Consider the following 72089-nt stretch of genomic DNA (forward strand, 5'->3'; position numbering starts at 1 on the left):
TAAGTTTCACTTAACCGATGAGCATTTATTATGGTTGTTGGAGGAAAAGACATTATAAATCTTTGATTTTCCCTCTTTTTCATTCACCGAGCATTCAAACTTCCTAAGAGCACGAAAATCTGAGCGAAGGAATCCAAAGCGAGAAGTGAAGCAAACTCTTTCAAGCATCCAAACCTATCAAGCAAATTAAGGTATTTATCAATGGCTTCCTCCTCTACTCCAAAATTTATTGCAAACCCTACTATTATAGAGTTGGTTAAATGCCCTAGACCCATTTTCAAGATTATCCCCAAGAAAGACAAACAAGATGATTCCCTAGGAGATTTTTCAAAAATCCCAAAAGGTGTTGCATATGTAGAAGACCCTAGAATCTATATTCATTGCCACACTGAGGAATTAGGTTCAGAAGAAATATTGAAAATATATAAAAATGATATCTGTGATGAAAGTGGAAAAGTGAAACCCGAACATAAGGTTATTGAAACTTTAGGTTTTGTGGAAATCCTTGACATCCCAAAATTTCCTAAGGAGGTAGTAAGGATTGTGCTTAGTAGAGTTCATGGTGAATTCTTTTGGCTAGACTCTGTTTGTAAAACCACTAAGGAAGTAGTTAGGGTAGTGACTGGATTACCCTTCACTAGTAGTAGGCCAGATAAAACTAAAAAGGTTCCTAATAACATAGTGATGACATTAACAGGAGCAACCTATGATAGTAGATCCTTGAGAGTGAATGATGTAAAAGATGTGAATGTTAGATTCATAAGTATGATTTTAGGTTATAAGGCCACCCATGCAAACTAACTCAACTCTATTTTCAGTCTTTGTATTAAAAGTGCATATGATATGGTTAACAGTGATGCAAAGATAGATATATGTGAGTGGTTAAAAGATGAGTTGATTGATAATCTAAAGAAGATAAAAGGAGACAAGAAAGGTACTTTTCGTTTTGGCAATCTCTTAGTATGTCTAATGTTGTATCTTACAAAAGAGGTTCCCAATATTTGTAAGAAAGACTTTGGTTATGATATACCGGTAGGCAAACAACTGCTAGATATCTTCACTGGTATGGGCACAGATAAGGATAACAATATAACTAAGTACTTCAAAACATTCAAAGTAAAAATGAAAACAAGAGAAAGATTACCACAAATCATTGTAGATAAATATGAGAAGGAAATTTGTTTTGTAATCAAGAAGGATGAAATCTGGATGGAGGCAGTTCTTCCTAGAACTATATGGGTAACAGAAATGGGATACGAGGCAGATGTAAACATCATTGAAACTTATGCCAAAGCCCTATTAGAATCCCCTAGAGAATTGAAAGAAAAAGTTTTTGGAAGTGCAAAAACTATAGAAAGTGGTGTACAAACATTAAAACAAAGAAAGAGAAGAGAAAAATACATAAGGAGTGTATCCAAGCAAGTTAAGGAAATAAGAGAAAATATCATGAACATAACTGGAATAAAGGAAAGTGACTTAGAAGGATTACAACTAGAGGCACATCTCTCACTAATTGGTACATCATCTAATAGTGAAATTCCTACTGAGTTTAGAAGAGTTGATAGGAAGAGAAAACCATCACCAGTACACTCTCCTTCTCCCAAGAAAACAAGGACAACAAGGTAGAAGCAATAGGTAGTGAGGCCACCAGCTAAGAAGCTGACACCTAACAGGAGAAAGAAAAAATAGGTCATTCCACCACTGGACAACTTGTTGAATGAAATAATAGATGATGGAAATTTATCCAATGTAATAAAATTGTATGATACATTCACAAATGAGGAAAAAGAAAGTATAGAGAATAGCATCATTCTACATCTTGAAATTTATAAGAAAGTGTTAATAGAAGTTGTAGATGATTTACCTAGTGAATTGTATAGGTGGTTAGATGCTAAGAGGTTAGCAATTATGGAGCTAGATAGGAAAATTAAAACTGAGAAACTTCTAGCTGTACATCTGGTAAAATATGTTGAATAAATTAATGAATTGATCAGTGAAGCAAACAGAATAGTCTTTTCAAGCAAACATTGGCATGGGAGCCTAATGGCCATGAGAGTTAATGAAATTTCAGAAGAGACAACTGACAAACGGGACATTTTCTTTGTTGAGAAAGAAAAACAAGAAGAACTGAACATACCTAAAACTTTCAAGGTATATCAAAAGGACAAGGGAAAAGACAAGGTATGTGGACTACCCAATATAAAAGTGACTGATAACCTACCACCACCTTCAGTTACTCCACTAGTATAGACTAACAATACATCAGCTACTGAGAATGTGGAAACACCACATGAGGATACAAGCCCTGAGTTTGAAATTTTGTACACGATGAACATTGACACTTAGGAGGTTAATATTGTAGTTGATAAAGAAAGCACTAAGGAAAAGAAAAATGATGTTGCTACTGAGCAACCGGTTGAAAACATTGAGATTGGGGTTGAGACTCAAACAGAGAGGTCTGAGCAAACTGAACATTCAGTTGATCGCTTAGTTAGTGGCATGGTTACTAATAACACTGATGCAAGAAATGAGAAACCAACAGAGACAACAACTAAGATACTGGTAGTGGACAATTTAGAAAAATAGATAGAGATACAGGCAGATAACACTATAAAATGAGTAGAGACACAAGCAGAGAAATAGGTTGATTCACAGGTACACACTAATACAGTGCCACCGGCAACCACTGAAAAGTCAAAACCTTTGCTAGTGGAAACGCAGACATAGACTAACCCACTAGAGGTTGATTCAGGAAAATTGGTTACTCATACCGGTAGCACAAAGATTGTGAAGATAGTTGGGTAGTCATCTAGTACTTCAATGACAACATTTAGACCCACCAATGTGACTGAAGTACTCTTGAATTTAATAAAGAAAATTACAGATTATAATGTATTGGCCTATAAGGAAATAGATGATACAATTCTTATTCTTAATTTGATTGCACCAAAATGCAATTTAGATCAGGTAAAGGATTCTTTAGGTCAGTTAGACACATTGTCTAAATATATTACTGGTAATTTACTGACTGTAGATCAAATAAATGAAGAAACATTTAAGGAGAAAATGGAGAAGGAAAAAGAGAAATTCTTTGAGGAAACAATAAAGAAGTGAATGGAACACATTGATACTCTTTTACCAGCACTAAATTAAACAATTACGAAGTTCAAGGAACTGTACAGAGACACTTGTAAGACAAATCTTTTGACAGTGGATATTGACAAGGAAATCAACAAAGTTCAAAAGGAGATTAATGACATAGCTGATGATATCATTGGTTCATTTGAACCTATATCAGTTATTGAACAAGAAATTGTTGGATTTGAGGAAAAACTGGAGAAGTTAGAGAAAGAGAAGGAAATATTAAAGGGAAAAGCCAAAGAGCTAAAATGTAGACTTAGTCCAAAGTTAGATAACCTCATCTCTCTAAGGAAGGAGATCCTGAGGCATGAATTCAAGGACAAAAGACACCAGAAGTGGAAATGTATCATCTCACCAGTACTATTTAGAGAATAGAGGTAGCTTTGAAGGATAGTAACATGTTTACTCAGAGCTTGAATTTGGTTTTAGCAGACTTATTCATGATTGTAACCAGCCGGTTACAAGGTTGAAATTGAAGACTGCACTCATTTGGAAATTTTGACAACCTTTGTCATTGATGTCAAAGGGGGAGTAGTAGGACAGAGAAAAATGGTCATCAGAGGAGATCATCTTCTTAGGGGGAGCACACATTTTGAATCACTCATTTTTTGGTTAACTTTTTGGACTTCATTTTTGGATACAATTTTTGGATTTTTCTAATGAGTGTTGCCATCAATACCAAAGGGGGAGATTGTTGGCATTGCACACTCCAATGAGAATTGAAGGTGAATGAAGGTGTTGTCATTGATGGAAAATTACCGGAAACCTTGTGGATATCTTCAGGCACTACCACCGACACTGGCAGACACTTCACCGGCAATGACAACAATGTTCACTGGCATCCCAGCCGACAGGAATAAAGTTTTGTTTATTGTATCTAATTGTAATATCTTTTCTAAGCCGACATGGCATATTGTAATAGACTCATTGATGTATGAGGTCTTGTAAATCATTTTGTAAGAGAGGAGAATAGTGATGGATGGACATATCATGGTAGAAGTGATAAGCAAATATTAAAGTAGATTTTGTATAGGGGTTTATGGTTATTGTATGAGCTTAAACCAGTACTGAACCTGGCATAGCAGATACTATTTTGTAGTAGTACACTTTATTGGACTTTCATAATCCATTTTGTAAGTTAGTGAGACTTCCTTTTTGTGATTGAGCAGTGAGCTCTAGGCAGTTGGCCTTCCAGCATGTGCAGGCCCCTCTTGTAAGTAATATCCATTCATTGTCCAGTGAGTGAATATTGTGGGTCACAAATCCCATCGAGGTTTTTCCCACACCAGGTTTCCTCATTAAAAATATTGTGTTATGGTGTGCTTTCTATGTTGTCTTTTGTGTTCTTATTTACTGCATTAATTCATGTTTACCGGTACACTATTCTGGAATGCAAAATACTTAATAAGGTTAAAGAATCTGTTAACTAGTTAGATACTGATTCACCCCCCCCTCTCAGTATCTTTGGGACTATCATCAATCCTAACAGTGAATACTCAATATATGTGCCGGTAAAGAAGAAATATGGCTTCTCACCACCAATTGAGGGTAAATGCATGATCTTCAATTAGTTTCCTTACCCCTAAGTATTATTCCTTTGTTAGATGAAGAATCTCCTAATGGTGTAGGATTTCTCTGTTCTTCCAGTGCAAAGACAAATTCATCATTCCTCTAATCTCTCTTCTTGATCCATTGTTTAGTAAATTCTTGCTTGATTTCATTTACCTTTTATATGTCTTTGTCATTAGATCCTTTGTTGTTGGTCGATACATTCTTGCTTCTACAAAATCTTGCAATATGTCCAATCTTGTTACATGCATAATAGGTTACATTGTTTCTATGAATAGCTTTTCCATAACCTTGACTGATTTGATTTCTATGTTGATTAGATAAATGACTAAATCTACCACAATTGTCTGAGTTATGACCATTTTTATTTCATTTGGAACATTGACCAGTGGGTAAGTTTGTATTCTAATTATTCCTAAATCTGCACTGATTTGCTCTATGACCAAATTTGTTGCAATTAAAACTTTTTTCCATTAAATTTATAAGCATTAGGTTGCCTTACCGGTTTTCTATGATCATGATTGTTTGTAGTTCTAAAACTTTCTCCATGTTCAAATCCAAGTCCAACTATTTTTCCGTCAGGTTTTTGACTTTTCAGCATATCATCAAGCTTGTTTGAACTCTTCTTGAATTTGTCTTTGTATTCATTTGCAGTGACCAACTCACTTTCCAAAGTAATAACTTGTCTCATAAGTTCCTCTTTCTCATGTTGCATGTGAATCAAATTTGTTCTAAGCATATCATTTTCATAACTAAGCCTTAGAGATTCATTTGATCTTTCATTAAGTCTTCTGGCCAAATATTCCAAATTCCCCTTTCTATCTTCAATATCCTTACATAGTCTCATGGTTAAATCTTGCATCCCATTCCTCATGTTACTATTCTATTGTCTCATTTTCTCTACAATATCTCTGAGAGTTTCCTTTTCCTCGTCATCTTGATTTTGCAGTTGCACATGTAATTCTTTTCTTTTATTCTTTGCTATGACCAGGTTATCTTGAAGTGATTTGATGAATTCCTGAGTAGATCTAAGTTCATCTTCTAGTTCAATATTCTTCAATTTTTATACATCAAAATCTTCAACCAGTTTCATAATCTTCCTCAAGATGTTAGGCTTTTGCAAATAGAGGATGAGGCTCTGATACTAATTGCTATATATTTGGTTAATCCAAAAGACATTGAGAGGGGGGAGTGAATTAGTGTTTGACCGGTAGATGAAAGATTTAAACTTAATTGCAACTTTACAACCCAAATTAATATGCCAGTAAACAAATAATAATGTAGTAAAGAGAAACAAAAGAATGAGCATCAATGCACACCATAACAAAGATATTTTTGGTGAGGAAACTCGGTAAGGGAACAACCTCTATGGGATTTGTGACCCACAATATTTACTCATTGGCCAATATGAATAAATATTACTCAATAGGGGCCTGCACATGCAAGAAGGCCAACTACCTAGAGCTCACTGCTCAACAATAAAAATGCAGTCTCACTGACTACACAATTGGATGGTTAAATCCAATAACAATGTACTGCTCAAAATAGCATCTGCAATAATGGATTTAGTATCAGTTTAAACTTTGTATGATATCTTTACCAGAACCATTCTTTGCTCTTCTCTACTTCTTATTCTCTCTGAAGATAAATATATCGAAGTGCATATACATTTATTTGGTATCATACATACATTGCATTTCCTAGTTCACATACAACTACTTCACATATACCTACTCACAAAATGACCTACAAGATCTCATACATATATGAGTCTTTGCAATACATCATGTCGACTATACAAATATAATATTACATTATAATACATTTCACATAAACAATATTATTTCCAAGTCGGCTTGGACTATTGGTATAATCTGCTACTGTTGTAACTGGATACTGATGTGAATAACCCTTGTAGTGACTGTCGGTGTCGGTAGGTGAAGTCTGTTGCCTGTAGAACCTTTGAACCCTATTACCAGTTGGTTTCCATCAATGACAATATTAACCATTCTCATTTGAGTGTATAATGCCAACAATATGATCTTGGAATATGAAGGCATGATCCTCTCCAAGACATTAGATGCAAGAGTAAGTATCTCACTATCCTCAATATGTGACTTCAACATCTCCTCCCTTGCTTTGGCTTGAGAAAATGACGTAATTTGCAATTTTTTAATAGGAGAAAGAGTGGCTATATTGATAGGTATTTGGATCAACTCAAGATAATCTAGCCTTTGCTTGTCCTTCTCTAAGAATACCTTTTCTCTAATAGAGTATTTTGAGTATCCTCGACTATATTAGCTAACTCTAATAGAGGATTTTCAGTATCCTGAATTGTATCTACTTTCACCAGCTCATCACCACCTTTACTCAACTCTCATTCATCTAGAGAAAAAATGACATTCACTTCAACCTATTCATCTTTAGATTGCATCCCATAAGCTTTTGGAATAGATGACTCACCACCAATAGGATCCTCTTGAGATTATCTTGAACAGTAAGATATTTTTTTACATTTTCAATAGACATATCAGATGGATCTAGCTTCATCTTCTTGCTAGCTTTCATTTTCTTGATGGATATTTCAACATCCTCAATAGACATATCAAAGGGCTTGTCCTTAGACACTTTTGAAGCTTTAGTTCCATTTTTCTTTATCTCCTTTGCTGCTTCAACAAACTCAGCCTCTTCATCATTTTCCACAATAATATACACTCTTGTTCCTTTATCCTTCTTCCTCTTCCCTTCTCTACTGAATGGATTGGCTTGGGGTTTTCCTAAGATGGCTAGATTTTGAGAATTAGAGGAGGGTGTAGAGATCATGTTTGATCTAGATATGATGGAGGAAGCTGTCAGACTAACTAACTCATCTTTACTATCCTTCCTTCTTCATCTTTCAATCTCCTCTTCCTATCTTCCTTAACTACTTTGGTAGTAATGCCAATGCTCTCTGCATAGTGCTCCACCTCCTTTTCTCATTTTTTGGATTATTTCTGGCTTCTTGAAGTGCTTATGCAATTGCATGTCCTTTTTATTAGATTTACCAGATATCTCTTTTAAAGCATCAATAAGATTACTCAACAAATTTTGCGCATACACCTCCAACATTTTCTCATCAACCTCATACCCCATGGGCATGATCTATATAGTTTGAGGTTCTACCACTTTCATTAGGTATTGATAAATCTCTACTATGAAGCATATGGTGTCCTTGTACTTCTCCACTATAGATTTAGGGATTCTTTCCTTGGCTTGTCCTTGTACTAGAGTGCATCTCTTTGCTCCTTTTTGTCTCCAATACTATATAAGATCTCTAATTTGGACTGCCACCGGTCTATCACTTTTCCATTATATATTACTAATACACATAACCTCATTCATAAAATAGATATATAAGATTAAGGTTTCATACTTGAATACATTCTTCTTGTCCTTCTTTACACTTGTTAAATTATCTATAAGATGGCTCTAGAGTAGCTCAGATAGATCATACTCCTTGTTTTTAGTCACCATCTTATATGGAACATACATAGTTGTACCAGATACTAAATTCTCCCAGCTAGAGTGATAAACCTTCTATCTGATAATCATAGTACAAAAAAATTCATATCTAACTCAATAATATCATTTATTGTCATAGCTCTTTCATCAAACCTAGAACCAGTTGCATCTATGACCCTTTGATTCTTCATAGATTGGAATGCATGTAAAACACTGGATGAGCTTAAACCTATTACAATTTTGATTGCATTCTTCATGATTTTTAACAGTTGGTTTAGCCACATGAATTCATCATAAATTCATCTCACAACATAACAGATCCACTCATTCTCATCAAACACTAGAAACTGAATGACCTACGTAAAGTTCTTCTCCTTCAGAGCATTAAATTTTGGCTTGATATTAAAATCGTCTCCTTATATGTGATTGGTGTACAAATTCAACAACTAGGATCCTCCTAATTCTTCAATATTAGTATGTATGTATTCCCTAATGTCCTATAAATGAAGAATGTCATATGGAATAGATGAAAATGTTCCTAGAGGATCACCTTCTACTAATTTGAGAGGGTGTTTTTTGAATTTGGGCTAAGACCTCTTAGCTATATCAACTATAAAAGGTGTATCCATTGCAGAGATATAAATTTGTAAACCTCACAAAGAAATACCTTACTTCATCAAATTAGGGATTTCACACCAAATTGCCTTCACTCTTCAATCACTTCAGAAATCTATCTCACGGAGCTCACTTGTACTCTTTCTCATAGAATGCAAAGTGACAAATGAAAGGTAAAGGTTGCATTTTATCATTCACAGTTATAAATTTTTGATGTAATAACTTGCCTTAACTCTTTTGGATACCATGTTGCCATAGACTGATCCACAAAGATTCTCATGTAGATCTCCAATTCTACTCAAATACTTTTGAAAATCCTTCCAGATGATCTAAAATACATAAATGCAACTACTGACAATCTACCGCATTTTGGCACCAACTATGGGAAGGGTAGGAAATTGTTTTCTTGAAAACTCTCCCTAGGGCAGAGGGCTTAAACTAGTTCTTAGAGGAATTTACAACACCAAATTTAGATGTAGATTTGTTTCATGCACTATCGTTACTCTTTTTCACTCATGTCTTCTTCATCTAATCTTTGATCTCATCCACAATTAACTTTCATTTTTCATTTTCATCTTTTTGCACATTTTTGTTCTTGTCTGTCAGACCCTTCCTATCCATATTCTTGCTTCTACAAAATTTTACAATGTGACCAAATTTTTTGCAATCATAGCACACAACATTTATCTTTGTAAGCCTATAATTTCCTTGATTTCCTTTTGATCTACATTGATTATAAATATGACCAAACCTTCCACAAGCATAACATCTAACATTCCTTCTATTGAAAGAGTTATTTGTCATACTTCTACATTCACTTGATTTATGACCATATTTGTTGTAACTGAAACATTGATCAAAAAAAGATGGACTATTTTGATTCATCCTATTTATGCCATTTACTAGCTTTATGACCATATTTATTACAAACAAAATAGTTACCATTAAACTTTTGAGCATTAGGTCTCCTTACCAAAGACCTTTTAGCTTTGTTCATTCGATGATCTAACTTAGAATTGCTTTGACCAGATCTAGAGCTTTCTCCTTCCTCATATCCAAGACCTGGCTTGTTATCTTTATTCTTTTGACTTTGCAGTAGCTCATCAAGTTTTTCTAAGATAATTTGGAAATTTTCCTTGTACTCATTTGCAGTAGCATCTTCATCCCTAAGAATGACAATCTACCTTTCAAGCTCTCCTTCATTGTTTTTGTATTGTTGCAATTCAAACTTTAGTTGATCATTTTCATAATTGATTCTACAACATTCATCAAATCTTTCTTTCAAGGATTGATTAAGGTTGTCTTCATTCTTCTTTCTTCCCTCAATCTCCTTTGTCGGCCTTATTACTATAGATTCTGAGTCATTTTTTTGGACTGCATTATCTCTAGCAAGATTCTCACATTCTTTTGTTTTCTCTTTCAAATCTTGACTTAAGGGACCATCATCTACACTTTGGCTTTCTTTCTAATTTAGCTAATTAATAAGTTCCTTTCTCTTTTTCCTAGACTTATTTAGTTTATCCTTCCATTATAGAAACAAATTCTCAACATCATTAAGGTTTTCTTTTAGTTCCTTGACTTCAAATTTGGACTAATCAAGATATTGAAGCACAACAAGAAGCTAATATTGAAGACAACTGAAATCCATTGCACCACCTTCCCTGATCCTCCTTAAGTTGTTAGACTTTTTTTGAGGAAATAGGCTCTAATACCAATTGTTGGAATCAAGGAGCACTGAGAGAGGGGGTGAATCTCTATTCTGCAATTTTTAACTTTATTTAACTACGTATTCAACCACTTAATACATATGAACAAAAAAGAGATGCAAGAACATAAAGCAAATAACCACAACACCATAACACCAATATTTTATACATGGAGAACGCAATAAAGGGCAAAACCACAGTGAGGATGAGACCCACAAGAGGAGTATACTAAAATATAAGTTTTACAATGGAATGCACAGGCATTCAGGCACACTGCCTAGAGATCACTGCTCAAACAAAGAAGGGCTACAACCATAGGAGGGCTCACTACCTTACAAATCAATTATAACAGATAAATTAACTAGGAAGTAGCATCAGCAAATCCTGATTATCTATGTGTGTCGGGACTATTAATAATGCAGGTGTATTTTATGTTTGTTGGGGTAGTTGAATATTAAATATATAACATGTATTTTAGTGCAAGTTAGTTGAATTTTGAAGAATTGATTAATAAATTACTTATTAAATAAAATTTTATTATTTTATTTTTTTGGTTAATGTGTTGTTTGGAATGGTTACATTCCTAAACATTTTTTGAGGGAAATTTATTATTTATTTTTGGAATATTGGGGCTTCTTGTTGCAAATTTTTTTGGGAATTTATGGGAGGAGGTTTTGGTATGGAGATTTATGTGAAGATCTTGCAAATTTTGGCTTGGTTGTTGAGGAGATTTTGATTTTTTGGAGAGGATTTTCGTAGAATTGGATTGATTGTTGATTGGAGTTCTTTTTTATTTTGGAAGATTTGTGTGTAAGGTCTCATCTATTTCCTTTATTTTCCAAGATTTGAGGTAGGGGTTTCTTATTCCCATGATTTTCTATTTAATTGTTGTTTGAAAGAATTTATTGTGGATGTGGATAATTGGATTTCAATTGGGAATTTGTATTTCACTACTGGTTCTAGTTTGAATGTGTTAGGATTCCCAAAGATACTGAGAGGGGGGGTGACTTAGCATCTGACCGGTATAAGAATTTAATTGAATTATAACATGAAAAGCATATCAAAACTGTGTACCGGTAAACCAAAAATAATGCAGTAAATAAGAGCAATAACCACAACATAAGAGACACACCATAACATAGTATTTTTAATGAGGAAACCCGATGTGGGAAAAACCTCAGTGGGATTTGTGACCCACAATATTCACTTACTGGCCAATAAGGGAATATTACTGTTTACAATACGGGCCTACACATGCAGGAAGGCCAAGTGCCTAGAGCTCACCTCTCAATTACAAAACAAGTCTCACAGACTTAAAAATATGGATTATCCAAATCCAATGTCTTCTACTACTTTAGATCAACATCTACTATGCTAGATTTAGTATTGGTTTAAGCTCTACAATATACATAAACCCTTATCCAATATCTACCTTATAATTCACATATTAGATCTGCATTAATCTTTCCATCTTCTATCTCTAAATTGTCTACAATGATCTCATACTTATAATAGTCATATTACAATCTACCAAGTTGGCTTACAAAATATTTTACAATTAAATACAAAATACATTTAAACAAAATTCTTGTCGGCCATGGTGTCAGTGATCAATCTTTTTGATGTCGATGATCTGTGTGCCGGTGTTGAGTCTAGTAGTGCTGGTGCGTGTCAGTATCATAGGATTGTAAGGTTGCCATCAATGACAATACCTTCAATCACCTACAATTTCTCATTGTAGTGTGCATTTTCCAACAATCTCCCCCTTTGGCATTGATGGCAACACTCATGAGAAAAATCCAAAAAGTGTCCAAAAATGTTGTCCAAAAATAATCTGCCAAAATATCTTACCAAAACTGTGTTGTCAAAAATGTATGCTCCCCTTGAGCTAATGATGTCTTTGTTTTGATATTTTTTCTCATTTCCACTACTCCCCCTTTAACATCAATGACAAAGGTTGTCATTCACTGTCAGTGGAGTGTGGTTCCTGCCTAGATCCTTGTAACTGGTGGGTTACAATCTAATAGATATCCGCCAATGCAAAATTCTGACTGTCGCTAAATCTTTTGCTATCTTTTAATGTCGCTTCTATTCTCTGAACTATACTGATTAGTATGTGCATTTTCTCTTCCGGTGTCTTAAGACCAAGAACCAGAGCCTTAGAAATTTCTTTTCTCAAAGAAATGAGGTAATCTAGTTTAGGACCTAGTTTGCATTTTAAATCCTTTGCCTTAACTTTTATCTTTTCTTTGTCTTTTTCTAACTTCTGTATTTTCTCTTCAAGATCTACAATGTTCTTTTCAATTTCCAAAAATGAATCTGATGTTCCTATTAAATTGTCAGCAATATTGTTAATTTCTTATTGAGCTTTGCTGATCTCTGAATCTATGTTCTCTATCAAAATATTAGTTTTGCAAGTATCTTTGTACAATTTCTTGAAATCCAAAATTGTTTCCCCTAGTGCCTATAATAAGGTTTCCATTTTCTCCTTATTCTTCTTCACTATTTCCTCAAAGAATTTTTCTTTCTCTTTAATCATTCCCTCTTTGAATGTGTCCTCATTTATCTGATCAACTGTCAAAATGTTATCGGTGATGTATTTAGACAATGTGTCTAGTTGACCTAAAGAATCTTTACTTCCCACAATGCACTTGGGTGCTATCAATTTAAGAATAGGAATTGTGTCATCAATAGCCTTATAGGCTTATGCATTATACTCAATGATCTTCTTAATGGAATCTAATAATACCTCTGTCATGTTTGTTGGTTTGAACTCTATCATTGAAGTACCAGATGTCTGCCCAACTATTTTTACAATTTCCATGTTATCGGTTTTAGTAATAACTTTGCTTGTTTCGACCTCTAGTAGGTCAGTTTGTGTTTGCATTTCAACTAGAAAAGGTTTAGGCTTTTCACCTGTTGTTGGGGGCACTATCTCAGTTTGAACCAGTACCTCAGCCTATTTCTGTTCCTATTTCTCAACCTGTGCCTTAGAGTATTTCTCTATGCTCTCTATTGCCAATTTTTTAGATGAAGTCTCGGTATGCACTACCGGTTTCTTTGTATTCACCTCTGCATTGTCCATTGCCAGTTTCTCTGATTGTTTCTCAGTTTTATCTACCAGTGCTTCTGATGGTTTCCCAGTGGTGTCCTCTATCAGTTTCTCTGTCTGAGTAGGTTTTTCTGTGCTTATATTTATAGTATCACTAACTCCAATCTCAACATTTGCACTCAGTGACTTAGTAGCCACATCTTTCTTCTTATTCTCAATGGTCTCTTTGTCCACCACAATGTTTACCTCTTGGGTGTCTATATTCATAGTGTACAAAATTTTAGACTCAAGATTGGTATCCTCTTGAGGAGTCTCCATAGTCTATGTAGCTAGTTGATTATCAATGGTTTCTACCTGTGGAGTATCAGAAAGAGGTGGGGGTAATTTATCAGTTATTTTTAGGTTCGAAGGTCCACCTTCCTTACCTTTCCCCTTTTCCTTGTCCTTTTGATAGACTCTGATAGTCTTAGGTCTTTTAAGTTCTTCTTGTTTCTCCTTTTCAATAGAGAATATATCCCATTGATCCACAGTCTCTTTAGAAAATTCATTCATTCTTCCTGCCATCAATGCTACATGCCGGTGACCAGTTGAAAATACTATCTAGTTGGCTTCACTAAATAGTTGATCTATTTCTTCAGTGGAATTTACTGGGTGCACTGCAAGCAATCTTTCTATTTTTATCTTTTTATCTAAGTCAACAATAGCTACCCTTCTAGCTTCTAGTCTTCTGTATAGATCAGTGGGTATTTCATCAACAATCTCCATCAAGAATTTCTTGTATATGTCCAAGTGTAAAATTACACTATTTTCTACAGTTTCCTTATCATCAGTGGAAAGTGTCTTATACAGTTTGCTAATGTTTTTCAACTTTCCATCCTTTGTTATTTCACTTAAAAGTTTATCCAGTGGAGCAATAACCTATTTTACCTTCTTCTTCTTTGGAGTTAACTTCTTAACTGGAGGCCTAACTGCCTATTGCTTTTGTCTTGTTCTCCTAGGTGTGGGTTTTTGGTATTTTGGTATGGTTTTGTCATTGATGTCAACACCTACTAAACCTTATCAACTCTAGCACTTTGGAGAATCAACAACATTCACTGACAAGCAACTGACTTATGCACAGTCACCAGTATCTAGCACACCGGAAGGATATAATGTTCACCGACACTTGGAATAGCATGGAAAACACCTGGTTATGTCGAAGACATTGTTTGGACACTTTCTCTTGGAGTTTTGTTCATTGGCATATTCATATTTGCATATTTGTTGTTATCGGCAAATAGGTCCAAGATATACACTAGCAGGTTTATCTTTTCTAGATAAGCATGACACGCTATGGAGATGTCTCTTTATTGTTGTAAATGCATCAAGCTAACATGTTGAATCAGTTATTGCATCAGACATTGTTTTGTTTGTAAATTGATTTTATTGTAATATCCTTTAGAGCTGACCTACTAAAATTGGTCTTAGGTTATGATATAAATGTAAGATCTTATTTGTAAGATCATGTGTGGAATGTGAAAAAAATATTGTGTGAAGGTATATGTGAGAATAACAAGAGTTATACACACAGACATCATTTGAAGGTTGAAGAAGGTTTTTTGTGAAGACAATTAGAACTACACTGGTACTGAATCCAACATAGAAAGATGCAAATTTGAGTAGTACATCCTTATTGGATTTAACCATCCAATTGTAGTTAGTGTGACTCCTATTTGTGTTTGAGCAGTGAGCTCTAGGTGCTTGGCCTTTTTGCATGTGCAGAACCCATTTGTATACACATACTATCTGCAGTAGTATCATCTAATTGTGTGTAAGGTTTCCCATAGTGGTTTTTCCCCTTAGAGGGTTTCCACGTACAAATATTGGTGTTATGTGTTGTGGATGACTTTGTCTTTTTTTTCATGCATTAATCTTTACTGGTATTATAATTAACTGATAAAACTGTCTACCGGTATAAAAAACTGGTTTACCGGTATTAAGCATGAAGTTGGTAAAGTTGTTCTTGGTTTTAATTTATTAGACAATTGATTCACCCCCCCCCCCCCCCCCCCTCAGTTATCTTTGAGACCTAACAATTGGTATCAGAGCCTAGTTCTCTTTTTGCAGAAGTTTAACAACTTGAGGAGATCCAATGTCTACTAACTATTTTAGGAAGGACAGTCCTAAACTTGATGGAATCAACTATGGCATATGGAAGATAAAAATGGAGACACATTTAAATTGCATTGGAAAGGACATCTAGGAAGTTACAAAGAATGTCTATACTACTCTTACTCCTGGTCAACCTAATCCACCTACCTTGGGAAAAGATGAAAATGATTGCAAAGCAAGAGAAACACTTTTGAGCACATTAACAGAACAACAAATCATAGGATTATCAGATAGATCAACTGCTAAAGCTATTTGGGATCATTTGGAAACATTGAATGAAGGAGATTCCACAGTCAAAATTGCAAAACTTGAAAGCTTCTGGGTTAGGTATGAAAATCTGAAAATGGAAGAAGATGAAAGGATTTCTGCTTTTATGGAAAGAGATAATGAAATCGTTTTGGGTATTAAATGTTGTAGAGGAACCTTAAGTGAAGATGAAATTGTTTCAAAAGTTTTAAGAGGATTGCCACCAGCATATAAAATGAAGGTTACTACTATAAATGAGTTAAGAACAACGCCTAATACATTAGTAACTAGGGATACATTGATTGGAAAACTTTCAGGTTTTGAAATTGAGGAATTTGGTCCTGTTGCTACTATAAAGATAGATTTAGGTTTTAAGGCATCAACATCATCTGCACCATCATTTGACAAGTCTGATTGGAAAGCCTTTTATGCAAGAGAACTTGAGGAAAGCAGGAGAGAAAATGAAGAACTTGAAGAACTTGAAGCACTATTTGCAAGAAAAATGCCTAAAGGTCCAATTGGAAGTAAGTATGAAGGTAAAGCACCCTTTAAATGCTTTAACTATAATAAGATTGGTCATATGGCTTTTAGATGCCCTGATAGACATGCTAGACTAAGAGAAGAAGCTAGGAGAACATACATGCCTAACCTTGAATATTAGAGATATAGATTAAGAAGAATAAAGATAAATCTTGGTATCTTGCTGATGAAGGAGTGACTGATGATTCTGATGAAGATCCAGCAGAGAATGGATGGGTTTTTGTTGCTATAATAGAAGATCAACTGACACCTACTATTCAACTGATAGAGCAAGCCCTAGCAGCTAAAGTTGAAGTTAAGGATGAATGGATCATTGATTTAGGATGCTAACATCATATGACTGGAGATAAAAGTAAATTCTTGAACTTTCAGGAATATAATGGAGGCTTAGTGAGATTTGGAGATGATAAAGCTTGTTTGATCAAAGGTAAAGGTACAATATCTCTTGATGGTAAGCATAATACTAACAATGTTTACTATGTTGAAGGTTTAAAGCATAATCTTTTGAGTTTTGGTCAATTAGTTGAAAAAGGTTTTCAGTTACAATTCAAAAATGGAAAATGCAAAATCATGAATAGAACTAGTTTGGAAATTGCAACCGGTAATCAAACTAGAGGTAATATATTTCATTTGAATAACAGTAAAAATACATGTTTGATTGCACATATTGATTAAAGTTGGCTATGACATAAGAGACTCTGTCATGTAAATTTTGATTGCATGGTAAAAATCAGTACTACTAAGGTAGTTAGGGATTTACCTAAAATTGTCAAACCTCACAGTACAGTATGTAAGGAACGACAATTTGGAAAACAAGTTAGAGCTACTTTTAAAAGTATTCCAAAAAAATCAAATAATGCTCTTGACTTAATTCATACTGATTTACGTGGTCTAGCTAGAACTAAAATTTTGCAAGGTGATAGATATTTCATGGTAATCATTGATGACTGTAGATGTCTAAAAATGGTCAACGCTTGCAGAGTCATACTTTAACATTTGCGCATTGCCTTATTTTAGGGTTTTTGCATCGCATTAACATTTCTCCTATGATTTGCACTTGGTCTTTATCATTTGTGAGCATCAAGTCATTCTTCTGCATTCTTCATTTGTCTTTCTTTCGAAATTTGGCCTTGTCGACAATAATCTTCAGTCATGATTTTGAATTTTGGACATCATCAATCCTAATTAGGGTTTTGTCCTCTTATCAATCTTGTTATCTTGCGATTTATTTGTCCTTGATCATTGTTGTTTTCAATCTTATCATCATGTGATCGATTTATCATCAATCATTGTCATTTTCAATCTTGTCATCTTGCGATCGATTTGTCATCGATCATGGTCATTTTCAATCTTGTCATCTTGCAATCTATTTTGTCATCGATCCTTGTCCTCTTGTCAATTTTTTCATTTTGCGATCGATTTGTCATCGATTGTCATCATCTTCTCAATAATGTCAATTTGGATCAATTAGTCATTGTTCCTCATCAATTGGCACATTTCTAAATCAAATTATTTGTCTGCATTGGTCTTTTATCAAGTCAGAATCATGATCAAATTGATCCTTCAATCACGACCTAATTTTCATCCTTGCTTTGCTAATTCATCTTCTAGGGTTTCATGATTTAATCATTTAACCTTGTTTATCATTTCTCCCTCTAGGATTAATAATTTATTTATTTATCCTAAGTCTTCTTGTCACAATTAAATGTTTATTTAATTGGCTAACTTATTCCTCTTTTTGTGAATTAATTAATAAATGACAAATTATTAATTAATTTACCTAATTCCTAATTTCCTCATTTTCTAATTTTCCTAATTCCTAATTTCCTAATTTTCATCAATTTCTAATTCCCAATTTCTAATTCCTAATTTCCTAATTTCTATTTCATCTAATTTTCAATTCTCTCCTATTTTTCTCCTAATTTCATGGGAATGACATTTCAATTTGTCATAATTTGTCATAATTGACAATCAATCAATTTTGACATAGAAATTTGTCATAATCTTGTCATAATTGACAATCAATCAATTTTTGCATAGAAAGTGCAAATTTGTCATAATTTGTCATATTTGTCATTCTTGATTTGCAATTTCCATTCGAATTGAATCATGCTAATTTGATCTTTTCTCCAATTTGTCTATAAATTGGATGAATTTCTTCAATCCCAACTAATCACTTTGTCGAATCAATCACGCTTTGAGTATTGTTGCACTACTATCTTGTCTACTTGCTTTCATCTCATGTGTATGCACTTGTAGGTGAGATCCACAAAAAAAGCTATTTGAAGAAGAAAGAAGGACAATGGAGCCACATGAAGGAGCCATTCAGGTCTGCATTTGGTTTGCTTAGTTTTCAATCTTGAATATCTTGTTTTCATGTTTTCATTGGATGTAATTAGGATTCATCATTGTATTTGAGCTTTTGTGATTGAGCTATGATTAATATTGATTTGCTTTGATGATTTCCACATTTCCTAGCTACATTAATTGGTGAACCTGACATGAACTAACCCCCTAACCATGCTTTTGAGTGCTTTTGAGATGATTTGCAGGTCAAAACCCCAAGAAACAGGGTAATGCAGGGTTTTCTAGGAACTTCTGTGCCTATGTCAAGCATTCTGTGCCTGTGTCAAGGACAATCTATGCCTGTGTCAAGCATTCTGTGCCTGTGTGAGACATTTTGTGCTTGTGTAGGGCTAGAAACAGAGGTAAAAGGCAATGTTTTTTACTTGCAAATGGTTTTGTTTTGCATTCTATTTCTGCCTTTTGGTTTTTGGTACTGATTCTTTGTGGAGCACCTTGGCATACGCATGACAAAGACAACAAATGAAACTACTAACACGCTTTATGCAGGTTCGATAGTCAAAGACTAAACATATCAAACTTCTGACTTGGGTTTTGCAGGTTGCCTTGGACTACAACTAAACTTTGTGTTTGTAATTAATATTTAGGCACCTAGTATGATTTCTAAATAGGAGGGAATGAATGTATGTTTTCTTTGATTGTTGAGTTTGACATTGGAGTAGGAGAGTATGCTCTCATCCTTCTTAGGGTGATCAGAAATCTAGATCTTTGATATCATGCTCATGTTTCTGATTGTGTGTCACCTTTAGAGGGCCTGCCTTCCCGACCATTTTCTTTTACAAGCATGTGACAATCGTGAGAAGGGAACGACCCAAAGTGAGTATGGCTAGAATACCTTGGCATTCTAACTCACTATAAATAAATACCTGATGAGAAAAAGCTTTGAAGGAAGGGTTACGTGGGAATTGTAGTTACTTGGGAATTGATGACCCTTTAACTCTTTCTCATATCAACATCTAAGCAGAGCCTCATGGTCTAAATCATGCTTGCGTGACTACATTTTTTTTGGTATCTTGGTGGGCTTAATGTCTCAATCACACTTGCGTGACACCAAGGAGTAACGCTTAACAGAAATTCTTACTAAACACCTTGTATTTAGAGGCCAAAAATCCTTCTAGTTGCTTGAGAAGCACAAGTTTGGATACTTGGAAGAGATACTAAGTTCACCATGGGGAGATTTTCATGGGGACTGATGCTTGGCTGCCCTAAGAAGTGAGTGTCATGGAGGGGAGCCCGTGGGGTCAAGCATCTATGTATTCTCCTTGAATCCCATAATGAGTCTACCTCTCAAGTACCTAATGTCCTTGCCTACCATAAGAAATGTGTGAATGAGCATGATTGTTTTGAGTCTAAGTTGAAGTATCTTGTCTTCTTTTCTTGTCAAAAGTTGAATTGCATCTCATTTCAAAAACAAGACAAATTGATTTAAAACAAGGTTAAACACAAGAATATTTCATCCAACAAAATTCAAAAACACCTTCAAACATGGTTGTCAAATATTTTTCAAAATCTTGTCTCAACATTCATGTCACTTAGATTTAGGTTCATCCTAGGTTTCATTTTGCAAAGTTCATTGTCAAGTACCAAGGTTAGGTTTCACCTAAGTCATACTCCTTTGCATATCAATAAAGGTCATCCATTTGCATGTGTCTTCTTGCATTAGAGTAATACCATTGTCATACATTCATATTTGCATACCCTAGGTCTCTTCATTAAGCTTAGGTCATTATCATATCATATTAGGGTCATTTGCATAGCAATTGTCCCTTTGCATATAGTGTCAAAACTAGGCTTTGTCATACTTGAGTAATCCAAATCTTTGATAAACCCTAAGTAATTGTTAAGAAGTCTAGACCTTATCAAACCTTCTCTCTTTTTGTCATTATTGTCATTTGGTCAAACCTAGCTTAGTATCCAAGCATATAGGGGAGACATTGTCACTTTGTCCTTTGTCACTTGGTCCTTTTGTCCTTTGAGGTCTAGACATCATTTCAATTTCCTAAGGGTCTCTTTTAGATTTGCATTCAAAAGTTTGTCAAAATCTTGAAAAACAACCAAAAACATAGGTTGCATTCTTGCCATAGATTGCATTCTCATTTATTTAGTTTGCATTTAGTTTCATATCATATATTGTCCTTTAAAAATTCCAAAAATATTGCATTTGCATAAGTGACATGCCTGTTGAAACAAGGTCAAAATCTAAGAAGATGGGCGAACCAACATATCAACCCATTGACAACATATCAAATTCACAATTTCGAACTAGTCAAATGGTACAAATTGAAGGTTTATCAAACACATCACTACCACCATATGGAATGCTTCAACTTGGACCACCTCCATTATATGAACCAATGTTTGTGCCTATACGCTAGGAAATTAGGAATCATCACAAACATATAAAAACTAATCATAGCCCAATCACGAAAACTAAATTTAATGATCTATCCTAAGACACACTCAATAAAGACATAAAGATAAAAAATTCAAAAGTAAATACTATGAAAACCATATGTGGATATGAATTCTTCCTTCATGCGGCTCCATTGTTCTTCTTTCCTCTTCAAATAGTTTGGTTGTGGATTTCACCTACAAGTGCACATACATGATTGAAAGCAAGTAGGTAAAAAAATTGCTCAAAAGTACTCGAAGCGTGATTGATTAGAAATTAAATAATCTGATTAGGGGTCAGGGACTTTGATTGAAGAAATTCATCCAATTTATAGAAAAATTGGAGAGATGAACAAATTAGCATGATAGTGATTCGAATGGAAATTCAAATCAAGAATAGAAAAATTATGACATGTCTATGACAAATTGCTATGCAAGGATTTATGACAATTTATGACAAATTTCTATGTCAAGAATTGATTGATTGTCAATTATGACAAATTATGACAAATTTCTATGTCATTCCCATGAAATTAGGAGAGAAATAAGAGGAAATTGAAATTAAGAATTTAGAAAATTAGAAAATTAGAAAAAGAGAAATTAAGAAAATTAGGAATTAAGAAATTAGAAATTAGGTAAAATTAATTAATAATTTTTCATTTATTAATTAATTCACAAGGAGGATTAATTAGCCAATTAAATGAATATTTAATTGTGACAAGAAGACTTAGGATAAATAAAATAAATTATTTAACCTAGAGGGAAAATGCCAAACAAGATTAAATGAACAAATCATAAAACCTTGGAAGATGAATTAGAAATGCAAGGATGACAATTAGGTCTTGACAAAGGATAGTTGATATCAATTCGATCATGATTTTGAATTGATAAATGACCAATGTTGATAAATGATTTGATTGAGGTTGGTTGACAAAAATCAATGACAAATTGACCAAATTGACATGATTATAAAGGACAAGGATCGATGACGAATTGATTGCAATATGACAAGATTGACAAGGACAAAGATCAACCAAAATCATGACTGAAGATTGTTGTCGACAAGACCAAATTCGAAGATGAGACGAATGAAGAATGTAGAAGAATGACTCAATGCTCGCAAATGATAAAAATCAAGCACGTGACATAGGAGAAATGTTAATGTGATGCAAAAACCTAAAATGAGGCAATGCGCAAATGTTAAAGTATGATTTCGCAAGCGTTGACCATTTTTAGGTGACATAGGAGAAATGTTAATGCGACGCAAAAACCTAAAATGAGGCAATGCGCAAATGTTAAAGTATGATTCTGCAAGCGTTGACCATTTTTAGGTGTCTACATTTTGCCCCTCTTTGAGACAATGCAATTTTAAGCGTTTTTTCAAAGAACAATAATGAAAATGCCCTAGACACTGACAATGACATATGCATGCCCCCTCGAGGAATTGGCTGAAAACATGCAGAAAAGAGGCTAATTGATCAATAAAAATGATAGGATTGAACGGACTGACAATTGGATACCAGATGCATGAAGGACAAGCAATTTAAGGTGCACAAGACCATGACCAGCATAAGATGGAGAGGATGCATGTCCATCTAGGCACTAACAAAGATCTATAAATGGGACTAAGAGAGTGAAAAGAGCTCATTTGCACCAGACAAAGAGGAGGATTTGTTGCTCTGGACAAGGACACTTGCAGAGAGATGGTGAACATTCCAATGGTGAATCACCTCGGGGAATGTGTACGCACATTCAGATGACCAGACGACGCGGGAGCAGCGGTATGTATCTCAAAAACCCATGTTTGCAATTTGATGAATTTTGATTGCTTACGGCACATTGCGGGGCCCACAGAGGATGCAAAAAAGGACTCCTACGCTTGTGTAGGGTGAATCCTGCACTTGTGTAGGGTCTTCTGCACTTGTGTAGGGAGACACAGGTGCGGGTTACCTGACACATGTGTAGGTTCCTTGACACAGGCGCAATTATGCAATGTAAACCCTAATTTTGGTCAAAACCTGCATGCAAAATGATCCGAAAAGGGGGGATAAGGGTAGGATAGGTCAGATTAGATGAAAAACACCCTGATTGGACATGAAAATGAGGAAATGCAAACCGTAGGAGCAAACCCTAAAACTGACAAAAATGTGCCCCAATTGTGATGCAGAGTTGATAGTATCCATTGATCACGCGAGAGAACCGACCGGACTGCTTCATGGTACGACATAGACTCAGGAGCACGGATAGAGATACATTAGCAGGACTTGGGATATATTATGTCACATTCATGCCCGATATTAGGGCAAACATAGGATTGCCTACCGCATTGGCAGAGCGATGGCATTCAGAGATGTCCTCATTCCATCTGGTGACTGGAGAGGCAACGATGACACTAGAGGATGTATGGCGTATCCTCTGCATTCTGATACATGGGGAGATGGTAGAGTATGACCCAGTGACAGGGAGAGATGCATTGTGCAGATTGTTTGAGTGTGACGTAGATTGGTTGGGATACCATGGCATCAGAGTATGATCGGTGATATGTGGTGATAGCAGTGGTGATAGCATGCCTACTAGCAGGGGACAGATGAGGACATGGATTCCCTATTGGATGGGGAAGAGTGCTAGAGTGGATGGCGACAGAGGGGACAGTGTATGCATGGGGACCATGTGTACTTGCTATGCTATATTTTCAGCTGCATCAGATAGCATATGAGGGAGTGCAGACGTTGAGCTGTGGAGTCACACTGCTTCAGGTATGGGCATTCGAGCACATAGCCATATGTTGACCGATTACAGAGAGACAAGTCGTACCAAATCGACCGTATGTGTACTGCTATGGTGGAGCACTGAGACACAGTCCTTTTGGATACATATTATATTGGCGACATGAGCTAGATAGACTGAGAGAGTTCACATGGAGGCCATATCATGATTGCCTTGGATCGTCAGATGATAGTGATGAGCTACTGTATTGTAGATAGGAGAGGTACTTGATTGGGCGACCAGTGAATCGCTTGAGAGTGATTGAGTTGTACCTACCAGAGAGAGTGAGATGATAGTTTGGAGAGAGGCAGGATGTACCCAGGAGGATGGCATAGTTTGCTCGATCGCACAGAGAGATGAGTCAGTGGGGGAGTATGATTCAGCCACACATAGCATATGCCAACTTTGCATAGCTACAACAGAGATAGTGGGGTTGGAGGTCAGATGTGGTGGATGTCGAGATGACAAAGGAGTATGAGAGATGGTTTGCATGATGATGGCTAGTGCCATTGACAGATCCGGACATTCTAGTACCTAGGAGATAGGAGGACTTCCCACTCGCTGGAGAGGAGGAGGGAGATGGGGAGGAAAAGGAGGATGAGGATGGCGATGAGGAGGAGGAGGAGGATGATGAGGATGGAGATGAGGAGGAGGAGGATGATGATGATGAGCCAGACTCAGGTGATCAGGAGGCATTGCAGGATATACCTATAGAGCCGGAGACAGCTAGCAGAGAGGAGATGGAGATGTGCAGGGCTACCATAGCTAGTCAGCAGGATCACATTGCGACATTGGAGAGACAGAATGCCATCTTGAGGACAGAGTGAGATACAGCAATAGCGCAGGCACAACGAGAGGAACAAAGAGTCATTGAGTTCATTGGGTCGATTAGAGATTCCAGTGCACGGGAGATGGCACAGATGCTAGTAGAGACTGGAGAGGAGATACACCATTGGAGGACATTATATGAGGGTGTCATTCCACCATAGTAGAGAGCAACTTCATATCGGGCACAGTCGAGGATAGAGAGCAGGGCACGCTCTAAGAGGTCATTGAGCAGCATGGGGGTGAGTGGACATATGAGACCACCACAGCCAGGAGCAGGAGGGACATCATCCATGAGACATGGTAGGGATGAGGAGGACAGAGGGAGCACCCAGTGACAGAGGCACGTACTCCTTTATGATAGATGGATGACATATGTAGTTTGATATTATGTAGTCAGCCTGCGGGCCATACTTAGGATAGACAGTCCAATTTTGTACTCTGATATTATTGTGATATGATATGATATGCATCGATATGATGGGATGCCATGTGTTATGATTTGTAGTTATTTTTCTATGTATTAATGACTTATGCACTATTTATGAACATATATGGAGACATTTTTATGTATTTTTGATGCATTTATAATATGAAATGGATAAAATGTTTGATGTAATGCATGAGATGATGTTTGATATAAATGCAAATGTACTAACCAATGAATGCAAGATGCAGCATATGTGTGGAGATCAGAGCACTAGACTGAAGTGACTATCCAAACTGATGGAAGAAATGTTAGTAAGAAGAAATGAGACAGAGGACAGTTAGAGACGAAGAAAAACTTGCTTTCAGTAATGCACTTTGTAGGTGAGAACCTTTATTTTAATATAGCAAAATGGATGCGTAGCATCATAGCATTGAAGGCCAGAGCTGAAATGCAACCCTATTTGCAAAAGATAGACACATCACAGACAAACAATAATCACAATCAAAAAAGAAAGGGACCATGAGCCATCCTGGTCACTCTAAATCACTCAGTGACATCATCGAGCAACATAGGAACATGATTGAAAATAAAAAGATAAAAAGATAAGACTCACGAATTCCAACAAGTCAAACAAACATCTTGATCTTTATTATCAAAAGTTGAAAGTGCTGATAGGATGATCATGTTGTCTGGTTTCGAGTATACCACACCCTATATAAGACCCATGATAGTAGTAACAAGGACAAATGATTTTGAAGGTGATATTCGATTGATAAGACAATGTTGATTAGCTTGAATGTCTCGTTTGATCGAAAAAGTTCATCTATGAATGCATGATTTCAGGAAAGCACAGTGTGGGATTGCGAGTTGTTGGATGTATACTCAGCGATCGATCTATGCACAGATGGGTTATTTATTGCAAAATGCTTGTTTTTTGGATTTTAATGTTTTGAAATTTTTTTGTGTTCATTTTTTTCAGGACTTTATTTGATTTTTTTGGATTATTTCAGGATGTTTTTCAATTTTTTTTTATGATGTTTTTCAGGACATTTTTCAATTTTTAGAGATTTTTTTTTCAGGACATTTTTAAATTTTTATGAGATTTTTTTAGGACATTTTTAAATTTTTATGACATTTTTTTCAGGACATTTTATGATTTTTTTGATTTTTTATTTCAGGACATTTTTCAATTTTTATGGATTATTGCCCCCAGTGTCTAGCAAGGCAAGGAATATGATAGGTGAATAAATAGGCTCACTGAAATGATGGTGGATAGAGGGAAGACAAAGGCCTTTTATTATGGAGACAATGCAGATGAAATTTTCAAGGGCTATTGTGTGATGGGACAAGAGATTGGATATGACCATGTAAAGCAGGAACATGGCATGAGGGACATGTCAAGAGGTTTTGAAAAACATGTTTTGTATATGATAGTGATAAGATATGGATAGGATAAGCAAGACCAAGAATGGATAAGGGACATGGACTGAAGGAAGGGATGGGATATGAGATAGTGGTAGAAAGTTGCAATAAGCCAGGGAATATGGATGAAAGGTTATAATAAGCAAATGGATAAATGACCAAAAGCTATGATAGACTAAAAGCTACAAACAAGATACATGATGCTCATGAAGATCCTCAGCCTTGTCAAGATCAAAGGTGGAAAAAGGAAATGGACATGAGGGACAATAGGATAATGGAGGGTAATGATAGGGGTTCGATAGGATAATGAAGGGCAATAGGATATGAAGGAGTATGACATGGGTTCGATAGGATAATGGAACAATGAAGGACAAAAGGATATGATAGGAAACCTGCCCCCAAGTGTGGTGTGCAAGAAGTTCATAGATTACGCATGATGCCTGTTTGCTAGGTTTTCATCATGGTAGTTGCCCAAGGTGCCTGTTTGGCAGGTTTTCACCAGTAGACGAATTATTTTTCTTTATTTTTTTTCTTTTGTCTTTTTTTTTTCACTTTTTTTTTTGTTTTTGTATTTTGACTTTTTCAATAGAAGATGGATACATGATAGGGGATGGAAGAAGGACTCAGACATCTTTTTGTTTGGATAGTAGCCTTGAAAAAAAAATGGACCATGACCTTTAAAAGTATGCTCAAAGACGTTGGTAGGATAAGGACATGGAAAATGAGATGAAACTAAGGCAAGGATTTATGCAAAGGATTGGATCAAAGGGATCGAAGGATGGAAAATATGCATTGGATAATGGATAGGGTATTGGAAGAACTGTGCTTGAGTGGATAGAAATGTTGGCAAGATCGACATTGGCACACACCTTGAGGGGTGATGGACTGATGGAGGAAGAGTGGGTTTTGGATATTGAGATTTGGATGGAGGAATAGCTTGGAATTTTGGGACATAAGGGCCCAAAACGGATGAAGACGGTGGTGAAACAGATGAAGATGGTGGTGGAGAAATAGACTTGGAAGGTGAAATGGATGAAGACGGTGGTGGAGAAATAGACTTGGAAGGTTTGGATGGAGAAACAACAATTTTAGATGCCAATCTGGGTTGTTCTTTTTGTGCTTCAAGGAGCTTCTTGGGGATCCACATGGTTTTTGATTTTTCATGCTTTTGTGGTTCCTTGGAGTGCATTGCTTGCATAAGGGATTTAGGAACCCATATATATTTTGACTTTCCTTTATTTTTCTCAGTGGGCCATTGTGGCCTTTTGGATATATTTTTTTCTTTATAGATCATATTGTTCTTTGTTTTGACATGTCGATTATATTGGACATGTTGATCCTTGAATACATGTGGATTGCTAGACTTATGATGCTTATACTTGGCATCCAAATTTCTTGGAAGAGGGAATGAATGTCGGTGTGGATGGGAATGATATGGAGGCATGTGGGATGGATGGAAGGTTCTCCAAGATGTGTGCCTTTGTTGATGTTGCATAGGAGATGGAGGGATATAGGGACCTAGAATGGATGGAAGCGATGATGGGGAAGGTGGACATTTGGATTTTGACTTTGAAGGGATACCAATGCCTTGAGTGTGAGCTCTGTAGCCATGACCATTAGTATACTCTTTGATATGAAGGGGTTCTTTCTTGTGAAGGTCTACCCCTTTGCCTTTAACAATATTTTGACTAATAGGATACTCTTTGCTTTGGCAAGAAGATGCGAGCCCATTTTGAGGTGGATATGATATGAGAGAAATAATGAGATCTTGAAGTGGCTCAGATTGCACCAAAGTAGAAGAACCCATTATGCATGTCGAGGGTTCATGAACATCTTGCGCTGACACATTAGAATCATGAGGGGTATCAGGATCATGAGGGGGACTAGGATTGTGTAGTGGACATGGTTCAATGATAGGCTCTTCAAGAGATGGAATGGGAGAAATAATGGGATCATCAAAAGAAATGATATCTTGGAGTGTATATGGAGCATTAGGACAAGGAGATGGAGGAACACGTGGATCTTGTGGAGGATCTGAAGGAATGATAGGGTCTTCTATTGGAAATGAATTTGGAAGGATAATTTGATCTTGACAAGGAGGAAGATCATTGGATTCCTCTTTAAAGGTGCTTTTCTCTTGACTTTTAATGGGATCATCAGAAAAGATGGAAGGGATATCTTGATCTTTCTCAGGAAGTGGAATGTCAATAGGATTTGAAAGGACATTGTGTTCATGAAATGGAAGGGGATCATTTGGGATTGGATGGACTGGGATATCTTGATCTTGCTCTAGGAATGGAGTGTCAATAAGGCTTTGGATAGGATGGACAAGAATAGGGGAATCACCATGAATGTCTAGGAACATGGGGTCTTGGTCAAAAATTGGATGGGATGATAAGGTTTTGGGATCTTGATCTTGATCTATTTTAAGACACGTTTCTTCATGCTCTAAATTATCCTCTTGACATGGGGTTGGACATTGGATATGCATGGGGGATTCTGACAAGGAATCAATGTTTTGGCATGAAGGAAATGCACTTTGAACATTTGTGATGGATTTTGGCAAGGAATCAATGCTTGAACATGAGGAAGAGGGACTTCGAATGGGGTCCTCTAAAATAGGTAATAGCAATAAAGTGCATGATGGCATTGGGTCTAGTATTTCTAAAACATGACAAGGATGTACATCATGAATTGGATTATCTTGACAATCAATTATTGATAGCTCTTGGATAATTGCATCCTTGGGTGTATTGTTTGATGAGGACAATATGGAAGGTTCTTGTGAAACTTCTAAAGGCGTAGGGATAGATGCCACTGGAGAGTCAATTTGCTTGCGAAGGGATGAGGCATTGCTAGACATAAGTGTATTATTTTGATCTTCCTCAAAGAACTCACTTGGTAATTTCCTGAAGAGCATTGCAATAAAGCCACCTTTCTTTCGAGGTTTTGACATGGTTGTATCTGGAATTTGAACGTGTTTGGCAAGGAGTTGGTTCTGGTTTGATGTCATGTTTTGATTTCGAACTAGATGTTGATCCAATTGGTTTGACATGTTCAAAATTTGGCTTGATGCATGTTGCAAGTTTTGTTTTTGAATGTTTGGTTGGGGTTGTTGACATTGATATTCCACCATTGGTTGAACCATTTATTGACATTGTATAGTTGGTTGGACATATTGTTGAAATTGGACCATTGGTTGTATTGGTTGTATATGTTGAACAATTGGTTGAACCATTGATTGTGATGGTTGAAAATCTGATTGATAGTAAACAACTTCTTGTTCTTGTTGTGAAGGCACATAATGTTGTTGTCTCTTTTCTTGAAATTGTTTCATCATCTCTATTTGGGAGAGGAGAGCTGGTATGTCTGATCATTCAAGAAGAGATCTTACATCAATTGGCTCAATCTTTGGATTTTGACCTGGAAACTTTCGAAACATTTTGGACGTTTGTGATCTATTCTTCTCAATGTTTTTCACTCTTTGTTCCAAAATCTCTTGTTCTTGAGCTAGTTTCTCCTCTAGCTTTTGTATTTGGAGACTTGTTTCATCATAAAAAGTTTGATCAATATTGCCTTGTTGTTGGGTTGGATAGAATTGTGATTGCATTGTCGGTTGATATGTCAAACTTTGTTGCATCATTGGTGCTTGGAACCTTGTTTCAATAGACATGTCACTATGCAATGCAATATTTTTTTTGGAATTTTTCAAGGATAATGTATGATATGCAACTAAATGCAAACTAAATAGATGAAAATGCAATCTATGGCAAGAATACAATCTATGTTTTTGTTGTTTTTTCAAGATTTTGACAAACTTTTTGGAATGCAAATCTAAGAGAGGGACCCTTAGGAAATTGAAATGATGTCTAGACCTCAAAGGACGAAAGGACCAAGTGACAAAAGGACAAAATGACAATGTCTCCCCTATATGCTTGGATACTAAGCTAGGTTTGATGAAATGACAATGATGAAAAAAGGACAAAAGGTTTGATAAGGTCTAGACTTCTTAACAATGACTTAGGGTTTATCAAAGATTTGGATTACTCAAGTATGACAAAACCTAGTTTTGACACTATATGCAAAGGGACAATTACTATGCAAATGACCCTAATATGATATGATAATGACCTAAGCTTAATGAAAAAACCTAGGGTATGAAAATATGAATGTATGACAATGGTATTACTCTAATGCAAGAGGACATATGCAAATGGGTGACTCTTATTGATATGCAAAGGAGTATAACCTAGATGAAACTTAACCTTGGTAGTTTACAATGACTTGCAAAATGCTAACCTAGGATGAACCTAAATCTAAGTGACATGCATGTTGAGACAAGATTTTGCAACAATGTTTGAGAACCATGTTTGAAGATGTGTTTTGAACTTTGTTGAATAAAATGTTCTTGTGTTTACCCTTGTTTTGAATCAATTTGTCTTGTTTTTGAAATGAGATGCAATTCAACTTTTGACAAGCAAAGAAGACAAGATATTTCCACTTAGACTCAAGACAATCATGCTCATTCCCACATTTCTTATGGTAGGCAAGGACATTAGGTACTTGAGAGGTAGACTCATTATGGGATTCAAGGAGAATACATAAATTCTTGACCCCACGGGCTCCCCTCCATGACACTCACTTCTTAGGGCAGCCAAGAATTAGTCCCCATGGAAATCTCCCCATGACAAACTTAGTATCTCTTCCAAGTATCTAAACTTGTCCTTCTCAAGCAACTACAAAGGTTTTTTGGCCTCTAAAACAAGGTGTTTAGTAAGGATTTCTGTTAAGTGTTACTCCTTGATGTCATGCAAGCATGATTGAGACATTAAGCCCACCAAGATACCAAAAAAATGTAGTCACACAAGCACGATTTAGACCCATGAGGCCCTACTTAGATGTTGATATGAGAAAGAGTTCAAGGGTCATCACTTCCCAAGTAACTACAATTCCCACGTAACCCTTCCTTCAAAGCTTTCACTCATCAGGTATTTGTTTATAGTGAGTTAGAATGCCAAGGTATTCTAGCCGTACTCACTTTGGTTCGTTCCCTTCTCATGATTATCACTTGCTTGCAAAAGCAAATGGTCAGGAAGGCAGGCCCTCTAAAGGTGACACACAATCAAAACAATGAGCATGGTATCGAAGATCTGGATTTCTGATCACCCTAAGAAGGATGAGAGCATACTCTCCTACTCCAATGTCGCACTCAAAAATCAAAGCAAAAACATGTTCATTCCAACCTATTTAGAAATCACTAGGTGCCTAAAACATTAAAGACAAACACCAAGTTTAGTTGTTTCTCCAAGGCAACCTACAAAACCCAAGTTAGAAGTTTGAGGTGTTTATTCTTTGACTATTGATTCTGCATAAAACATGTTAGTAGTTTGATTTTTTGTCTTTTCCATGTGCATGCCAAGATTCTGCATAGATAATTAGTACCAAAAACCAAAAAATAAAAAATAGAATGCAAAAACAAGACAATTTTCAAGTAAAACACTACATTTTTACCTCTATTCTGGACTTTACACAGGCGCAGAAGTCATGACACAGGCACAAAAGTCATGACACAGGCACAGAATGTCTTCAACATAGGCACAAGTTGCTTGACACAGGCACAAGTTGTCTCACACAGGCGTAGAAGTCCCCAGAAAACCCTGCATGACCCTGTTTTTGGGTTTTTGGCTTGCAAATCAACTTGAAAGCACTCAAAAACATAGTTAAGGGGTTAGATGGTTAGTGTTCACATTAGGTTCACCAATTAATGTCAGCTAGGAAATTAGGAATCATAAAGACACACTCAATAAAGACATAAAGATAAAACATTCATAAGTAAATACTATGCAAACCATATGTGGATATGAATGCTTCCTTCATGCGGCTCCATTGTTCTTCTTTCCTCTTCAAATAGTTTGGTTGTGGATTTCACCTACAAGTGCACATACATGATTGAAAGCAAGTAGGTAAGAAAATTGCTCAAAAGTACTCGAAGCTTGGTTGATTAGAAATTCGATAATCTGATTAGGGGCCAGGGACTTTGATTGAAGAAATTCATCCAATTTATAGAAAAATTGGAGAGATGAACAAATTAGCATGATAGTGATTTGAATGGAAATTCAAATCAAGAATAGCAAAATTATGACATGTCTATGACAAATTGCTATGCAAGGATTTATGACAATGTATGACAAATTTCTATGTCAAGAATTGATTGATTGTCAATTATGACAAATTTCTATGTCATTCCCATGAAATTAGGAGAGAAATAAGAGGAAATTGAAATTAATAATTTAGACAATTAGAAAATTAGAAAAAGAGAAATTAAGAAAATTAGGAATTAAGAAATTAGAAATTAGGTAAAATTAATTAATAATTTTTCATTTATTAATTAATTCACGAGGAATAATTAGCCAATTAAATGAACATTTAATTGTGACAAGAAGACTTAGGATAAATAAAATAAATTATTTAACCTAGAGGGAAAATGCCAAACAAGATTAAATGAACAAATCATAAAACCTTGGAAGATGAATTAGAAATGCAAGGATGACAATTAGGTCTTGACAAAGGATAGTTGATATCGATTCGATCATGATTTTGAATTGATAAATGACCAGTGTTGATAAATGATTTGATTGAGGTTGGTTGACAAAAATAAATGACAAATTGACCAAATTGACATGATTGAAAAGGACAAGGATCGATGATGAATCGATCGCAATATGACAAGATTGACAAGGACAAAGTTCGACCAAAATCATGACTGAAGATTGTTGTCGACCAGACCAAATTCGAAGATGAGAGGAATGAAGAATGTAGAAGAATGACTCGATGCTCGCAAATGATAAAAATCAAGCATGTGACATAGGAGAAATGTTAATGCGATGCAAAAACCTAAAATGAGGCAATGCGCAAATGTTAAAGTATGATTCTGCAAGCGTTGACCATTTTTAGGTGACATAGGAGAAATGTTAATGCGACACAAAAACCTAAAATGAGGCAATGCACAAATGTTAAAGTATGATTCTGCAAGCGTTGACCATTTTTAGGTGTCTACAGTACCTATGAAACCAGGACATTGGAGTGTTCCACCAACACCAATAGGAAATGCACCTTTCGATTGGAATCAACCAAACCTGCAACATGACATTCAAACTCAAACATTATATGAGGAACAAACTCTTTCACAAGGATTTGGTTCTGATCAAGGCATTCAATAGGAGGCAAATCCAAATGTCCAACTAGATTCTTCATCAGATTCCAATGCTTCTGATGATGTTGACATGTTCCTTCAAGATCCAAAATTAACAAAAAAGATGGATAAATTCTTGAACAAGGTCTTTAAGATGTTCCCACAAAAATATCTTAACATGATGAATAATGTGACCTCCTCAAGTGAGGAAATCAATGTGCAAAAACAAAAAGGTGATGAGCTATTAAGTTTCTCTCTACATCCAAATGAAGAAAATACGCAACAAGAAACTCAATCTACCTTGATGAGTAAATGTGCTTCAAAGGCATTGACAGTGACTATTCCTCAAAAGTCACCATTTGAGAGAATAAATAATCCATTATTCAACACAACACCTGTAACACAAGATCAAACAAAGACCATGCAAATATTGACAACTATCCCTCAACAAGAAGTGGTTCCTTACATGCATAAAATTGGATCAAAATCTAAGATGCAAGAAAGCTTCATGGCTGGAATGCCTGATATCACCAATGTCCAAAACAATTACACAATGCAACAAAGTTCCTATGTCCCATTAAGCTCAATATATTTGCCAAACACTATTGTGATAGATCCTTCGATAATGGTGACACAAAGAGCTATGGATAGTGGTGTGCACCAACAACAAATGTTGCAACAATTGAGTAATACATAAAAGGTACAATCGAATGTGCAAACAAACAATGCCCAACAACAGCAATATTGCACTCGACAACAAGTTGTAGTGCCTTCTGCACCATTACAAGTTAATGCAAACTTGCAACCATCACAATGGATTGGACAAACAACACAACAAGTTAATGCAAGTTCCATACCCCATCTTAAGGAGAAACAACAAAAACCACCCAAAGAAAGTTTTTTGCAAATGATGGGATTTACACCATGACAACAATTGGCACAAAGTTAGCAAATTCAGATTCATTAGCATCAACAACAACATGTGCCTCAATACGTGGCAAGACAAACAAGATATCATACTTCACAACCGCAATTGGCGCTTGTGCAATATCAACAACACCCTCAATTGCAATATCAACCTAGGTTACAAGAAGCATAGCAACAAGGTCAATATCAAGGTATGGTACAACTACAACAACAAGAAGTGTACCAAGAACATTATATGCCGAAGACACCAAAGACGGCAATTTCAGAGCATCAACAACCAATTGGAAACATGATGTATCGACAAAGAGTACCCATTGGGATTAATGATGGACCTCCAAAATCTGATACAATTGTGCAATAGCTTGAGAAGTTGCAACGACAAGTTGACACATTAGAAACTAAAGGAACAAAGAAGTTGTACATAGATCAAGATTTATGTCCTAGTCCATTTGACAAGAGCTTATACATGCCTCCATTCCCTAAGCATTTTGAGGCACCTAATTTTGAGAAATATAAAGGGAATGGCAATCCAAAACATCACATTCGAGCATTTCTCATGGCATGCACTGAAGTGAGCTATGATGAAACATATTTAATGCACTTATTTGCACGAAGTCTCACGGGACAAGCCATTGATTGGTATTCACATCTGCCAGGAAATATAAAGACTTGGTCAGAACTAGCTCAAAAGTTTATATCTGACTTTGTATTCAACATCGATAGTGACATGACCATGTCAGATTTATGCAACACCAAGCAAAAGCAAGGTGAACCATTAGTGACTTTCTTGCAACGATGGTGAAGCTTGTATTGTCATTCTTCCCTAGATATACCTGAAGAACAACAAGTGAATTTGTTTATCCAAAATTTGGTCCTAGAAATGATGTATGAACTCAAATTGAAAAGTCCCAGTACTATTGAGAAACTCATTAAGAAAGGGATGAACATTGAAACTACTCTTGTAGCTAAGGGAATCATTAAGCTCAATAAAGATAGTGACAACACAAACAATTCAGGGGACAGAAATAGATTTTGGTATAAAAACAAGAATGTCACTAATGATGGAGTTGTTGATGCAAGAGCGGTGAATGTAAATCAACCCCCGTTCACAATCAAGAAATTGAGTGTTCTTAATATGTCAACTATGGAACAAAATCAAACACCAGCGAGCAATGTTACTCAATAGCCGCACTACCAACAACATCCTCAACAATATAGTCAACAATATAATCAACAACAAGGTCAGCAACAAAACTAGCAATGAAGATGTTTCCGATCAAGGGATGGGCCTCCTTGACAATTTACGCCATTGGGAGAGCCTATTGAGTCAGTAATGAAATAATTAATACAAGCAAAATTTATCAAGCTACCAGATATCAAGGCAGAACCAGTGGTAAAGCTGCATTGGTGGAATGATAATGCATATTATGAATACCATCGGTCAAAAGGACATAAAACCACATCATGTTTTCAATTGAAACATATGATTCAAGACTTGTTAGAGAAAGGAGTAATTAAGGTAGATCCACCCAATGCGACCTCTAACACTGATCATACAATTTTCAAAACTCCTTTTCTTGATCATGACAAAGGTAAAGCGTCTTCTTCAAACTCTACAAAAACAACAAATTATGCAAATGCTGGTTATAATAATGTCGTCAATTGTTTTCACACGTCAAATGAGTATGTTTCCACCCTAAGAATAAAGGGACAAGATCCTTCTTGCGCAGTCACCACTTGTCGATCTAAAATAGTCCTGAAAGGAGCTCCTGCAGTTCCTCCCAAACCAACTCGTGCAAGTTAGTATAATCTCTTGGATCATCTAGGAAAGACACCTGCACAAATATCAATCCTTGAGTTGTTGAAAATGTCCCCTATGCATCATCCAGTCCTAGATAAAGCTTTAATTGAGTCCACTATCCCAACAGACATTGATGTTGACCAATTTCAAGCTCGAATTTCACATCTAGCTATTTCCCAAAATGTCACATTTTTTGATAATGATATCTCACCTAATAGGCTCCCTAACAATGATCCTTTACACCTTGAAGTCTTTGTCCATAATTGCAAAATCTAACGAGTCTTGATAGATGGCGAAGCGGGTCTTAATATTTGTACCTTGAGAGTGGTCATTGGCCTTGGTTATACATAAAAGGATATTGATTCTTCCAAAAGAATAACAATCAAAGCATATGATGATGTTGAGTACCCATCTAAAGGGATAATTACATTACCTATCAGAGTCGATCCAGTGACAGTAAACACTTTCTTGCAGGTCTTAGACCTCGATATCCCTTACAATATGATTCTTGGCCATCCATGGATCCATGCAATGAAAGCAGTTCCATCCACCTATCATCAATGTTTAAAATATCCTTACAATGGAACTGAGATAACAATTCCAGGAGATCCTAATCCATTTCAATTTTGTGCTACTCTAAAGGATTCCCCTCAGCAGCAAGTCCCAGTCAATAGAGAGGCCCACTCACCTAATTATGTGGATCCTAATGAATTGTTAGATGTTGTCAAAGGAAAATTGAAGATACAGGACCAAGGATGTGGAGAATATTCAATGGATCAAACATTCCTCATCAAAAATTTACCAATATCTCCAAAATTGTATGGCAAACCACATTTGTTGCAAAAGGAACCTTAAGTAATTATTCAATATCAGCCGCCCACTACATTTACAAGATGGGGTGAACTTGACAAAGAAGCCTTAGATGATGATGTCATAGATTGGTTTTATAAGGATCCAACTGAGACCCCACCTGTCAGGTTGCCAGTGGAATTGTACGGCACAGGATTTACTATGCTGCAGAAGAAAGGATATGATGGCTATAGTGGCTTAGGTCTGGACAAGAAGGGAAGGCTAGAACCTGTTATACCCAAGATGCAGCCTCCAACTTTAGGGTTAGGTTTTGTACCATTGCAAATTGGATTCTCATCTACCAAAGTGACCACATGTGGAAAAGGGCATAACTCTGATGATGAAATAACACCTGAGGATACCTGACCCAAAACTGATTCCAATGAATAGGAGTGGAGTTCTTTTTCTTCTAGCTCCTATGCCCTTGACAATGTTTTCCTTGACCCTAATAATTTGCCTATGGAAGACAAACATGAAATAACTCCCCTTCCCAAAACATGTCCTAATGCTTGGATAGAGTCATTCTGGGACCCAAGCTCTGAATCAGATACGAGTAGTTCAGAGAGTGATACAATAGATGTTTACATCTTTACCATCTCAGTCCTCTCTCTCCTAAAAAACTGATGATGACATGCCCCTCATCTATCCCCAGCTTATCCAACATGACCAACAAGAACCACTCACATTGGATTGTTTTCAAAATGATGAAGCAATTGTAGAATTCCTTGGACTATGAGAAGGCATACCACAAGGTGATCATAAGGCAGGATTTGCTATTGATCTGGATTCCACAGCATATTTTGGGGAGTCAACTCCATCTTCCAGTCATCAAAATGAAAAAAGAAAAGAAAAAGTAGAAAATCAAAGGAATAGGTCTTTGAGTGAAAACCGTAAGGCACTCTTTGATCATACAAAAGTAAAAATAAAAGATGTACCTATGGGTGAAAACCTCTCTGAGGCGCCCAAAGGTGGAAGAGTGGACATACCCCTATCAAGTCAGGATAAATCAACATTGCTTGTGGAAATGACCGAAGAAATCAATTTGGGTACACCTGACAACCCTAAGGTCATTCATTTTGCTGCTTCTCTATCAAAACAAGAAAAGATAGATTTTGTCAATTTCTTTCTTGAGAAGAACATCAGCTTTGCATGGTCCTATGCAGATATGCCTGGCCTTGATCCAGAATTAGTCCTTCATCACTTGCCATTAAAAGCAGATGCCAAGCCTATCAACCATAAACTTAGAAAGATGCATCCCCAGGTGGCTCTTTTGGTCAAGGTGGAACTGAAAAAATTACTAGATGTGGGCTTTATTAGACCCATTGATTATGCAGACTAGATTTCAAATTTGGTACCAGTTAGCAAAGTAATTGGGGGCATCAGAATCTATACAGATTTTAGGGATCTCAATAAAGCATGCCCTAAAGATGACTTTCCACTGCCAAATATTGACATTATAGTTGACATGACTGCTGGATATGAGATGCTCTCATTGATGGATGGTTTCTCTGGCTATAATCAAATTCGCATTTCTCCTGAAGACCAACATAAGACTGCATTCACCTATGCTTGGGGTACCTACTGCTGGAATGTGATGCCCTTTGGTCTTAAAAATGCAGGTGCAACATATCAAAGAGTGATGACGACAATTTTTCATGATTTCATGCATACTTTGATGGAGGACTATGTTGATGACTTATTATGCAAATCTGTCACAAGAGATAGTCATTTAGCCATCCTGGGCCCAATCTTTGACCGAATGGAGACCTACAAGCTCAGACTCAATCCAAAGAAGTGTGTCTTTGGTGTCATAGCTGGCAAATTACTAGGGTACATTGTTTCTCACAAATGCATTGAAGTCGACCCTGCTAAGGTTAAGGCAATAATGGATATGCCTCCTCTTTCCAATCTCTGACAATTACGAAGTCTGCAAGGAAAGCTCCAGTTAATCCGTCACTTTATAGCTTAGTTGGCAGACAAATGTCATCCATTCCAGCATCTATTGCATAAAGGAGTCACTTTTAAATGGACTGAGCAATGTCAATCAGCCTTTCAAGCTCTCCAGGACTATTTGTTGTCGCGGCCTATTCTAATGCCTCCTATAAAAGGAAAGCCATTTATATTGTATATTTTTGCAACTGAAATGACACTAGGAGTTCTCTTGGCCCAACAAGATGAGAACAACAAAGAGTGAGCTATTTATTATATCAGCTGGACACTAGTAGGCTATGAGCTGAATTATTCAACTATTGAACGGGCATGCTTAGCAGTGGTATTTGCAACACAGAAACTCTGACACTATGTGTTAAATCACCAAACATGGTTGGTTGCAAAAATTGATCCCTTGAAATATGATCTCATACTTATATGAGTTATATTACAATCCCCCAAGTCGGCTTACAAAATATTTTACAATTAAATACAAAATACATTTAAACAAAATTCCTATCAGTCGTGGTGTCGGTGATCAATCTTTTTGGTGGTGGTGATCTGTGTGCCGGTGTTGAGTCTGCCAGTGCTGGTGTTTGTTGGTATCATAGGATTGTAAGGTTTCCATCAATGACAATACCTTCAATCACCTACAATTTCTCATTGGAGTGTGCATTTGCCAATAGAATGAGATTGCCTCTTTCAATTCATTGAGTTTTAAGGGCTATTTTTGTGTTTTAATTTTTTAGATCCTTATTAAATTATATTATAGTTGATTTTTTGGGGTTTCTAGGAAGATATTAAGCACCCCTCAAATGGGTTTTTCTTTGATTTTGCCTCTTGGGTTGTTACGATGCTCGATTAGATGTCCTTGCAAGTGCACAACTTTAAGCTACAAGTGCACAACTTTAGCATGCAAATGCACAACTTTAGGCTGAAGTTGTGCATAAAATTAGATCAATTACATATAAATTAGATAAATTGCATAGATAATTATATCAATTTCACAACAAATTAGATCAAGTGCACATGAGATAATTTTGTGTTTTTTATTGGTTGTGTGGTCTTGGTTTGGTTCTCGGGTTATTCTAAGGCTCAATTTGGTTTTGTGCTATGTCAATCATGTGTTTTAGGTCTTATTAATTTTATTTTCATTGGTTTGGTGATTATATTCCCTTTTATATGCTTTTTTTTAAAATAATCCATTTGATTTTGCATTCATATGTTGTTTCATGGCTAAATCTTTAATGATAACACCTAGAGAGGTCTATGTTGATAATTTTGTCTTTAAATTCCTAATTATAGATTCATGAATGTTCTATATGACATGTTTATTTACTTAATGCCTTGTGATTCCTCAAATCAAACCATCGGGTATAGGTAACTAAGTGCATTAAGGGAGAGTGGCTCTCAATTGGGGTCATGACCCTAAAGAGGCTACCAAGGTAACTCATTGAAGAATTTCCTAATAAAATGATAACCTAATTAATAAATTGGGTTAAAACACATTAATAAGATGATATGGTTCCCTTCCCATGGCCTTGAATGCTTGTATAGACTAAGAATGGGAGTGCAAAGTCTTGGCATTCTAAGGGAAGTTGACCTGTCATAATCGAACCTACTTGTTTTCATGAAATGACTATTTCTATTTTGCATGATCTATCAAATGGGGGTCAAGGACTAGAGAGGTTGCTAGGGTACCTCATGTTGAGGCTATACAATGATTCTCTATCCTTCTTGTACTCTAGTATCCTTTCCTATTTGGCTATGAGTAAAAGCCTCTGGTGGATCTTGGTCATTTTCCATATTTGTCCTTGTTTGGGCTTTATACTTGTGTTTGCCTTCTATTCTTATAGATGTTTGGTGTTATACTTGATAGTAGGCATAGTTTCCTTTTCTTGTTGTCTTTTGTATTTTGGGCATGGTTTCTATCTTCTTAGCATGGTGTGGTAGCCATGAGGGTTCCACATGGTTGGGTGGTTGTTGCCAACCTCCATTGGAGACCGGTGGCTTGTTTGTGTGCATTGGAAAGGATCTTATTTTCTTCATTCTAGTACATCTATCTTTTAGTTAAGCATTATTTAGTAAATATAAATGTAATGTGATATGTATTATTGAGAACCATTATAATTATACTATTATTCATTCTTGAAAACTCCATAGGGAGATTGATGTAGTTTGGATTGATATAGGTAAGATTGATATAATTATGTAATGATGGAATAGTTTTAGTTGGATCAGTGTTAGTACTGTCTACCAATATGTGATTGTATGTCTTGTCTTATTTCATGTTGAATGGTTTTAATAGAGACTTTTGAGTTTGGTGCTTAAAATGAACCTAGTTGTAGATGATAATTGCTAACTATGTTATGTAATATAGTAATTTAATTAATTATTTATGTATGTTAGTTGATATTTAGTGTGTTTCATGGTAGCAATGTTAGGGAACTCATAGAGGAGATATTTTTTAATGTATGTTTAACTTCCACTTGTGCATTGTAATGGTTAATTATATGACAAGTTAAAAGATCTAATGTATTATATTTTTAAAAAAGTATTTCTATGTTGTTTTAGTTGTTAGTTGTTAGTCCTCTGGGGTTCCTTAGTGAGGTGTTGCTGCTGGAATCCAAGAACACTAAGAGGGGGGATGAATCAGTGTTCTACCGGTAAACAAATTTATGAACCTATTGCATATGAATCGATTAACAGTAAATAAAATTAAAGTGCATAAACCAAATAACACATAAAGAAGGAACGCCATAACACCAATATTTATAAGTGGAAAACATTTTAAATGGAAAAACTACGGTGGGGCTGATACCCACAATATCTATATACTTGATCAAGGTATACAAATATTACATGGAGGGGATTGCACATGCAATCAAGCCAACCACCTAGAGCTCAATACTTAATCAGAAGTCTCAATGACTTACACAACAATATACAATGACTACAAAACAAATAAACTTATTGATTGCATCTAACCATGTTGGATAAGTTCTTGTTTAGGCTTTGTCAACTCTCTATGTGAACTGGTTTACTAGAACTTTGTTTTGCTACTGATTGAGACTGTGCACTAAAGCTTCCTCTCGCTGACCAAAATGCATACAATGAATTTCAGACTGATTCGCAACCAAAATCACATTCTCATTAACATAAAATCCATTTCTAAAAGATCTCCTTAAATATCCTTTTAACTTGTTGAATATGTCAACCTCAATGAAGAATTATAACCTATCAGTTGTCGGATCACAAGTTATATTATGCATAATATCGATGACCATGTTAGCCTACACACGCTATTAAAAATTCTAGGAAATAAATTTTTAAGGTCACAAGATATCTTAGCCAATTCCTATACTTAACCGGGTTCCAAATGCACGTTATCGGTACCAAGACTATACCAATTATGTGTAGTGTATACCAATTGAACCAACCAAAGAAAAATGATAATCCTAATGAGAATTATCAGCACCTAAAGATGAGTTGCCATCAATGACAACCCTAAATGCAATTTTCCTTACCATATGAGTGTTAATTGCTAACAATCTCCCCCTTTGGCATTGATGGCAACACCCATGTTAAAAATGATGTCATCCCTAAGTGGTCCCCCTAACCTGTAGATTCATGTTTCTATAAACATCTGATATACTCCCCCTGATCTATATATACATTTTTCACTGTATTCCTCCCCCTTTGACATGACAAAGTGGGTGCCCACAAAGAATTTTGTATAGATATGTACACATGCTAGTTCTACTCAAGCTTCAAAATATCAGTATACATAGTCTTCAAAAATGAGAAGTATGTGTCCCAACCCTTCTTAAGAGAATCAAGAATGGAGGTGAATCCATTCAAGAGACTTGCATAGTATTGAGTTGCCTCAGATTCTATTGGATCCTCCTTCTACATGTTATATATACATTCAATCTTATGAAATAATAAGTTATCAAGTTGAGGACCTATGAAATTTTGGAGCTTAGTTGCTCGCTTTATTATGTTGTCCCTTTCCTTCTCTAATTTCAAAATTTGATCCATAACTGCCAAAGTTGGACCATGCAAAGAACTGGTTAGGTTTACAACCAAGTAATAAGAATTAGAAATTTGAATCAAATTATCTTTACAATCTAAGATTTTCTTGTCTATGAAGGTTGTAAGCTTTGAAAAATATAGACAATCCTTGTAAACTTTTCCTCTGTGTGCCAATGCTACATCAATGGATTGTTAGAAAATTTGGAGTTTACCCTTCTCGGATGCAATCATTTGCAAAAATGTTTGCTTCTGAGCTTCAACAAATTTATCCTTAGCCCCAGTTATTGAAATCTTAAGCAAATAATCATAATGCTTAGGAATGAAATTAATGATCTCCTTTAATTTACCAGATGATCTTGCACTCTCCTAAGCCTAGAAATTAGGTACTAACCGGTTCAAAACTTCAAAAGTGTTCTTAATCAATTCTTTGTCTTTTGATTCCTCCTAGGCCAATTCCTAAGTAGCTTGTGCCTGGAGTGCTATAGTGGGCAAAATTTTGTTTTTTGGAGGCATCATATGATAAGTCTTGTCAAAAATGATAGAAAATTGTGATATATTTCCTTTGGCTATGGATGATGTGTCAATTGCCAAGCCTGAAGAAAACTATGTCATAGTTTCCTTGTCTTTGTCTGCAAGAAATTTATTCACTGTATCATTTATTTCCTGTGCACTAGTGGCTTCATTAGTTGGTGCCTTATCCTATTCCAGTGCTTCCTCAACAACTTTATTATTAGTATCATTTTCTTTTTTAACATTAGCCTCTATGTCTTGTACATTTTCTGTCGGGGTATCTAGTGTTCCAAAATTGGACTCACTAGTCGATTCAGTAGTAATCGGTGGAATGCTAACTGGTTGATTAGTATTTACATTTTGTTCATCCATTTTTTTTGGTTTCTTGTCCAGTAGTAATTGTATATTTTTTGATTGAACAAAATTGACTCTCAACTCATATCCTAGACTAAAAAGAATTCTAACCCAAATATCAATTGTCTCTTTCCGGATTTCCTCAAATCTTTCTAACATCAAGTTATTTATCTGATGTTTTGGATTCAATTATGATGAACTTATTTTATTTATTAAATCTACTATCTCTAGTGGGGTTATTGATGGACACCTAATTCTTTCTCTTTTATTTGTTGGTCCAGAGTTTGAGCATGTAATTTTCTGACCTCTAATTTATCATATAGTTCCTTAGGCAAAATTTTCTCTCAATCAATGCTCTATTGAAAGAATCAAGGTATAAAAGAATAGCTTCATCTAACTGCATCTTATCTTTATCATCAAAATCATCAAAGAATATAGAAATATTATCCATATTTCCATCATTGATAATTTGATCAATGATGTCTTCAGCATCTAGTTTCTTCATACCGATTCTCCTTTTTGCTTCCAGTTTAGACTGCTCATCATAATTTGGCTTCTATTTATGTACAATGGTTATTTTGGGTATTTTCCAAAGAGGATCCTTAGCTGGTTCTTTCTTCTTCTCTTCCTTCTTTCCCCTCACAACCCTTGCAAAAACACCTTTCTTCTTTGGAGCTTCCTTGATTTCTTCATCTAATTCGGTCTCCTTTGAAGAAACTGTCATATACTGCCTAGTTGCCTTCTATTTTCTTTTCATTGATTCTATCATCTTAGGACTAACAAGCTCACCAAATGGTGCTTCTCATTGTTTTGAAGTCTCATTAGTAATCAGGACCACATTTGGAGTGGCCTGAGCCACCTTTCTAGCTTCCCTTTCTTTCTTTCTCTTCTATTTCATCTCTTCCTTTATTTGGGATTCAGTAATTTTGACCTTTTGTTCAACTTTAACCTTGTCATGACCTTCACTTATTAAATTTTTCATGGCAACCTTGGTCATTTTTCTTCTTATTGCTAGAGAAACTTGTTCCTGGTGAACTTTTAAGCCTTTCTCCTGGGTTGTGCCGAATGTTTCTTCCTTTTCATCAATTGGTGCTTGCAGTAAATGTTGTGCATATGCATCTAGTGTGGCCTTGTCCACCTCATATCCCATCAACATAATCTAGACCATTCTAGGCTAGATTGCCTCCATCATACACTCGTCTTTATTTACCATTAAACAAATAGTGTCTTTATAATTTTCTACAATTGATTTAGGGATCCTAGCCCTATTTTTTATTTCTTTCTAAATTTTTTTGAAAAATGCCCATAAGTTGGCCTTTTTCTATTTACCTCCTTGGCTATCCAAAATTTGGGCTATCTAAGTAGCAACCGATATACCAAAAGCCCACTATATTTTACCATAACTAGGAACTGTATTCAAAAATTAGAATGCTAAACATATAACAAAAGATCCATACCGAAAAGTATTTTTTGTGTCCTATTTTATTTACTAAAGGTTTGTCATTAACTCCTTCAACATCACACTACATAGGTCATAGTGTGCATCCTCCTTCACCATTTGATGGGAAATAAGAATGTTATTACCAAAGATAGATTTCAGCTAGTTTGACTAGTAAACTTTGTATCTAATTACCATTGCTACAAATTTGACATCAATGTCCCTTATGTCATCAACCCTCATCAATTGTTCATCGAAGGTGGCATTGATGAGTTTGCAGAGTTCAACATTGGAGAGTTTATGTCATGCCCAAACTTTTTGGGCAAAAACGGAACAACAATTTTTTTTAAAAACATCATAAAAACACAAAATGCTCTATGTTTAAAATGGAATAAATAAGTTTTGTCTTAACTAAAGGTTAACGTAGGATTAAATAGAATGGTTTCCTAAAGTTGATTTAATCAACTCCATCATTTTAGAGTCAACATTTAAGGTAGACTAATTATTCCCCAAGAGGGTCGTCACAACTTAATCAATTATTTAAACTAAATTAATTAATTTCCTCTAATTAAAATACTCCAATAATAAATCAAGAGATATAAATTATCTCAATGGTATTTAAATACTCAAGGGCTAAATAAAATAATGTTAACTTATATTAAAAATAATTAATTGAGCAAATGTGAATACGCTTTTAAATTAGACTAATTAAGTTAACCAAATTGAAATAATATTTATTTGATAAATTTGTTTCATATTAAAGACATATTTTAATTCCCCCTAGATATTAAATATCAACTATTGACCTAATATGTTTAAATAAAAATATTTTTTTTAATAGAATCCAATACTTAAATTTACAAAAGAGATTTTAACTTAACTTCAATATATATTAATTAAATATTTTGAACCCTAACTAGGGTTGAGTAAACTCTATAACTAAATTCCCTTTTTTTTTTTTTTTTAAATTCTCTTTATCAAGCTAACCCTAACCTGAAATTGGGTTAGGGCTGCTTGTTATTAATTTTTTCTATGTATGTGTGTGCAGGTGATGGGGGTTAACCAAGGCCAAAGAGATTCGGGGAGGCCGAAGGGAAGACTGAAAGGGAGGCCACAGGAATTGAAGTTGGAGGTGGTGACTGTTGTGGGTGGCCACCCATAGGACGGCTGCGGGCGCCCTTGTGGGTCGCGACCCATAGTGGCGGCCGCGGGTGCCTTATGGGTCGCGGCCCACAGTGGTGGCTGAGGCCATCCTTATGGGTCACGGCCCATAGTGCGGCTTGAGCTGCCTTGTGGATGCACCCACAAGGAGCTCGTAGACATCCATAGTTAATTTCCTCTCTCTCTATATATATTATAGTTTTAAAATCATTAAAATATATATATGACTGTGTGAACATGTAGATTTATATGGAATGAACCAAAAATATAAATTACCACATATTTCATTTTCAGAATATAATATATCAAAAATATATATAAATATATATATATATACATATATATATATATATTTATATAAATATATATACATATATACATACATATATATATATATGTATATATATTGGAGAATGTATATATGTATATACTTATATTCTTAAATGATTCACTCAGCATTTCCTAACTTAGAGTAGGATATGATTAAATAAACAGAATAGAATAAATTTGCCTTCTATCAAAACACATAGTTAACTAATCATTTAAAATAACCAGATCTAGATTTGTTTACTTTCTACTATGCATGTATTTTCAGATTAGGAAAATTATGACAGTAATAGAAATTATTAACAACTACAACTATCTTTATCTAATTTATTTTTTTATCAATAGTAGCAAGATGTAAAGCAGATTAATATTAACTCTAAAATTTCTATTTATTTATTTTGTGTTTAAACTATAGACATAAGAAATATTTCATTTCTTTTATTAATAACTGCACTACAACATTTTATTTATTTCCTTTCTTTTTACAATAGCTAGTAGGTAGAAATAAATTTCATTTATAATCTATTCCAAGAAGAAAATACCAATAAAGAATAGCTCAAATATCTATAGAGAAATAACTTCAAATTTTATTCTTTCTTTGCAAGATCATAATCTAATAAAAAATACATCTTGTTTCATGATAAAACTTAGTCAAATAAATACATTGAATACATCATGGTATTTCTTTTACAAATAGGTAGATACAAAACCTAGCCTCCCATTTCTACTAAATAAGGGCTTCCCAAATACATTTATTTTATTTTTTGCAACTAAATACAAATTAACAATAATAGGATCAATCATAGCTTCCCTTCCAATCTTTTCCCAAGCAAACCTTCAATAAAAACTTTTAGGTTGTGACCATGGAGGCTTACCTCCCAACCTAGGCTTACAAGAAGCCACCTTCAAGCTAGGGGAACAAAGGCTAAATGGGAGACACACAATCAATACACATGCAAGCAAGAAAACTCACAACATTAACACTCCCAACCCAAGGATAAACAACATCACTTATGTGACTTTTCAACTAGGGTGAAGGTGGACCAAATACCTAGAAGAGAATTATGCAAGTAGGAGAACATAATGCCATAGTAAGGCTACCAAGAAGCACATCCACAAGTTCCAAACTTGTCCCAATAATTCCTTATGTCCCCCAAGGCATACAAGCCAACAAACTCCCCTTATGAGCCACATTGCATAAACAAAACACTATGTAGCAAGGGTCCCATAATCCCTTGTGAGTCACTCTCTTCCAAAGAGAGTCTCTACACTCATAGGTTGTCAAACAACCCTTCACCCTAATGCCACTCTACCTTGCCAAGGGTGAGTTTGGCCTTGAAAACTCCCAAAATAATAACATAAAACCTCAATAACACAAAAAAATAGGGAAGAGTTGTCCAAATCCACTATCTTTTCCTTCACAAGACTTAACCCAAAAACCTCCAAATACAAGACCAATTTCTCAATAAAATATGTCTCCAAAAATAGAGAGTAGGTGATCAAACTTCTCCCTCCCAAACCATTCCCTAAGAAGATGCTCCTCACTCTTTCCAATTCTCTTGGGAAGGGTGAGGGATGTTCATAGGTTGATCTTCCCAACACCTTACAAACTCTCTAGCCAAGGCACCTCAAAAAGGTAAAAGGAATGGGGAAGAGAAATGTCACTCATGAGGAGGGTTTTCTAACCTAGTTAGGATCCTCAAAAGTTGAAATTCGGCCAACTTGGAAAACTCAACTTTTGGGTGACTAAACAATCCCTAGGGAGTGGACAAATGGATAAATTTGGCCTTCATCCATAGGTACATCATATGGCCCACTAAAAATTCCCCTAACTTGACCCTAGGAGTTAGTTTAACCCTCTAAAAACTCACCTAAAGTTTACCTATAGTTCAACCCAGAGTTGACCTTTCTAATGGCTCCCTATCCAAGACTTTCTTGGGACCATACTAGGATGATTGAAAAATTCATTGGTAAAACAAATTCCTTCCAAGGGACATGTCATTTCCAACTCACTTTACAACACATGTGTCAAGTGACACCACAAAAAAATTACACATCACTAAAATACACATGGAAATCTCCCTTTTTTGGAACTAATAAATTAAACAATTTTCAAATTAATCACACATCCAAGCATAAACATTTACAAATTAAAACACATTTACAAATGAGGTGTTGTCTCTCCAAATAGACAACCCTTGGCCTCACAAACTCACATACGTCTAGGCTTGATTCTCTGAATAGTTTCCATGGTCACATGGAATAATTTTCCTACACATCTCACTTTGTACATTAGTAATTCCAAAAATCACATATAATATTATCATATGAAAAGAATACAATTCAAACATGACATACAATTTCAATGATAATAATCAAGTTTCCAATTATCTAATAATATCCACATAAAATAATCTACTAAACATTTGGCATCATCATAATCATCATGGAATTAAATCATTTATAGAGAATGCATCCATAATTTCTAGCATCAAAATAAAGTACTGCAAATCAAAGTAAACAACATAATCATATCAATGTTATCCAAAAATCTAGATCATATAAAATCTATGTCCATAATGCATCAAAATATAGTATCAATAATAGGTCTAACATGAAAATAATTTAAATGCTATGGCGGCTCAGGATAAGGCCTCACATTCTCCCCCTCTAGGCATGAACTTCCTCTTGAAGTTCATCAAAAAAATGGGGGTACTGAGATCTCATATGTGCTACATCCTTCCACGATGTCGTAACGTTGTCATAACATTCCCACTGGACCCTAACCTGGTCTAGCTCTCGACCTCGAAGAGATAGCGTCCGGTGAGCCAAAATGTGGATGGGCTCCAAAGCTAAATGCCCATCAGACTCCACCTCCAAGGCATCCCAATCTAGAATATGACTCATGATAAATGTACTTCCTCATAACAAATACATGAAACACATCATAGATACATGATAGGCTAGATGGCAAAGCTAGATGATATGCAACTCATCCTATCCTCTCAAGGATCTCAAATGGTCTGATAAAGTGAGGTATGAGCTTACAACCCTTTCCATAATAGATTAGAATCTTATGTGGTCGTACTCTCAAGAAGACTCTATCCCCAACCATGAAGCTATGTTCTATCCTCTTCACATCTACATAATTCTTCTACCTATCTTGTGCCTCTCTAAGGTGTTGTCTAATCAAATCCACCTGCTACTCCATATCACAAACTATCTAAGGACCAATAGCTACTCTATCATCAATGCAGTCCCAACTCAAACATGTCCTGCAAGGTCTGTCGTACAAAGCTTGAAAAGGTGGCATCACCAAAGAAGTGTGATGCCCATTATTATAGGCAAAATATACCAAAGTAAGGTACTCTTCCCATCTAGACTGATGATCCATGACGTACATATGGAGCATGTCTTCTAACACCTAGTTTACCCTCTTTGTTTGTCCATCCATTTCTGGATGATAGGCTATACTAAAGTTGAGTCTGGTACCCATTGCTTCTTGAAATGCCTTCCAAAAGGAATAAGTGAAGAGCGAATCTCTATCTGAGATAATATTTCATGGAATGCCATGAAGTCTAACAATATCCTGCAAGAATGCCTATGGCACTGTCGGTGTTGTGAACATAGTCCAAACTAGTGAGAAGTGGGCCACTTTGGTCAACTTGTCAATTGTCACCATGATGGAATCATGATGACATGATGACATAGGAAGACGAATGACAAATTTCATCGATATAGTATCCCACTTCCTCTCTGGTATTGCATGAGACTGGAGCAACCCACCTGGATGGCGGTGCTCCACCTTGACTCTTTGGTACTCAAGGCATCAGGATACTAGTACAACAATGAATTGCTGCATACCTGGCCAATGATATAACTATCTCAAATATGCATGCATCTTCTTAACTCTGTGATACATTGCATAAGGAGCCCTATGAGCCTCCAACATAATAAAATAACAAAATCCTCTAGAAGAAGGTACATAGATGCACCCTCTATTGCGTAGTAGTCCATTAGACTCTAATGAATAGTCTACAAACTTCCCTTCCAGGGTCTCTGGAGATCAGACTACCTGACATACCTCTAAATACCACTCATCCTCTAGTAGCTACTACAATATACGACCTCTCAAATCTATGTCCAAAGACATGGAGCATATCTCATGACGTCTTCTACTCAAGGCATCTCCAACTATGTTCTCCTTCCCCTTGACGTAGTGAACATCAAAATCATACTCACATAAAAACTCCATCCATCTCCTCTTACAAGCATTAAGATTAGGCTGAGTGAATATGTACTGCAAGCTCTGATGATCTAAATGAAGCTCAAAATGATGACCCAAAAGAAAATGTCTCCACCTCACAAGTGCATGCACCACTGCTACAAGCTCAAGGTCATGAGTAGGGTAGTTAAAAATTGGATAGCTAAAGTACTGCAAATCAAAGTAAATGACATAATCATATCAATATTATCCAAAAAACTAGATCATATAAAATATATGTCCATAATGCATCAAAATATAGTATCAATAATAGGTCTAACATAAAAATAACTAAAATTCTATGATGGCTCGGGGTAGGGCCTCACAGTTTAGACCTAGGGCCAAGTAGACCTCCAACCTTATGCAAGAAGGTGATTTTCTTGATGACTTCTATATACACATAAAAATTGGCTATGAGCAATTAAATAAATATTTCATATTTATTTAATAATTATTCTTCTACTAAATAGTTAATTTGAAAAGATTAATTTATTTAATTCATTTTCATGTCTTTCTATTAATTAATTCATCTATCATATTCTTCTAATTAATTAAATGTATAATATTTAATTATTCCTCTAACCAAGTTAATTAAATATCTAATATTTAATAGTTATTCTCCTATCCTATAGTCTCAAATATTAAATGATTTCTTAAATTATTTAATCTTTCTTATCCAACTCACCCTTCCATCTCCACTTCATCTTCCCTTTGCCTACTCATCCATCATGTGGCTAAGGAAATTAATATTTCTTAAATATTAATTCATCATTTATCTCCAACTTCCAAAATTCAATGAATATTGTGTACGTACACATATTCCATAACCATTTCCTATATTCTCTCCAACACCCACTACATCTTAGGAAGGACTTGAGTCCACTTGTCCTATCATGCCTAAATTTCCTCCAACCATCCCTAGATTCTCTCAGTCAGCAACCCAGTCAAGGTGAGATGAGTGACACTTGTCTTCTCCTTGCCCCTTTCTCTCAACCTTCACCTTTGCTCACAGCCATTCAAATCTGTAGATCTAATGATGACCGTTGATCTAAGCCATGTCATCTCATCCTCTCAAAGTCTATAAAATCAAGAGCTTCAGTTGAGAGAGAGTTAGAAATCAAGAGACTTCAGGTGCATTTTGCAAGCTAATCATATGCATCCGTGAGTTTTAATCTTGAAGCAAATTGTAATAATCATTTAACATAATCATTTTAGCATAATCATGTAGTATTTGCATATCATAGTATCAGTTAACTACAAGTTATCAATCCCTTCTTAATATGCTATCTTGGAAGCCATCAGTGCATTATCTGAGAGCACACCATCTGCAACTAGGAACAATGGAGTTAGGACACAATGAGACATAAATCATGAAGGTAAAATAATGTTTTATTTTAGTATTTATTTCATGTAGTTTCATTGGTTGAATCTGGATTTCCTGTATGCATTTTCATTTGTGTTTTGTGATACTAACTTATTGCAAGTAACATTCTGAGGATGAAATTCAAGTTGACACATTTTGGTGCCCACCGTGGGGCTCATAAACCTCACATATACTTTTAAAAATCTCACAAATAGTTAAATTAACGCATTTGTAATGCAGATTAACACATGTGTGAATTCTGATAGTGCTTTTGTTTTCCAGGTTAGCGCATTTGCCTTCTAGGTTAGCGCATTTACACTATAGGTTAGCGCTTTTGTCTTAAAATCTGCACATTTGCATTATAGGTTCACGCATTTGTACCCTAGGTTAGCACATATGTCAAAGAAATCTCACTTTTGTATCCATAGAGTAGCGCTTTTGTAGTCTAGGTTAGCACTTTTGATCTGCAGGTTAGTGCTTTTGAATAAAAAGATAGCACATATGTTAGATTAGCACTTCAGATTTTTTAGATTACTAAGATGCATGTGCAGGATGACATTTAAGGAAAATTTTATGCATTTCATCATCTAGTTAATTAAAAATCTTCATTTGAGAAGTAATATATCATATTTTGTTCATCTAGTTTAACTAAGAGGATGAATTGATAGCATGCAACTTGCATTTTAGCATTTTCTCCAAAATAGTTGCACATAGACTTTTAAAAAGGCTAAAATGAACACCATGCTTGTTGGAGAAACATCTCCAAATAGGACTTAGCCAACAATTTCTTTGAAAAGGTTAAAAAGAATGCTTGTATTTCGTGTCTCGAAAGTGGTAGGTATATGCTCTCCCCTTAATTGGGTGACCAAAAAGCCAAACCCACTCTTTTACACTTTCTTTACTTTCAAGAAATTAAATCCTTTAGAGGGTCTGCCTTCTCGAGCTACCTTCAGGGGGCCAGTGAGAGGGGAATGACCTAAAGTGGAAATGGGCTAATACCAAGTCCTTCCAATCTATAATAAATAAATCATGTTTGTGATGAAAGTCCCAAACAACATGTGCTGATAAGTTCATACCGAAACTATGCTTCCTAGTAAACCCTATGGAGCATAACCTGTATAGGCTGGAAACCTTCTATATTTATAGAGCTAAAAGTGCTACATGTATGGCCACATGACCAGAAGCCTTTACTAAAAACCACTTGTATTGGCTGCCAAAATCCTTCTACTTGTTGGTGCAGGAGGTCGAACCTTTGAAGTGGCTCACATACATATGGTTCTTAGTAGAGATATAAAGTTTGCCATGGGGAGTTTTCATGGAAACTAGTGCTTGGCTACTCTAAAGAAGTGAGTGCCAAGGGTGGAGCCAGTGGGGTCAAGCATCTAAATATCCACTTTAAATAGTGTAGCCTCAAGGGAAACCCCACATGAGATTCAACAATCATTGTCTTAGCCTGCCATAGGGATTATACTTGGTTGTGCATTTTATTTATTAGAAATTGTGTCTTCTATGTCTATAACATGTTCCAAATGGTCAAAAATTGAAGAAAATTATCATCTACAAGTGAGCAAAAATCCAACAAATTACTGAAAAAGTTTGATTGAAAAGGGGAATACAAAAATTTTCCAACACTTGAAACACCAAATCAAAATATCAAAACATCAAATATCAAAATAATTCTTGAAGTAGGTTTTGTCTCTAAACTATCACATATTTTTGAACTAGCTCAAACAACTAGGTCACTAATCCAGCAGGTTATACCCAAAAGGTTCTATATACATCAACATTCAACAAGCTATTGATTCAAACATCTTAAGTGCAAAAATCAACATCCTTGTCAAGTTTCTCATCAGGATAATCAAATCCTCTATCACGAAGCTTGATCAAACTATACTAGGTTCCTAATCTTGGATATATCTTTCCTATTTTGAACCTAGGTTATATCAAAACTAGAATCACACCAACATTGGAATCAAACAAACTTGTGAATTGCCAAATGCTTATATGACTTTTAAGTATCACCTTAAGAAAAGAAAACCTAGTTATAAAGCTACTCAGAAAAGGATAAGATTCTTGTATATCAATTGCAAGATCTTATTGAAACATAGGAAATTCCTACATCATTTTCATCACTACCTACATGGTTGCGGTATAGAATTTGACAGTGAAACTCTACAAAGATTTGTCTTTCAACAAAGAGATTCTTTATCCCAATGAACAAACAATAGTGGTAAGATCAATAAAGCATATCTTCCTAAACCAATAATCAGCTATTGACTTTGTCCTTTGGAACTTTCAACACATGCTAGTTTGTACTAGAGCCCAACACGAGCAACTTAGAAAACAACAACAAATGGAGGAAGAAGATACCCCTATATTCCGCACATTTGGATTTACCTCTATTGACGAAGAAGTAGTCAATAGCACCGTTAGAGACCTTGAGCAAGATTTCAAAATTTGATAGGCTAATGGAAAAATTGTTAGCAAAACAAAAAGAAAAATATCTCTCGATGTTGGCAAACTCTGGAGACTAAACTACCACAAGACTTTAACATAGAAATCTTGAAACAAGATGTGGAGGCAAGTAACACCCAAAACACAAATGATCCAAATAATGAAGATGTGAACAAAGAAAGTCATGAAGAAACAAGGAAAGAAAAGGATGACACAAGAAAAGAGCATAGTGATAAGAGAACTCACAAAGAAACAAGGAGAAACTATGTGGATAATCCATTGTCAAACCTTACTCAACAAATACAAACTCTAGAACAACAAATACAAGACATGCAAAATGGGACAAGCTCCAAGAAATATTAATTAGAAGATATATGCCCATAACCTTTTGACAAAAATCTAAATATGATACCATTTCCTCAACATTGCGAGATTCCTGAATATGACAAATACAATGGAAAATCTAATCCTCAAGATCATATTAGGGAGTTTTGTACTATGAGCATGGAATTTGCTCATGATGAAACTTACCTTATGCATCTTTTTCCTAGGAGTTTAAATGGACAATCAATGGAGTGGTTTTCAAGATTACCATCCGGAATCAAATCCTTTGAAGAACTTGTGAATAGGTTTATTTCACAATACTCCTACAATATAAGGAATGAAATAAAAGTGTTTGATCTTTGCAATGTTAAAAAAAAGAATGGTGAATCCTTTATGATTCTCTTACAATGATGGAAACACATGTTTAATAGGTATCTTCGAGATGTACCTAATCAAGAAAAAATGGACATATTCATTGATAATCTTATCAATGAAATGAGTTATCGACTAAGGATGCAATGTCCTCCCTCTTTTGCCAAAATGATCAAGAACAGTCTGAAAATAGAGAGCGCAATGGTAAAGAAAGGAGAAATAAAACTTTACAATAATTCATACAACAACAACAACAACAACAACAATGACAAACCCAAGTTCTGGTCAAAGAATAGGAATGTCAACAATGAAGAGAATGATGATAATAGTACTATAAAACAAAAACCAATTTTCAATCTATCAAGTCAAATCCCAAGCAATAACAATCTCGAAAACAATAAAGCCAAGTCCTTTTTCTCCAATCCGCGGAGGAAATTCACAAACATTGGAGAATATTTGGAATGAGCTCTAAAAACTTTGCTTGCTAACAAATTGATTGTTTTGCCAGAAGCAAGAAGTTATGAACCACCAGTCAAGCCCAATTGGTGGAATGACAATCATTTTTGCAATTATCATCGGAATAAAGGACACCTAACAAATGACTAGTAGAGATTGAAACACCTTATCCAAGATCTAATCGATAATGGAACCATCACAGTGGATAGCCATAAGACAAATGAATCACACTTGGCTTTTAAAACTCCACTTCCAAATTATGACAAAGGTGAATCGTCCCAATTAAAAGATGACAAAGGAAAAGCCAAAGTTAATTTTACTTATATATATGATGATGTGGTAAATGTGATCATTGTTAATAAAAATCCATCTTCAAAACCAATTAATTATCACAAGAACCAAAGAAAATGTTACTTTTCTAGGCATAGCAAAAGACCCAACATCCACATCACAACAATACAATTTAGTAAAGCAATTACAACGAATACCCGCTCAAATATCAATTCTGGAACTTCTCAAGGTTTCATCTATTTATAAAGAAATTTTGGAGAAAGCTTTAGTGGAAACAACAGTTTCAAAAGATTTGGATGTAGATCAGTTCCAAAACATGGTAGGACACCTCATAGCTCCTCACTGCTTATCATTTTCTAAAAATTATGATGCATCCTTACAACATCCTCACAATGCTCCTTTACATGTTGAAGTCTCCATAAATAAAAATCATGTCAAACATGTGCTCATAGATGGAGGAGCTGACTTAAACATTTGTGCATTAATTTTGATAAAAGCTTTGTGATATTCAGAGAATGCAGTAGACCCGAAAAAGAAAATAACCATCAAGGCTTATGATGAAGCAAAACATTCTGCTAAAGGAACTGTTGTGTTACCAATAAGGATAGGACCTATGGAAAAGGATACATTGTGTCAAGTTTTAGATTTGAACCTCTCTTACAACATTCTTCTAGGAAGGCCATGGATTCACAAGATACAAGTTGTTCCTTCTACATATCATCAATGCGTGAAATTTCCTCATGAAAGAAAAGAAATCACTATAATTGCAGATTCCAGTCAATATTGCAATAATTTGAAGCCAACACAAGATACAAGAGTTCCACATAATAGAGAATCAATATATCCTACCAAAGAAATTCAAGAAAAGTTATGGGAAACTTTTGAAGAAAAGCTCAAGTTAAATGACGAACGAATGGGAAAATATTCTTTGCTTTATTTTCCACTTTCCCCTAAGTTATATGGAAAGCCTATAGATATTCAATCAAAGCTATCAGAAAGATCAAAACATATGTTTAAAGGAACATTTGTTAGTGCTGAAACTCTTACAGAGGAAAGTGAAGACAAAGACATTCTTGGTTGGTTATACAAGGATGAAGACAAAACTATATAAATGGCAGTAGAAGTCAATATTCCCATAAAACAATATGGAAAAGGATATCAAATCATGCAAAAGATGGGATATGAAGGAAAAGGACCAATTGGTAAGCAACATCAAGGTATTTCAGAACCTATTTGTTCCCACTCATAATCCATAGAAGATAAATCTGGGCTGGGATATCTAAAGTCTAATCAAAAGAAACATAATCATCAACAACAAAAATGGAGAAAGAAATCAGTTTCTAAAGAAGAAAATTGGCAAGAAAAGCTACATCAAGCGGCCGAAACAGTAACCAATAAACAAAAGAAGCAAGAAGAACATGAAAAGAAAGAGGAGGAGATTATCATCCAAGGTGACAAAAAATCTTGTCAACAAGTTCTAAAAATACAAACAAAGGCAAAATTTGAATAAGATATTATAGAAATAGTAAAAATAGAGATGACAAAAATCGAAGAACTTTTTGCACCATATGACATTCCAGTATGGTATAGTGGAGAAATCTTAGATCAAGATTCGAAGACAAATTCCAATGAATATGAATGGGGTCCAGATGTCTTATCTACTACATCAAGTAAGGAAAATAATGAAGATCAAGCAACTATCACAAAAGAAGACTTCTCTATTATAGAACAAAAGATGAAGTTAGAAAGAAGACAAGAGAGAGTCAGAATTCAGAGAAAAGAGGCGTATGCAAAAAGAAAAGGGAAAGACAAAGATAGAGAAGCAATGCAACAAGAAGCACAAACAAAGATCAAATGTGGAAGAACCATAGAAGAATTAAGAGATAGTCAAGTTGGCTTGACTATTAGTCCAGAAGAAGTTGAATTTGAAAGAAGACAAAATCTAGCAAAAGAATCCTCTTTATCACATACACAAGTATGTCAACTCCAAAATACAGATGATTTCAATCAAGAAGGAATTTGCAGTGTTAAAGATGTGCGTGTGGACATAATCCACTCATTTAAGGGGCAAATGTCAGTTGAAGAACCACTTGAGTGTGAACTACACAATGCTAATATTAATTTTGTTAAGACTAATTTGGAAATGCTTGGGAAAGACAATTCTCAAAAACATTTAAACAATGCCTATTCTATGCCAAACTATAATCATTATGTCATGAATGTTGAAACACCTAATGATGACAGTGATTACAATTTACCCCTTCTTCATCCTGAATTAATTGATTGGGATAATTTAGACAACCCCTAATTGAATGTCTTTTCCATTGATCATGACTTAGCCATGTACCTTAACAGTATTGACCCCATCCCAACTAAGATATCTTCCATTGCAGAATCAAGTGATGTTTCTCATAGTCAGGAGAATGCCAAATTTTCTAATTGCAAAAGTGAAATAAAACAAGGAAAGAGACCTATTGTTGAAAACCATTTCATGGAAATATTAGATCAATCAAAAGAGAAAACAAAGGATATATCTGATGCTGGAAACCTCCTTGAGGTGTCAAAAGATGGAAAGTTTGACATTCTTCCTGCATATTTTCAAGAGAGATCTTCTATCCTGATAGAACCAACAGAAGTAGTAAACATTGATACATCAAATGATCCTAAAACACTTCATTTTGCTGCCTCATTATGAGAAAGAGAGAAGAAAGAATACATGGAATTCTTTATGCAAAGACAAATAAATTTTTCTTCATCTTATGTAGATATGCCAGGACTTAATACCGATCTTATCATGCATCATATTAATATGGATTTAAAAGAAAAACTTGTTAAGCAGAAGCTAAGAAAGATGCATCTGCACATTGTTCTTCTTGTAAAGACCAAGCTGAAGAAACTATTAGAAGTGGGTTTCATAAGACCAATTGCTTATCCAGAATGTGTTTCAAGTATTGTACTAGTATCAAAACCAGACAAGAGCATAAGAGTTTGTACAGATTTTAGAGACCTAAATAAAGCATGTCTAAAAGATGATTTCCCACTACCAAACATTGATATGATAGTGGACATGTCAGCAAGACACGAGATGTTTCATTAATGGATGGCTTCTCCGGATATAATCAAATAAGAATAGAACCTAAAGATCAAGAGAAAATAGTTTTCACTTGTGCATGGGTAACATATTGCTGGAATGTTATGCCATTTGGGCTTAAGAATGCAAGAGCGACTTATCAAAGGGCTATGATGACAATTTTCCATGATATGATACACACATTTATGGAAGATTATGTTGATGACATACTTGCAAAATCTCACACAGGAAAAGAACATTTGAATATTTTAAGCAAGATTTTTGATAGGCTAGAAAGATATCAATTGAGATTAAATCCAAAGAAATGTGCATTTGGGGTAACCTTTGGAAAGCTCCTTGGGTACATTATATTAACTCGTGGCATCCAAGTAGATCCTAGAAAAGTTAAAGCTATCATGGAGATGGAGTCACCTGAGAACATAAGTCAATTGCGATCTTTACAAGGAAGGTTGCAATCAATTAGGAGATTTGTTTCTTAGTTGGCCGATAGATGTCTTCCATTTACCCATCTTCTACATAAAAATGTTCCATTCAAATGGGATCTAAAATGTGAAGAAGCTTTCTTGCAAATAAAAGAATATCTTATGAGTCCTTCAGTACTGATATCACCAACCAAAGGGAAACCATTGTTACTCTATATCTCCGCAACAAGTGTATCATTAGGCACTCTCCTAGCCCAACATGATGACGAAGGAAAAGAAAGAGTAGTTTACTATATCAGTAGAACTCTTGTTGGCTATGAATTAAATTATTCCTCAATTGAAAAGATATGTCTAGTAGTTGTATTTGCCACTCAGAAGCTATGACATTATATAGTGATTCATTCTGTGAAACTAATAGCAAAGATAGATCCTCTCAAATATTTGTTGAGCAAGTCAACATTGGTAGGGAGACTAGCCAAATGGGTTATGATACTAAGTGAATTTGACATATAATATGTTGACCGGAAAGCTTTCAAGGGACAAGTCATCACTTATCAATTGGCTGATGCACCTTTACAAAATAACATGCCTTAGCATATCAAATTTCCTGATGCAGATATCTTGATAGTAAGTACAAACTTTTGGGAATTGTACTTTGATGGCTCTTATACTCAATATGGATCAGGTGCAAGAATCTTGTTCATCACACCTCAAGGACACACAATTCCAAAATCATATAGACTACAATTTCCATGCACAAATAATATTGCAAAGTATGAAGCATTGGCTAGAGGGCTCAAAATGGCCATTGAATGGAATGTCAAAGAACTACATGTCTATGGTGATTCACAACTTGTCATTAATCAAATAAATGATGAATATAAAATAAAGGATGATAAGCTTATGCCATACAAACAACTAGTGGAGGAATTTAAAGGACACTTTAAAGAAATCACATTCACCCAGATTCCCAGAAATGAGAATAAAGCAGCAGATGCAATGGCTAAAATAGAATCTCTCTTGAAAAATAAAGAGAATCAACAACATTACAAATTTCTCCTAGAAGATATCTTAACTCCTACCATCCAATCCTAACATACCTATTGAATTTGCCATATATCAGGAACCAGTCAATCATCATATTGTAAAACCTACCAATATTTAAAAGATCATATCCTTCCTCTTGAATTATCCCATTATCAACAAAGAAACTTTATCTGTCAGTCCTCTCACTACACTATTATTGCTGATATCCTATATAGGCATGGTATAGATGGTACATTGTTGAGATGTCTTGAAAAAGATGAATTTGAGAGATTTCTTAATGACATTCATGCGGGTATTTGAGATACTCACTCAAGTGGTTTAACATTGGCTAAGAAACTTATTTTTATGGGTTACTTTTGGCCTACTATGGAAAGAGATTCATTCACCTATGGTAGAAAATGTAAACAATGTCAGATCCATGGAAATATCATTCATGCGCTAGCACAAGAGTTATATCCTATGACGGGATCATGGCCATTTTCACAGTGGGGCCTTGATTTGGTAGGAAAGATCAATCCTTCATCTTCTAATGGACATAAGTTTATTTTGATTGCTACTAAATATTTTACTAAGTGGATTGAAGCAGTGCCTTTAACAATAGTGACAGGAAAACAAATATCATTATTCATTTTGAATTACATAATTTGTCGCTATGGAGTTCCTATGACCATTATCACTGATAATGGAAGACCATTCAAAAATTAAGATGTAAAATACCTATGTGAATAGTTTCATATCCAACATAGGTTCTCTACTCCATATTATCCACAAGGTAATAGTCAACCTGAAACATCAAACCAGACTATCTTGAAAATCTTGAAGAAAATAGTCAATGAAGCTAGAAAAGACTGGCACATTTAGCTAAATCCTACTCTTTCGGCATACTCAACTAGCATCTGCACTCCAACAGGGGCAACTCCATATTGTTTGGTCTATGGATTAGAAGCTATATTACCTATAGAACTAGAGATACCTTCTCTATGAGTATCCTTGCATGGTCTTATACCAGAAGAAGAACAACGAGTCTCTCAACTCCAGGAACTAGAACTGATTTAGGAACGTCACAAAAATGCAACAAAACATTTGAAAGTATACCAATAAAGAATGGCAAGAAGCTATAACCACAGAGTCAAGCCACGCATTTTCCAAATTGGAGATATAGTTCTAAGGGAGAATCTAAGAAATCAGCAAGATCAGGAAAAGAAGGGAAAATTTGAACCAAATTGGTTAGGACATTTTGTCATATTAGCAACATATGGATCAGGAGCATACAAGCTATCTACCCCTAAAGGTGATTGGTTTGATGAACCTATCAATTCTATCCATCTGAAGAAATTTAATGCTTGAGATATACAGTCCTAAAAAAAATCAATAAAAAGCATATAAAATCCAAAAAAATGCAATAAATTTAGATGGTGAAAACCTAGTAAATAGGCACTATCTAAAACATAGGTTCCTCCATCTATGAGATCGCTTTGCACACCTATCCACTCCATCCTATTGAATCTATCACTTCCATATATTTTATCTTATCCATTCAATCTTTCGCATCCATTGCTCTGAACCATTTAGCAAAAAATATGCATCCTACCAACATTTATCAATCTTTGACATACTTGTCGTAGTCACTGTCTTGGACCTTATCAGAATCAATCAACCTGCATTTGTATTCCTCCATGGTTTGGATCATGATCAGTTCATACATCCATAATAAATTTTTGTTTCCATTGGGGGCAAAATCCAAATTCCTTTTGCTAAGGTGATCTTTTTAATCTTTGAAAATCCAAAACATAAAAAAAAAAAAAACACCTAGGGTTTTGAAATAGATAATGAGCAACAAAGCAACAAAAATCAAGGCATTACATCAACAACTGAATCATGCAAATCAAAAACTGAAGAATCAACTAAAAAGTAACAAAGGATTATCAAAGATCATTCATCAAGATGATTATATTAGTTAATGACCATAAGAACATGTCAATGGCATACAAGATTCAGTGTTTATATCTTGATTTTGTTTCTAATCATGTACTCTATGCAAACTCAAGGATGTCCATGACTAGAGAAGCTATGATGGGGCATTATTATTTTCTTTGATTGTTGTTTGTGGTTTATCTCTTACTATGGTATGAACTTGTCTTGGGATATGATTGGCAAAAGATCAAGGAGGGCGTTCCAAGTCATGCATGAAAGGAGATAATCCTTGTCTATTCTGCAAGCAATACTTAGGTCAGCTTGATCCATTATATCAAGTTGCTTGTATTAACTTGCTTTATCAAAATCCATGTAAGGAATAATTAGGTCATCTTGAATCATTATGTCAAGCTTCTTGTATTTTCTTACAACATTTAAAGCTCAATGATGAAATCAAGCACTATTACAAGATCACATATGAAGAATGGTAGTACAATTTTTAGTTAGATGATTTTGGATTAGCTCATTATTTAATTGCATTATAAGCATATCATTTTATTAACAAATCAACGGTCATAAATAAAGATTGAGTATACTTGGACATACAAAAACAATTTGCATTTAATCATTATAGGTTCATTCATTTTTAGAATCATTTTAATCATCATCTATTCCATTTAGTTGCATTTTATTATTGCATTAGTTTGCATTTAATTAAGTGCATTTCATTCATCATGTAGTGTATCATCATTATTATTTGCTTTATCATTCCATTAACGATCATTTAGTTGCATCTTTGCACTTAGATTCATAAACATTACATATAAAAATACAAAAACAATTCTCATCATAAAATAAACTACATCAATCATTCACTTGCATTCCATATAGATCATTACATTCATATCATTTAAGTTAGTAATCATTTTCATGTGCATCCAAGATCATCAAAATTGAAAATCAACAAAAGCATTTATCATCGAATCATCATATAAATCATCATCATAAAATAGGAGTAACATGCATATAGAACATCATCCATCTAATCATTACATCCATATAATCAAAGAATATAAGCATCGTCATAATCAAATAGAATAACATGCATAATAAAAGATCATCATATAGAGTCCATGTCTGCAACATAAAACAATAAAGTCCAAGTATACAATGATATCAAATAAATAATAGAAATGCTCCAAATCAAGTCACGGTTGTCCTGTACCACTACCACCTAACTTTGCCCATCTCTATAGCTGTGGGTGAGAAAATCCTCTAGATGCCTGTCTCCCATGATCACCACTCCTCTGAGGAGGTCCCATGACCCCACCACTACTAGTATCCATCAACATGGTGGTATGATAACTACTATCTCTCTGGCTCTCTATAACTGCCTCCTCATATCATCATCGCCAGTGAGAAGTCTCCTTCCCAGCCTGAACTAATGCTCTAACAGTGTCAGCTGAGAGAGTCCCTGATCCAACTTGCTGAATGTGATCAAGAAGGCCCTAAGTATCCTATTGTCTCCAAAAAACTCTATCCCGCTCAGTCATAAAAGTCTACACCTCTGCTCGAAGCTGATCAATCTGTGCTCTCAGACTATCTATAGTATCCTTCCCTGGCACATCATGCTTTGGTGCATCCTGCTCTGGCATATCATGCACTGGTGCAACCTGCTTTAGTAAATCCTTCTATGGTGCATGAATCCTAATCCCCTCACCGCCAACTTGTCCAACTATTGGAATCTCAATCCGAGTAACTCTCCAAACCTATTGTCTAATCAAGGGAACATGATCCTCAAGATCTTCATCATCTCCACCATGTGTTGCAATAACCCTAGGATCTGGCTGAATCTGTCCAAAATCAATACCTCTCCCACAACCCCCATCCAATCCACTCACCAAAACTTCTATCAATGGCAACCCTCTCGGTGATCTCATGCCTGCCCTACCATGCTCCCTCCCACTCTATCCAACATCTCTCCCACCCATACGACATGCTCTCTCAATCCTGCCAACTAGTCCAAACAATCCTCCACGGACTCTCAGTCGACCTCCCCTCCATCCAGGTCTCCTACCACCACCACCTCCATCCCCACCATCATCACCACCTCCCCTAGCCTCATGAGTAGCTCTAAGCTCTCATCTATGTCTGTGTCTCCTAAAAATTGGATCATCTGAATCATCATCATCATCATCTCCAGAGCTAGGAGGAGGATCTGCTGGATCAGTAATACAAGGAAATGGATGAGCTAATATGTACTAGGCATACTTTGTAGTAACCCTGGGATCAAGAATGTGTAATCTCATATCATAAGCCACTCTCGAAGTAGCAACAAACTCTGCATGAGTAATCTCAAATGACAAAGAAGGTCCCCAATCTCACCTATCTCTGTACTGTTGAGCATATATCATCACACCAGTAGGCATAGGCTGGATGATACCAAACTATCTCAAAATGTGACCAATCAACTATCGCTCAACAATGAAAGGTGTATGACCAATAAGATATCTACTCTATATGATAAATAGTAATGTTTATGCATCATCCATCTCATGGCTCACAATCAACATATGGTATCCAAGTAATGTTGTCCAATGAATCAAGCACCCAATGCCAATACTCCATCTTACCCAGCTTATGCTGAGTAAGGATACCTGCATAGAAATATACATATGGCTGCCTCTCTCCCCGAACTCTATGATGGATATGCTGAGTAACAACAATGTGCTCCTAGCACTAGATCTGCAATAAAGTGCATCTTGTAGACAAACTCACACTCTCATCATACACTACCTAGTGAAGATCATGATATAAGTGTGCTAGCATGCAAACACCCCAAGCATATCAAGTACGAGGCTACATCATACTCAAGAAAATCTCACCCCATCCAATGGAAAAGCCTTGTGATCTCCTATCAGGACATATAAACCCTCCAATCAAACTAGCCAGAATCACAAGAAGAGCCTCATAATACATCACCATATCTACCCATCGGATCTCTCCTCTACCAATGCTCTCATCAGGAAACACAACTCTACAAGCCTCTGTCCTAACCCAATCTTGATAATCATATTGCACTAGCTCGTTAGTCACTAGGATGTGCAAAATTTTGTAGACATCCTCAAGAGTCACACTGATCTCACCTGTCGAAAGGTGGAAAGTATTATGCTCATTGTGCCATCTCTCGGCCAACACCGTCAATAATCCTCTATTATGCATAATCTTAGGCATATACAATAAATGGCATAAACCATAGGCATCTATATGTCTAATCTCATCCTGGGTCAACTCAAGAACTAAATGATGCACTGCCAGTAATTTCCCCTGACACTGGAGAACATCAAGTTTCTCCTATTTTTCAAGTGAAATCAACTAAATCATCAAATCAATCTATCTATCAAATCAAAACTGAATCATCAAATCAATCTATCTATGAAATCCAAATTGAATCATCAAGTCAATCTATCTATCAAAACAAAACTAAATCACTAAATCAATATCTCTATCAAATCAAATTGAAGCAATTTACACTATGAAAACATTTTAAAACCTATCAATAATGGTTTTCTATCAAACACTGAGTTCACTCAAAACTCTGCTAAGCTCTTACATCAGAAACTAAATCAATTGTTTCAAAGCTACTCTATCAATCAAGCTAATCAATGCTACTCTATCAATCAAGCTAATCAAAGCAATCCTATCAATCAATCCAACAATCAACACTATCTATTGATCTATCAATCACGCAATCACTCAATCAAAACCCTATTTCATCATCAATGCGTATTAAACATGTTAAATCTAATCATCAAAGTGATTTTTAACTTTTGTACTTATCAAAAACATCAAATTTGAGCAAAAGCACTATCCTATTAAGCATTTGCGCTAAATCTAAAGGCATTTGTGCTAACCTAGTGCATATGCACTATGTTTTTTAACAAATGCGCTAAATCTACACACATACATGCTAATCCATGCAATAGCACAACCTTTTTGAGAAAAAGCGCACACAAATGATGCATTTGTGCTATCTTATGCATAAGTGCTAACAACTTTAACATATGCACTAACAAAATAGACATTTGCACTAAAATGTGCAGTTGTGCTAATCCTAATTGCATATGCGCTAAAACAAATTGCATTTGCGCTAAGCTAACACCGAAAAAATTCAATTTTTTTTTGAAAATTTAAAAACATGCCTAAAACATAAAAATTTGAAGGAAAACTTGCAAACAAGGCTCAAGATAAGATACCTACTGGATATCCATTCTTGACAGGTCGCTGATAATGTCGAACACGCTCAAATTGATGATTCTCCACAGGAATCACCATTTTCCCACCTTAGCAAGAATATTTTCTCCACAAGCTGACAAGGACAACAATGAAATTAAAATTAGCCTTGGTTAATTTTATATTTACTATTTGAAGAGTAATTAATTTCGAATTGGGCAATTTAATTTGTTTTTTAACAAATGAATTTAATTGACTAAATTTTTATCAATTATCATGAGATCAATCGTTCAAAATAGAATTTTTGACAATTTCACGATCAATCTCCTAATGGGGCACACAATCAGGATTTTTAGCTCTATTAGGTGCACTATTGAGACTTGATTTAATCTTTGAAACAATGTTGTGTTGACATTATTTCAAACAGGGGCAAACTGTATACACATAAAAATTGGCTATGAGCAATTAAATAAATATTTCATATTTATTTAATAATTATTCTTCTACTAAATAGTTAATTTGAAAAGATTAATTAATTTAATTCATTTTCATGTCTTTCTATTAATTAATATTTTATTAATCAATTCATCTATCATATTCTTCTAATTAATTAAATATATAATATTTAATTATTCCTCTAACCAAGTTAATTAAATATCTAATATTTAATTATCTCCTCCAAACAATTAAATATCTAATATTTAATAGTTATTCTCCTATCCTATTGTCTCTAATATTAAATAATTTCTTAAATTATTTAATCTGTCTTATCCAACTCGCCCTTCCATCTCCACTTCATCTTCCCTTTGCCAACTCATCCATCGTGTGGCTAAGGAAATTAATATTTCTTAAATATTAATTCATCATTTATCTCCAACTTATAAAATTCAATGAATATTGTGTATGTACACATATTTCATAACCATTTCCTATATTCTCTCCAACACCCCCTACATTTTAGGAAGGACTTGAGTCCACTTGTCCTATCATGCCTAAATTTCCTCCAACCATCCCTAGATTCTCTCAGTCAGCAACCTAGTCAAGGTGAGATGAGTGGCACTTGTCTTCTCCTTCCCCCTTTCTCTCAACCTTCACCTTTGCTCATTGCCATTCAAATCTGCAGATCTGATCATGACCGTTGATCTATGCCACATCATCTCATCCTCTCAAAGTCTATTAAATCAACAGCCTCATTTGAGAGAGAGTTAGAAATCAAGAGTCTTCAAGAGACTTCTAGTGCATTTTGCAAGCTAATCATATGCATCCATGAGTTTTAAGCTTGAAGCAAATAGCAATAATCATTTAGCATAATCATTTTAGCATAATCATGTAGTATTTGCATATCATAGTATCAGTTAACTACAAGTTATTAGTCCATTCTTCATATGCCATCTTGGAAGCCATCAGTGCATTGTCTAAGAGTGCACCATCTGCAACTAGGAACAGTGGAGTTAGGACACAATGAGACATAAATCATGAAGGTAAAATAATGTTTTATTTTAGTATGTATTTCATGTAGTTTCATTGGTTGAATTTGGATTTCATGTATGCATTTCTATTTGTATTTTGTGAAACTAACTTATTGCAGGTAACATTATGAGGATGAAATTCAAGTCGACACAACTTCCTTAGTGATCTTGTAGGTTCAATCCAACCAAATGAATTCTCCATGAATACGACTGCGTATATATTGAACCCATTCAGCTTCATCAAATTTTTAAAAGTCCATAAACTAGGTAAAACCCTTCCTCTATAAATGGGCAAATTCTAGCTTCAAATGGTTCGGTAATCAAATTCTTTGTGAATATGTAGGATATTTAATAACCTCCAAGCTCCTCTATGTCATGATAGATGTATGTGTTGAACATAATGTACCATTAAGAGGGGGTGAATTAGTGGTTTCCAAAATATCTTTCACCTTTTGATCCTAAGAGTGAGTACCAGTTAGGAAAGAAAACACAAGTAAACCTTGTTGGCATTGACAAAACTGGTTAATCCAGAGAATTGATATATGTGCTAAGATTTGTCATTGATGTCTAAAACTGACTAGTGGAGTGGTATCGATGGAGTGGTGTATCTCAATAGTAAAGGTGATGACTTGTAAACACATGGAAACAATGCAAGAGATAGATGACCAATGTTCAAATCAGCTCAAGGGAAGATAGACTAAGCTAACCGGTTTATCACTCAAGAAGATCGATGTTGAGGTCAGATCTTAAGGTTCGTCATTATGATAATGATGAAGTCACAAAAGGTGACTTAGGAAAGAAGGCTTGAGGTTGTATGCAAACTGAAACCTCACTGACAAATAGGAAAAGAGACTTGATATAAGCATAACAAACCGATAATCAAATGATAAACCAGTAATGTAGAGCACAGTGGTATACTGATACATCAGTGAGGCAAAAGGAAGATAGGTGATCACCATAACTCTTAGAGCTATGATTGGTTATTCAGTTGCGGTGGCAAAAGGTGAGTTGGTGAGCTTGTGTATACACCAAACTAAAAGTTGGTGAGGTTAACTTCATTCATCATGCAATTAAGCCATGATTACTTGCAGATTTTCTGGTTCACATTTATAAGACTGAACCCGACCTAGAAGTCACTATGTTTGGGGGATGTGGTGCCAGAATTGGTTGAGTGGTTGGCGAAATTATTGCATAGTGTACATAGCAAGAGTGGGAAGATTTGAAATCTAACTCTACTAAAATTTGTGATTGCAAATGATTAAGGAAACACCTAAAGGTGATGGCAAAGAATGTATAATGTATTTTGAGTTTATTCAAAATATTTTTGATCATAAAATTTGTAAAGTACAAATCATTTGCAAGGTGATCCAAAAAGTGCAGAGTAGAGTGTGAGGAAGTGCTAAAAGATTTAGCAGAGAAGAGAGTGTATGAGGTAGACTGACAGAGTGCAAAGCCAAGGGTAAGAGGACTAGTAGAGTGCAAAGTCAAGGATTAGAAGATCGATAGAGTGCAAAGTCAAAGGTATAAGAAGAAAACTGGGGTTGTCCAGAGTAGACACAACCAGTGTGGGTAGAGTATGATTTTAATTGTGATCTGATCAAGCTATCAATAGCTACTTCAGAAGATCATCTTTTGGTTTCTTTATAACCATTTCAACTTAAATCCCTTAACTAGATGGACTTTGATAGGTCCCTTTGTAAAATTCCTTAACTAGGTGACATCTTGATTGATGTTCCTAAGTCCTTTAACCAGACTATCTTTAGCAGGGTAAAGGAACTGATAGGCCTTAAATAAAATCCCTTAATCAGGTGGCACCTAGCAGTGTCTTTGTAATCTCCTAATAGGGATGGCTCTTCACCAGGCATACTCCAGAAGAGTACAAATTTTGTGAGTTCTTACTCACATCGTAGTTTTCTCCCATTTGAGTTTCCACGAGATAAATCTTGGTGTCACAGTGTATCTTTTCATGGATACATATTCTTTAGCAATAATTGTTTATATTGATGAGTATTAAGTTAGTGCATACTTGAGTTATAAGTTTTAATTATGCAAAACTGGTAAACTGCTGGTTCACCCCTCCCCTCTCAACATCGGTTGGGACTAACAATTGGTATCAGAGCTATGGTCCCTAGATTCAGAAGAAGCTTAATAGCTTAAGGAAAGATCCAAGATGATGCGAAAGGAGGGTCCTAAGTTCTCTAATAAAAATTACACCTTATGGTGTGGCAAAATGAAACTTTATCTAAGAACCCTAGGAGAACATTACTAGAATCATTTAATCATAGAGTACAATGAACCTTTAGGGGTTCTCACTCTAGCTTAGATCAAAGAGAGGCAAGACAATACTACTACTATGGATCTGATTGCTAGCACTCTTTCTGATAATGAGTATGCGAAGGTTCAAGATTTGAAAATAACTTTTCAGGTGTGGAATAAGTTGAAGACAGGTTATCGAGGAGATCCTCATGTTCGAAAGGCTAAAGTGGACAGCTTGAGAGGAAAATTTGATGAGATGAGGATGTAAGAAGGAGAAAATATAGAACAATATAGTAAAAAGATAAAGGATGTAGTAAATGTTGGTAGTGGGCCAATGTCCCTCATACGGATTTGTGACATGGTTTAATAGCCTCCTATGGATTCTATAAGTCTAGTGGATGTATCGGGCATTGGCAGGTCAATCTTTTGGTGCAACAACAACCCTAGATTCTAATAAGTGGTATTAGAGCTTGGTCATAGGTTCAAATCATGTAGGCCATGGTGAGTGATGCTGGGAGGAGGATTGTTGGTAGTGGGCCAGTGTCCCTCGTAGGGATTCGCGACATGGTTTAACAGCCTCCTATGGATTCTATAAGTCTAGTGGTTGTATCGAGCATTGACAAATTGATCTTTTGGTGCAATGGAAACCCTAGCTTCTAATAGTAAATTCCATCATAAATGTTGGAGTAAATCTTGAAGAAGATTATGTTGTTAGCAAAATCTTGAGGACCTTTCTATCACAATATGCCATAAGAGTTTCTACAATTCAGGAACTCAAATCCTTGGGAATAGTTAATGTTTCACTTGATTCATTGATTGGAAAGTTGAATGTCTTCAAATTGAGCAACTATGATAATAATGTACCAAAGATTGATGTTTCCTTCAAAGCTT

The sequence above is a fragment of the Cryptomeria japonica genome, chromosome 7 (assembly GCF_030272615.1).
Source record: "Cryptomeria japonica chromosome 7, Sugi_1.0, whole genome shotgun sequence".
Taxonomy (NCBI): domain Eukaryota; kingdom Viridiplantae; phylum Streptophyta; class Pinopsida; order Cupressales; family Cupressaceae; genus Cryptomeria; species Cryptomeria japonica.